Source organism: Pyxicephalus adspersus, chromosome 3 (assembly GCF_032062135.1).
Source record: "Pyxicephalus adspersus chromosome 3, UCB_Pads_2.0, whole genome shotgun sequence".
Classification (NCBI taxonomy): Eukaryota; Metazoa; Chordata; class Amphibia; order Anura; family Pyxicephalidae; genus Pyxicephalus; species Pyxicephalus adspersus.
In genome coordinates this window covers 130135487-130207575 of record NC_092860.1, presented here as the reverse complement: position 1 = coordinate 130207575, position 72089 = coordinate 130135487, and the positions used below count along the sequence as shown (strand labels likewise).

The 72089-nt window shown below is 38.8% G+C and overlaps 1 protein-coding gene across 2 annotated transcripts; it reads left to right on the top strand.

Moving 5' to 3' along the window:
- Positions 1 to 12698: 12698 nt before the first annotated feature.
- STIM2 (stromal interaction molecule 2) lies at positions 12699 to 71043 on the top strand. Of its 2 annotated transcripts, none has more exons than XM_072406354.1 (12): positions 12699 to 13058; positions 30899 to 31029; positions 50407 to 50521; positions 59317 to 59428; positions 60835 to 60950; positions 61037 to 61214; positions 61460 to 61637; positions 62808 to 62975; positions 64844 to 64944; positions 65285 to 65523; positions 67234 to 67471; positions 68810 to 71043. In XM_072406354.1, exons 1-12 carry the CDS (start codon positions 12836 to 12838, stop codon positions 69282 to 69284), a joined length of 2274 nt encoding a protein of 757 aa, XP_072262455.1. In that variant the 5' UTR covers positions 12699 to 12835; the 3' UTR covers positions 69285 to 71043. The 2 variants fall into 2 exon arrangements, with proteins under 2 accessions (XP_072262455.1, XP_072262456.1); XM_072406355.1 differs by having other exon boundaries at positions 12701 to 13058; positions 67234 to 67435.
- Positions 71044 to 72089: the final 1046 nt, after the last annotated feature.

Sequence of the window (72089 nt, the reverse complement as noted above, 5' to 3'; positions counted from 1 at the left end):
TCCAAACAAACCTGCTTTCAAGGTGATTCAGAGTCTCTCTTCCAGGTCACCCAATCTGGTCAGCTGCGGCAGAATAAGGCGAGGTTTGCAAAACGCCATCTTGCAGCAGTTGAGCTGTTAGCTGAAATTATCCTTGAGGAAGGCACAACATGCTATCTGCCATTTATCAGCTGCAGGACAACCTAGGGAAAGCTAACAACATGTGAATGGCTGCTATGAACAACACATTCAATTTTCCTCCACCAGAATCCCGTTACCAATACCTATTAGGAATTGCATTACCAGTACTTACATTGTACTGACTGTGGGACATGTGTTGAAATACATCAGGCATGTATCCAATGCTTGTTTTGACATTTGAGCTCCTCATAGAGATCATTTATGTGTATGTATAAATATATATTATACAGACAATATCTGGAGGCAGCTGAATGCAGCTATTCTCACATGGCAGGGCTGAGAAGCTTTCTTTAACTTTTATAACTTACAAGCTTAAACTACAAAATCAAATATGTCCTGAGCAGCCAACAAAGGGGCTTGTATGCATAAATGAAATGAGTGCTTTCACCTAGTGTTATGTGAATATTCCTTATTTTACTGTTCCCGTACCAACAAAACATGCCATAATTACTTTGCCAAAAGCTAGACTTTTACAGAAACTCATACACCTTTAGACAATTTAAAAAAAATATATAATTTTAATATGCTTTCCTGCATACACAACAATGTCTGAGTCCACCTGTCAAGTAAAAGTGTATGAACATCAAGCTCTTTACTTTTATACTTGCACTGTTTTACTTTGCATAAACCATAAATTTACTGAATTGCAATGGGCCTCTAAATCTGCTAAAAAATGTGACTACTTTAGGAAAGTCAGTTCCCTAGCACAGTCCTCTTCCTTACATAACATTGCTTAAAATCCCTCTGTTTGAGTAAGCAGAGGCAATGTTTGGCTTCAGTCAAAATCAAACTAAAAGTTTACATTAGAAATGGGCTGGTGTGTTATGACCATTTTTATTGTAAAGTACCTCCCCTGAGGACCATCAGCCAATAAAAATGCTTGCTACTGTTTGCATTTAAAACTGAAATAACTAAATATTTATGTATATATCAGTAGAACTAGTTAGCGATTGCACCTAGTGGGCAGGACTAAAGCATTTTTTAAATATGTCTTTATTTTATTAACATTTTAATATTTTCTATTTACATTTTTATATTTTTTAAGCCAGCAAGTAGAGCTATAAGAAGAAAAGGGGCCCAATTACATTGGTTGTTGGTGGGAGTACGGAAGTTTCTCCTTACTTTAGTGGTCAGTGGAAGGAAAAAAGTACCTTCTTACATTGTTGGAGAAGAAAGAAATGACCACTACAATGGTAGTCTGTGTGAAAAAAAATCCCCCCCCCTTATATTGGCAGATAGTGAGAAGAAGATATGATCCATCACATTAGGGGGCTGTTGGAGTGCTGCCTCCTGCCATTACTAATTTGTGGGAAGAAAAAAATGTCATCTTACAATGGTAGTAATGGTAGACGAAAATACCCCTCATATTGATGGTTAGTAATAGGAAAAATTCCTCCTTAAATTATTAGCTTTTATGAGGAAGTATTTATTTTCTTACTCTGTTTAACTGATGATCTGCATGAAGAAGAAACCCCTCTTTCCCATATTGGCAGAGTGAGAAGAAGATATACCCTATTACATTATTAGTCTGTTTAATTAAATGTTGCTCTGTTCCATTGCCTATTTGTGAGAGAAAAAATGCCCTTTGAGAGGATACACTAACCTTTACATTTATGAAACTGTGGAAGGACTGAATGCCTCCTTACATTTGTAGTTACTGTAAGAAATGCCTCTATATTGATGGTTAAGAAGAATTTCTGCCCCTTTAGTGGAAGAAGTTTGCCCTTACAATGGTGGAATGTGGAAAAAGAATGACCCCTTACTGGGTGTCATTGGTTAGAGGTAGAAGAGGAGACTCTGCTGGTCCCATGCTGATCTGGCTCTGCTGAGATTTATTGGCCCTGGTACTATGCATACATCACTGAGTACTTTCTTTTGTGGAACTTTCAACTAATTTTAATTGTAAGTGTTCATTATTATCTTTATCTTTGACACAGAAAAACACCCCTTGATATACCTATAAAAGAAGATGCAATAACCACATATAAAACAAAATAACCAATTTTAGAAAACACATTCGATATAAATATAGCCACACAGGTTTAAGTCAATAGAAACCAATGTAGTTTCCATCAGCTTGTGTCCTACAGAGGGTAACCAGATGAAATTCCATGTCTGTCATCTACTTTGAAATGATCACATTAATACTGGCCAGGTATTGTTTCATGTACACCATAGGTGAGTATCAGCTTTCATTCTTCCTTTAAAATGTCTTGCTTTGCCTATATGAAAAGTATGTTCCCGTCATAATACAGCAATGAGGATACACCTTTTGAATGGCAAATTAGGCTATGCAAACAAAATCAACATTTTAAGTGTTCGTTCTACTGTTGTTGGAAATGATTACAACTAAAACTTGACATTCAAACAAAACTTTAGAACTGCTGACATAAGTCTGCAGGTCATTTGTCTTTCTATCAGCACTCAAAAATCCTAGTTCCCTATATTTCATAGTATATTTGTGCAGGTAAAAGACATGATCTGTAGATGTAAAGATGAATAGAATAAAACAAAGGTGAAGTTATGCATCTGAGGAAGGAAGAAAATGAAAAAAACCAGTCCAAAATCCTCATTTTTTATAACACCCACCCGTAGAGATCCCAAATCTAGCCATAATATTTGAGCCACCATGATGGTAGTCTGTCCCTTTTTCTCTACAATGTAAGCAGTACACCTAAAATATATAAAATACTTTATACTATTTTAAGGGTTATATTTTGAACAATTAGTAACAATACATTAGTATACAAAACAACTGCCCTACACTAAAAAAAAACACTTGTTGTAAAGAGTAAATGATTGCTGAGCTAATTGTTTTCCAGTTATACGATGATTAGGACAGTTTGGCTCGTTTTCTTTTTGTATGCATACTAATTAAGAGATAATTCTTTTGTTCCACTGCATACCTCGTGCCAAGACTTTTATTCATTATTATAATGTGCGTGGAACAGGCTGGAATGAATACATTGTCAAGAGAATGTCATAACTGAGTATCAATGTGGGTGGCTCATTAAACATCACTGACTATTGTCTAGGTGTATGTGTGCTAAGAGGATTTTTATTAACTATGCTAAGCATGTCACGTCAGCTTCATTTTGCTACAGTTCAGCTCGAAGACTGTACTGACTACTTACTAGAAAGCAGCTATTGCCAATCTGGGATCTTTTTCCTCATGCCTAATAATAGTATTAGTATGAGTTGTATCATCAGATTATCTCTGCCATGGAGACCAGGTACAGTATCTTTAGTTCAGCTGTGTTGGCCAAATATTATCTATGGTGACCTTGGTTTATAGACAACTCAGTTTTAATCTGAGGCTCTTAAATGGTATAAAATATTATGAAGAACAGATTGTTTATCTTTAAAGATCTTAAAGGGGATTTCATGCTCTATTCAAGCAATAAGAAGTGTAAAAGAAAAAATATACATAACTGTAAGGGGAAAAAAGTCAAAGGAAGCTCAAGTCAAAACTAAATCTATATCAACAGTTCAGTTCTTTTTTTAGGTGTTGATGTAATCCATCAGTCCTCCTTTGTCTCTTCTGTTTGCATTAACCTGGTGTTTTTGGAATTCTGCCTCATACAGAATAAAAAGCTACTATTAAAGTTGAATTAAATGTTGAAAATAAAGAATTGCAAAAGGATATATGTTGCAGAAGGGACATGCTATGGGCGCTGGGAATAAATGAACTGTCATTATGGTCTGGCCAGTCAAGGTATCCAACGACCACAAATCTAAGGACCACAAATCCAAAGACCGGGCGAAGATGTTAGTGAGGGGAGATGAGTTTAATTCTACTTTAAAAGGTTCATAACAGTACCAAAGAAGGTAAAGGTTTGCTGTGGAAGAATTCATGTAATTGGTGGCCAAGCAAGCACAGGCTCCTAGAAATCACATCATTCTGTTTTTTCCGAGCCTGTTAAATGGCCAGTGTAATTTAGATCCACTGAATTAGGGAGAATTCATATTAAAGTGAATGTAAGGACTACCAATGACCTTGTTCTAGTTGGTTCCTTTTGATCTGTTAAAAATACCATTGTACATGATTTATTATATCTGTTTGATAGGTTAAAGAAAATACTTGTTGTTCTTGCCAGAAATCTTGTATGCTGATAACTTTCTGTGCATGCTGCTTGTGCTGATTTATTTCAGTAACATTGGGCCTGATTTAATAAAGCTCTCCAAGGCTGGGTGACCCAGCAAACCTGGAATGGATCTATTCAAAGTAATTTGCTGTTTGCTAGCAAATGTTTTCAATCCTGGATCAGACCCATTACAGGTTTGCTGGATCACCCAGTTTCACTGATCAAAGTGTATCCTATCCAGCCTTGGAAAGCTTTAATAAATCATTTAAATTGTTTTGAGCTGTGCCTAAACAGTAAAGAACCAAGTTTCCATACGTTATGGAGAACAGAAGAGGACAGGGGTTATATAACCTTTCTTTGTTTCTGTTGTCCTAGAACAGAGGGCTGAATGAGAGCTGTCATCCCAGGACTGGAAATTTGATACTGGCAGAAATGCAAGTGAAAATAAAAGTAACAAGACCTACATTTCTATCTTTCTACACTTTTTATCACAATGCAATATTTATTCAATGGCAACCGTAGCTCATTGATGGCATGGGTTTTATTTAATAGGTTGATGATCACCATCCTAATGAAAATGCAGAATTTTCAGGGTACTGTTAAGCCACAGATAATTTTCAAATTACCTTTTAGCCATTGTTTAGAAAATTTAGCCACTGGGTTAAATTGCTTTCAGTAAGCCAGTTGCATTTCAAAAATTATCATACAAGCATTGTGTAGCAGGCAGCAACACTTGTATATGTAATACCAAATTATGGCTGCTCCCTTTTCAGCTCTACCTTCCATCTTGGACAGTTGTACAGGCTCCTGGCCTTATGAAAACTGTTTTTTTTTTCTCAATTTACACCACAGGCTTCTTACTGAGTGCATTAGAAGCTACAGCAAGTCCAAGAGAACCTGTCTTGATTTCATTTGCATCTTGATGGTGAGGCAGGAGGACCAGGTAAATTGAAGCAGATTAAACATCAACCTATTATTAAACATAAACATAATATTATTAATATTTCAACAGCAATGGCATATATTGTTATTGTTATCTATATGCTTAACCCCAACCCATTTTGATTGTTAAAGATTTACACTCCAAGTAAAAGCATATTATATAATAAAACACTTCAATTTAGAAAATTTGGGTAGATAACATTTTGAAATTCCCTATCAAAGACTCAAGGAGTTGCTTAAACTTTAAGCTTTAAAGAGGAGAAAATTTAAATCCTGCAGTCTTGGAATGCATTTAAAGTTCACAAGGAAATGGTATAATAAAAAAAATGGGCTTGGTGCTTCCTTTTTGTATTTCTTACATTATATAACATATAAGGGTATATCCCTTCTCATTGCATTGAGTTAGTAACATTCCTAGTAAAAGATAAGTAGCTCATTTTATGTAAACGGCATTTATATTGGTGGAAAGGATATTGGCTATATCAGTGTTGCGTGTAAAGTAAAACAAACAGAAAGATGACTATTTCCTACTAAAGATGTTGTTTGCCTTTTATTTTATGTACATTCTTTGTGGTGTTTTTCATGAGTTCACTTTATCTCTGTTGATTGAGAAAAAGTTTACTCTATATGAGGAAGTAAAACTACTCAAATTACTTAACTTGGATAAAAATCAGTAAACTTAAATTATACAAAATGTTGTCCTTTTAGTGATTTTGCTTTTAATGTGAGTTCCATAAAACCATTTATACATTAAGCATTGCAATATAAAACTCAAACCCCTCCAGCAACCAGCTGCTGCACTGACTGATATCACTGATAATGGGTGGGCTGGTTTTTGCTCAGATCACATAGTCGGCAATGGCTAGTAGGTCATGCTCAGTAAAGTAGATTTACAGTTAATAATGATATATTACAATAGCATGGAAATGAGTTCTTGTCCTTTCCAAGAACAGAGTTAACCATGTCTGTTTACACGGAAGGGAAGGCAAAGTTTTTCTCTGCAGCTCTGCAAATAAGAGATGTATGTTTGGTCTCTTCAAAAAAAAAAAAACACACTAGCATGTGTGTAAAACTTCTATTTATTTGCACTCTAAAGACTTAAGGAATACACTAATGGAAATATAAAGATTGCATATCTGAACCCAAAGGATCTCACACAAGGTGCTGTGTCAACAACTATACACAGTAAGCCCGTGCATGCTTTAGCATTGCCAGTAAATACTGTTCCTCTCCTTTCCTGTTTCCGATCACCATTGCATGGATCATGGAAGCAACAAGTCCCTGCGTCACTTTACTGATCCATCCAAAGTTTTTCTGGGTGGGGACACCGATTTCAAGATTTGTGCTGTATGGAATGCATATCAAACCCTTCAACCTCCAGCAATGAGCTTCCTGTTGGGCATCTTGAGTTTCCTGATTTCAGTTTAGTCATTGTAGACAGCTATCGGCCACTTTTTTATGACATATAGCCACATAGCCATAGACATAATACAAAAACTACAGATTGCTCAGTTACTAGTACTGGAATGTTCAATTTAAATAAATCATGTATGAGTGAGCTCAGCTGTCTGTGGGGTGTGCAGAAGGTATGGGCCATGATGCTGTAGACAAAGCACATTGTTCTGTGGGTTAGCAAGTACTAACTTTAAAAAGTAAACTCATGTAATAAGTAAAAGCAATTAGGGAACTTTTAACGCTGACAGCAAACACTGGAAATGGTAATGTCAGTGCATTTACTTTACCTAATTGATAGTTTATGTGACTCATTTGCTGCAAGAATTAGCACAGTATTCACAAGGAATTTATCTTTTTGCTAGTCATTGAATGTAGAAGAAGGCAGTTGTTGAATATCGGTAGAAGCTGTTGCTCAGTGCCAGTGGTGAACGTAGCCAACAGTGGGCCCCTGTGCAAAACTGACTTGGGCCCCCTGCTGAACAGACTGTGGTGGCCCCTGTTGGCTAAGGAGGGTCTGAGGTCTGCGGCACACCCCGCACTGTCCTTCCTTGACCCCTGCTATGATGAACAAAAATGGGTTTGGTTTTATTTTTGCTATGGGTTCATGTTAAATTCCCAGGGTTGGCTAGATCTGGAAGGACGCTCTGTTCTAAACTCTGCAGTTTCGCCACATAAAATAAAGAACGACTCATAATGCTTAGCTGAGTCACTAATTTAAAGCTATAGATAACCCCTCACTTGAAAAAGGTGAGCTTGCCGCAGCTATACTTTGCATGTGAGATGTCAAGGAGAGTTGACAGTTCTGTATAGGGAGAGTTACTGTGTTATACAGTGCTATAATGTACTGTGCATTTGCATTGGTTTGTTAGCTCGTTTTCATTCCTTTAGATTGACAATAGCCTGCTTATAATCTATACAAATAGCCAGAAATACATAACTAGATTATTCGATCACAGGGTTCATTGGGGTTAGCAGCAAAGTTGGCAAGATTTGACAATTATTTGTGAACCAAAGGCTGATTTGTTCATTGCTAAGGGAGGACAGTGAAGGACGCCATTCAGATGTGCCTGAAAATATGGGTTTAACAGTTTACAAATTTTTATACAATCAGATAATCTCCAAATGACCTAACTTCAGGGGAAAAACAAATAAAAATAAATAAAAACAGCCCTTGCAGAACAGATGTAGTCTTACTCCTGTTTGCTTTTTTCCCTGAAGTTAGGCTTTAGGAAAATACTGTAATTACATAATGCTTGTAAGCTGTTATTAACTTAATAAACATTTGTTTAGGCTTAGGGAAAAAGAAAAAGGATGATTCTTTATTTTACCACTACAAGTTTCCTCCTCTGTATGACTGATCTCCCCAAGTCTTTGCATTTAAATGCTCATTTAGCAGCTGACCTATCCTACAACACAAGGCCAACAGTTTTACCCTGTTACCTTACTTATCCATTCAAAAAATACCCCCCCCCCCAGATCCACAAATACTATTCTTGCCAGCACTTCCCTACCGTTTCTTCCTTTTAGATTTTTTTGGATATAAGGGACCATGTGATCTCCTCCCAGTGACAGCACCATCAATGGAGACGTATTACCATCTGGAACAAAAGAAACATCAGCAGGTCTGATGGGCCCTATTAAAAAGATGTAATGGGTAAGGTGACAATTTCAGACTTACTACTCTATAACCCTTCGCTGGCTTTTTCCAGGTTGCAGCATTCAGGACTCACCCGCCACTGGAGCAAAAAAAGAAGGAAGAATACCCATAACATCACTTCAATTGAAAATGAAAGAAAAACTAGTAAGTATTCAAACAGGTGGTTTTTACATTAAAGGGTGCTGGGTAAGAATCCAACCAAATTTCAGATATAACATTTTTAGTTTAGGTATTACCTGATAAACCAGTATCACCATTTTCACAAACTAGATTACATATTTAGAATACTTAACCCGAAGTAAAGGGGGGGTGCAGTTGTTTTTGCTGCTATTTTTAAGACTTATATACACAATGATTGCCAACATCTGGTTTATAATGATAACCAAATCTTTCACTTTTTGTATAAATGAACTCCTATCCCTTTCATTTGATCTGTATATCTAAGCTTTTATTGCCAAGATTGTAACAGATCGATGCAGAAAAACAGACCATGCTGTTTTCCCAACATTGATCTGTCACTGGGAGTTGGCAATGAAAAATAATCTCTATATGTCAACACCAGACACTCAGTCTAAATCTCAACTATAGCAGCTCAATAATAATTATAATAATAATCATGATAATAATATTAATCTATATCAGATGAAAATGCCAACTGCTATCAGACTGCTGTTACTGTGATATAACAGGTTATTGATCTCACCTTCAATGCCTTGATCTCCCCCATCCAACCAACAAAGGACAAGCTATTTGATACTAAATAAAAAAAATATATAAAATACAAAAGATCTCAGTCTTACTTTTCATCCTTTACTATATAAAAAGGGAAGAATTGGTCAGCAAACATTTGTGAGTTTTCAGCAATGACAAATCCAAAAATTTTGTGGAAATGTTGTTGGTTGCAAAGATGGACCAGGATTATTCAGGAGCAGTAAGGATTGTGGAAGGGTTGTTTATATTGGAGTCTAATGCCACTCATTGTCATTTGGACTACAAATGCATGTAATACACAATATTTGTGACACTGCTCACACAATTCAGTGCTGGGATTCTTCATTGATGCATACCCACAAGCTCCTTCTGCCTCTGAGATCTTTTCTGTTCCAGTCTTATCTCCATGACACCCTCTGCTCTAACTCTTCTCCACTGTGCCATTTGATGCTTTGGTGACTCTCCAGTGACCTTTTTTCTGTGCCCTTTTGTGCTTCACACATCATTCTCCTGTGCTTGATTGACCCTTCTGTTCTAAGTCCCTTTCCCTTTGCCTTTGTGCTTTAGTGACCCTTCTCCTCTATGTCATTTGGTGCTCAGTGACTGCTTACTTCTGTGTCCTTTGGTGCTCCAGTGGCCCTTCTCCTCTGTGTCCTTCAGTGCTCCAGAGACCCTTCTCCTCTGTGTCATTTGTTGCTCCAGTGACCCATCTCCTTTGTGTCCTTTGGTGCTCCAGTGACCACTCTCTTCTGTGTCCTTCGGTGCTCCATTGACCCTTCTTTTTGTCATTTGTTGCTGCAGTGACCCTTCTCCTCTGTGTCCTTCAGCGCTCCAGTGATCCTTCTCCTCTTTGTGTCCTTCAGCGCTCCAGTGATCCTTCCCTCTGTGTCCTTCAGCTCTCCAGTGACCATTCTCCTCTGTGTCATTCGGTTCCCATTTGACCCTCTATGCCCCTGTTCCCCATTGACTGTTCTCCTCTGTGTCATCCTGTTTATAATTGACATTTCTTTGCTAAATTTGCTAGCTATTTGCTTGCCAGATTCCCTGGCTTATGAGAATAGTCAGACCCTGTCATGGTCTTTTAGCTCACAGAAAGCATTGAGTAAGTTTTTTTTTAATATAGGTTCAGCTGTTCCAGACATGCCGGCTGCTATCCCCCTAATAGGGGACACTGTGGGTGGGTAGACTCTCAATTATATATAAATATATGAGCATGCCCCTCAGTATTGGGAGTGTGCTTTGCCCCCCAAATCTTCCATTAGGTACACCTACAGTATTCTGGTGACAACTTCCTTATGCTACATACACATGCTAGCTATTACACCTGAGATGGACAATTGTGATTGTCTTGGGTTATTGTAACATTTAGCATGTGTACAGTGGTCACTAACTGAATCACTAACTGACCAACCACAGAACTCTCCATAGAAGTGAACAGTGTTCGGTCATTCTACTGTCACTGGAAACAATCACAAAAGATTGTTTTCAGCAACACATATCTGATGTTTATATGCAGCCTTAAAGGGCACACCCCCTTACTTTAAAGAGATCTTTCCTTACTTCATGCTGTGTTTTTGGGACAAGACTGGGGCCGCAGACACCAGAAATAAACAGCAAATAAAAAAAAAAAAAAGAAAAAAAAAAAAGAAAAGCCACTTGACTATATACTTGATGCATGTACCAATTCTGGTTGACATGTGGATGCCAGATGTTTCACATCTTGGCACTTACTTTCTAGAGCTTTAAAGCAGACCTATCACCAAAAGTTTTACTTTACATAAAATGGTAGACAATCCAATTATGTAAGGTTAAAATTTCCTTTTTTTTAGTTTAAAACAAGTTGAACAAAACAAAAGTTGAAGCCCCTCCTTTTCTGTCCTACCAGCATGTCGATAAAGGCAGACTGGGAGCCCAGAGCCTTCTGGGATACATATGTTGTACTTCTGTGCATGACCAAGAGTGGGCATGTGCAAAAGGGGCAATTTTCCTACATGGGGGAAAAATGCTGATCTCACGCATGTGCAGTGAGATTGGCACCCTTTTTCCCCCAGTTACAGTGGCTATGTCTATGTGAAGAGAAGATGGCAGCGTCTGGAGCGCATCAAAAACAGATGCTGGGACAAGGCGGGACCCGATGGAAGAGACCCCTGGACCGATCGATCACGCTGTGGGATTGAAAGTAAATGGATTTTTTTTGTTTTGGGGGACTTTTGAGTTTAGTTCCTCTATAAACTTTGTACAGCACTGTATTATATATCAGCGCCATATATGTGCAGTGAGATTGGCACCCTTTTTCCCCCAGTTACAGTGGCTATGTCACTCGATCTTGTGCAATGCGAAAATTGGGTGAAGTAGGCAGAAGCTGGAAGAAGCAGAAAGAAAATGATGGTATCTAGCGCTTCCTCTGCAGGGCGGATTACAGAACGGGCCCTGATCCAGGGAACCTGTGGAAGTTAAAGCATACCTAAACTCAAAATTTTTACTTTACATAAAAGTGTGTGTATATATATATATATATTATAAAATAAATTTTTTTTTTTTTTTTAAGTGCAACGCCTTAAAACAAAAAGGGTGCAGCACCGCCCAGTTCTGTCTTGATCACTGCAGCCATCAAGACAGAATTTAGTCTTGGGTAGAGAGGGTTAGACCCTTTGTGTATTTATTTTGACTGTATCCCCATTCAACTCCCAATTTTCACCTTACATAAAAGGGTAGACAAGTAGTAAAAATTTGTTTTTTGCAATACCCTTTTTTTTTTAAATAAAGGATGCAGCACCGCCCCCTAAATCTGGATCGCATAGGCGTTGTAGAATGAATGGGAGGCTCGGGCGCTCCTTCTGCACATGCCTGTGCAACTCGAGCATGGGCAAAAAGAGCCTTTTTGTAAAAAAGGGAAAAGAATTGCGATACCACAAATACGCAGTGAGATTGTCAAGTTTTTTCCCCATCTACGTCACCGGATCTTGCGCCTGGGTCAGGTGACATAGGAAGAAGAACTGGGAAGAGAAGATGGCGGCGTCTGGAGCGCATCAAAGACAGATGCTGGGACAAGGCGGGACCCGATGGAAGAGACCCCCGGACCGATCGATCACGCTGTAGGATTGAAAGTAAATGGATTTTTTTTGTTTTGGGGGACTTTTGAGTTTAGTTCCTCTATAAACTTTGTACAGCACTGTATTATATATCGGCGCCATATAATCACATGATGGTAATAATGATCCCCTCCTCCTCCTGTATCTGTCATTTGCAACCCTTATTTATTTGTACAGCGCTGGGTTATATGTTGGCGCTATATACTGTTGAATAATAATAGACTTGTAGGACAATGTGAGGAAAGCCCATTATCAGCCATTATCATGTGTATGTGGGGATGACAGTCAGTCAGCCATCACCCCGGAGACAGACACAATGGTAATCCTCCGTGTGACATCACCACATCGCGTCTCTGTAGGAATATCCCGCCTTCCAATGACTCTACGCCCTCGCCGATATGACTATATAATACCACACAGACTCCTCCCCTAACTCCTCCCATCTGTAACCTAAGCGAGCCGATAGGACCGCCTTAGTCCCTCCCGGTTTTTTCAGTCAGACGTCTTGTGTGCCCGCCCCCTTGCTGCAGTGTGTCACCTCCTTGCTGACGTGTGCGCGCCCCCGAGAGGGAAGCCGGCTGTGCGCGCGGCTGTGTGTGTAGAGTTGTGTGTGTGTTCCGGAGCGCGCGCTGCTGGTTGGAGGCGCGAGCTGTGTGAGAGAACGAGCAGGAGGAGTTCCCCGCCCCCCCTCTCCTCCGGAACCCCGAGATGTGATGAGCCGAGCCGCGGAGACACGGGCAGACATGGGCGGCTGGGATGCGGCGGCCAGGAGGGAGGGAGAGCGGCAGCCGGTGGCAGGGGGTTGGAGGCAGTGCCCCGGTGTGTTCCTGGCTCTGCTCCTCGCTGCCCTGTTGCTGCTTCCCCCGGCCTCAGCGTGTACGGTGTGTCAGGCGGAGGGTCCCCGGAGGAGGCGGGATGCCCCGGATCTGCTGGCAGGTAAGAGCCGGAGGATGGAGAGGGCCGGGGATCGCTGCTTTCTATCCCTCTATACCCGGGGATCATTACCTTCTATCCCCCCATACCCGGGGATCTCCTCATCATTGCTGGGGGACCAGGAGGAGAACACCTCATACACTCATCATCGTACGATCATATCGCGGCTTCATCACTCCATACAATATCATTGTACGATCTGTGACAAGCCTGAGCCATACATTCCACAGGCCCCTATAGAACATTATTGTATTAGATTGTCATGGTTGTACGGTGTATGGGCTCAGATCTGATTGGTTGTACGGGCTCAGATCTGATTGGTTGTACGGGCTCAGATCGGATTGGTTGTACGGGCTCAGATCGGATTGGTTGTACGGGCTCAGATCGGATTGGTTGTACGGGCACAGATCGGATTGGTTGTACGGGCACAGATCGGATTGGTTGTACGGACACAGATCGGATTGGTTGTACGGACACAGATCGGATTGGTTGTACGGACACAGATCGGATTGGTTGTACGGGGTATGGGCACAGATCGGATTGTTTGCATCCCATCCAGGCCTTCACATTATAGATCATTATTTAATGTACAGCGCTGAGTAATATGTTGGCGCTATATGAATCCTGTTTAATAATAATAATCAGAGATCCCGTGTGTTGGGTTGTGATGAGAAGTCGCCGGGTGTCCCCCTCCTCCTTCTCCTATGAGAGTTCTTCTGTCACTGATGGAGGCCTAGGTGACAGACGTAGATCTGGTTTGCCCCAAACCCTGGGCCATATAACCGAGCTCGGCCACTCTCACAGCTTCCTATTGGCTGAGGTTAATAATGGACAATGATTGGCTCACGCAAGTCATGTGTTATGGCCCCAGGGATGTGGGGTCCCCTCAGATCGGAAGCCCCCTGGGTGGTGGGTTACCATGGCAACTGCGTCCTCCCGGGATATGGGACCCTCTGGCAGCTGGCTCAGGATGGCTTTATATAGTAAATCAGTAAGAGTCGGAGTTTTAAGGTCCCTGTAAGATAGGAATAAATGACCCCGGGTCTGTGTTTTGCTGTATATAATATAAGGGAAGGGGGTTTCGGACGTTTGTAATCTGATGTAGATGTAATATTCCTCAGATCAGAGGTGTCGTGATAACGTCGCCCCCATATGATTCATCCTCGGGTACTTTGTGTACATCACAACGCGGTCACAAGGAGTAATTCAACGGCTCTATTTATAAAGAAGTGAATCTGACATTCCCTGGTGGAGAATCCTTCACGTTTGTGTGTTTTCAGTGGCAGTTCCTGATTCTCCACAAGGGAATGTTGCAGTGAATATCAGATTCACGGCTTTTATATATATATATATATATACCCCAATGAATTATTCTTGGGGCAGAATGTCATCCTATGTGACTGCATTGTAATGTATCATGGAAAACTGTCCAATTGAAAGCCATATCCGGTGTCATGTGGTCAGAGGTTGGTAATTGCCCCTGAGTGTTGGAAGAACTTTTCCTCCTCATCTATGTGCTGAGAGTTGTCCTAGTCAGGGATTACCAGCTCATTCTATAAGTTCAAAGACTTTATAATGTATTTGACATCCTGAAATTTTTTATAGGTTTTTTTTTTTTTTTTTATGTCCTATTTACATCACCCCCCTCCTTCACATAATTGGCCTTCGAATGTAAAAGACACAATGGTGGTGACATTAGATAGTGAGCTCTTCAGACACTCGGTGACATGACCATTGACTTTGTAAGGCGCTACGTTATAGGTTGGTACTATGTAAATACAATCTAATGATACATTACTGATACCCATATTGTATAATAATAATAATAATAATCTAATGATACATTACTGATACCCATACTGTATAATAATAATAATAATAATCTAATGATACATTACTGATACCCATACTGTATAATAATAATAAATACAATCTAATGATACGTTACTGATACCCATACTGTATGAGTGTGGGGTGGCTGGGGATTGTTAGGATGACTACAATGAATCTCTGGTCATCAGACATTGCTGCCAGTACAGGTTCTCTTACATTTTGTATATCCATGATCCTGTCCTTTGCAGATTAAACACTTCCCGCACTTTCCATGGCTTGGACCAGCTGCTAATAATGTAAAATGCTGTAAATGTGAGATTTTGTTTTCCCCACCCTGTGTATATGATCCAACAAACATGGCCAGGCTTCTATATCCCAGTGCTAGACACTTGGTCTCCATGTTTGGGTTGGTGTAATGAAATCTCCTGTAGATATCATATTTTAGGAGCCTCTCCTTTTTATGAAGATGTAACAATATATATTTTATGACATTCTCCTTATGCGTAGGGCCTAGTACATCTGACGGGTCAATATACAGAGCTGTGTGACACCGTCAATGCTGCAAGAAAAAATTGTTATTCTTTGTGGAGTTTTTGTTCCTTTGTGATTGTACGATGCGTAGCGTTTACATCTGTGCGTGTTGGAAGAATCCAGTCTGTAGGGGACTACCTCTCCTGATTTAGAAAGACCGCAAAGAGAAAATCAGCAGCATTGCGGAATCCAGCAAGCCAGGGGATAAGTAGTGCACAAGCTGAATAGGAGATTGTGTACAAGGATTTATCACATTCCTCTGCTTAGGTGGCTACCTGTGATAGGAGGATGGGGAGGCACATAGGCTGCACCAACAACTATTGTGATGGTTGCTATTCTCCTGCTTGCTCTGTGAGCAGGATTCCTTCTTGTAAGGCAATCCCTTTGTCATCTGTGTGATTCTCTCTTGTAATTGTCAGCATCCTCCTGCTGGAATGAGGAAGCACCAGGCGGAGGGACTTAAGCAAATGATTAGGTTTCATTGCTAAAGTGCTGAGTATAGGCATTTAACTCCATGGGTACCGACAGCTCAATTATAAACTCTACTGATCATAGTTTATTATTTTAACTTCACATGCATCTATTATTCTGAATTCTGCTGACACGCTGTGCTCAGCTATATCCAGATATATATTCAGCATTGCTTGGATCATTGAAGATTTATTGGTGAACCCATTACTACATTCACTATGCCCCCTCAAAGTTACTAACCACTATTTAGTGTTTATGGTTCTCTAGATTAGTGTTTCTTGACATTTTTTACATGGGTGAACCCTTAAAATAACATTCAACCCCTTCAATAATTACTAAATTCAAAACACATGCATTCGTATGGTGGGAAGAATATCACCCTTACAAAAAGATTATTTAAACTGACCTGTTTGCAGAGATTGTTCTAGGAACCCCTAGCAACCTCTGGAGTAACCCTGGGCTTCCACAGAACTTTAGTCAAGAAACACTTTTGTAAAATGTATGTTTTTTTAGGAAAACCTGTCAATGGTAGTAGAATGTAAACTGCCATTGCTAATTATTCTCTATTTCTAATTATTCTCTGAAGCTGCAAGCTTTGTGGTTTTTCCTTCAGATCCTGGGTCCCTGAAAACAGAGCTTTGTGGAAGGGATTGTCCCTGTTATATACTTGTCTTTTCCTGTTTCTATTACCAGGCGTATGGTTGTCGCCATCCTACGTCCTGGGATTTTTTCCTATGTGCATGGGCCTTGGGTGCTTTATACAGCTTTGAAATGGCATAGCAGAGGTGTTGATTAAGAACTGGCCCTTCATTCAACTTGTTAGTACAGATATGAAAACCTAGAAAGGTTTTAAAGAGGAAGTAAACCCAAAACAAAAAAAAATCACACTTGCCTTCATTAATGCAGAGCAGTCTATCCGTGGGGAGTTTTCTTCCATCGGGTCCCGCGTTGGTCCAGTATATGTCCTCCCCAGGCGCCCACATCTTCTCCTCTTTTCTTCCTGCATCACCTGATCTTGCACTGCGCAGGTGCAAAATCTGGTGACATAGATTAGGAAACAATTGTCGATCTCACTGCACATGCGTGTGATTGGCAATTTTTTTCTATTGATGAAAGGTCATCTGCAGAAGGAGCAGCCAAGAGCCACCCGGAATGCGAGACGTCGGTAACCCGCCAGGCTCTGCGCTCCCAATTATACTTGATTGTAAAGGAGATTAAGAATTAAGGGGACGAGGGTGCACCCTTTTCTAAAAAAAGAAAAAAAAAGTGTTGCACTTAAATGCGATTTTTACTTTAAACTAAAGCGTTGTCTAACCTTTTATGTAAAGTAAAAATTCTGAGTTTAGGTACGCTTTAACAAAATCATAAATTCACTGTATGTGTATGAATAAATATATTGGTCTTGGTATCTAAGCTTCTCATTGAAATCTAAGGCCATGGACTTGGCGATGTTGACTTTTGTCCCTGATAAAAGGCCCTGCCTGACCCATATTTTATCTAGCAGATTTATTGATATGCATCAGACTGAATACAAGGCCTGCAGACCCAGGAAGGTACGGGCCATGCATGAGTGGATTACCCACATCCCTGTATTATATGTAGGAGGAAAGTGGTTATCTTTTCCTACATGGTAGCGATATCTGTATGCGGGTCAGTAATGACTATCAGTCTTTTCAAATGAATTCTTTGCAGTCACTTTTAACTATTGTAAATGTGCATCTGGGCAAATAACCATTTGCTAACGTGACCTAATTTTAACCATTTGACAAGAGATTAATGTGCAATAGCGTGAGAATAAAATTAGGCTTGGATCACATGGGTAATTTTTTTTTCTTTTCACAGTCAATTTATTAGCAGCAGTTTTGCAAATGGGGTGACTGCCGATAACTTGTATGATCTCTCAGAAGCAAGAGATAAAACCTGCTCTTGTGATCCAAGTTTTAACTTAATGCAGAAGAGCAGCCACCATTCCTGTTGTTGGGGCAGTGATCTGCCAGCTGTTAAATCATTCTCCTGGCTAAGCAATGTAACACACACGGTGTGCGGACAGTGACACTGCACTGCCAATGACTGCTTAGGAGTGAACTTAGTCATTTAGCTCAGTTGTCTGCTTCCAAGTCTTCATTAAGCAGGTGCTGACTGTACTCAGAACTGCCTGTCAGTCAGATCGTTTCACTAGACAGGTGAATCCAGAACTGAAAACTACTCCAATGTGTAGTGTAGAGAGTTTGAGGTTAGCTTGATGGATAAGTACAGGTGAAGTCTTGTAGATTGTAAGCTCTTCTGAGCAGTGTCCTCTCCTACTGTGTCATTGTTTGTATCTGGCTGTCTTTGCAACCCTTTTTAATGTGTACAAAGCTACGTAATATGTTGGCACTATATAAATACACTTAATATTTTAATTTAATAATAAAAGTCCTACAAAAGAATGTGCAACAGTGTGCATTGGATCTTGGGATAAACATGCAATATGTCCCTGCGCATTACCAGTAAGCAGTGCTCAACCCAGAAATGTTTTAAGCTGGGTGGGAAGAAATTTTTGGCGGGTGGCCCAAAAACTTGCCGGGTGGTGTGCCCTGCTAAAAGGGCCTGGGGAGAACACTGAGTGAAAGCTGCAAAAAAAGACAAAGGGCAATGATCCTCCTTCTATTTCTCTATCGCTAAATTATCTTGGGCTGCTTTCAACGCCTACAGGATTTGATCCCATTAAATTGCCCGGCTGATACTTGACGAGTTTTTTTTGTAATCACTTTCATTTACTTATGGTTAATTTTAGTCTTCTGTGTGTGTTGGATACCTCGTTAGCTGCTGGTGCTTCTGCCAGCTTTTTCATGTGCAACCTTCTCCTATTGTTATTATAAAATAAAAAATACAGCTGAGTAGATTGGGAGCAATTTATAAAGGTCACATCCATTGCTAATTCATAAACTTGTGCACACCAATGTGGTATGAAATTCTAATGGGTCATGCTTAATGTGCTTGCAATGATGCTTGGTAGGGAATCTTTTTGCAGAGTGTCCCTGCACCCAGGCAACCCATACCAGAAAAAACAAGTATTTCTCCCAATTTGTCAGGGTGAAGGATGCCCATCTGTGCCAACTTTAGTGTTTTATAGTCATTAACCATGTTTATAGTTCTTTAATATTGTAACAAAGAAAACACAAAAGGAAAACCAGAATATAGCATTTTCCTGTTAATGCTTCTTTATATTTTGGATTGCACTTGTGAAGATGGATAAATGCACCATGCGTCCAGAAGTCTGTATTTCAGCTCAGTTTGAGATTCTTCCGAAATCCTCCTAAGTGTCTTTGATGCAGCCTGGACTACTAATGAACATGAGCACACTGGTGACAACCATCCTGAATGCTCTCCTTACTGTAATAAATGATATGACTTGCAAGAATACGTAATGAACAAAAGGGTGTTCTTTTTAATATTTGCCTGGAGTAGTTTTTGTTCTTTGGCATTCTGAAGTTGTTGTTACTGCTGCAGGAAGAGAAGGGCACGTCCTGCTTTATTCCCTCGCTTGGACTTGTGACAAAAAGTAGATGCTGATGTTCCTTATATCATCACTTGTCTGGAGCCAAATGGGTTTTCTAAAGAAACAAAGATTTAGACAGATGTGAGCAAAGACAAAAAGCCTACAAGAGGAACCATACACTTCTATAAAGAATGACAGAACAATAAATAGATTGGGACCAAGATTAACAAGATAAAGAATTTTTTACATGTCCTTGGATGCCCTTTTCCCTTTTTTTTCTTCAGTTTGGTTTGTGCTGTTCTTCCAGTTATAAATTTTAGTGTTTTGGCGTGCGGTTTATGACATTATAGGAGGGTCTAATGATTTCACCATGAATGTAGGTAACTTGTGTTTTTCTGTCCCATTGCATTCTGCTTCTGAACAGTAAAATGGTCAGATAACTGATCTGGTACCCGCAGGAAGAAATAGCCATAGCCTTGTTGGTCAGAGCCACAATAATACTTGTATAGTCATTGTATTGTGTGCTGTATCAATTTGTGATACCTTTTACTTTTTGCTTCCTTATAGTAAAGGCTACTTACGCACAAGAATTTACAGAGTGTTTAGCGCCTGTCTTTCTGTCATCCACCCTGGTAGATCCACGGACGATGAACGAACGTAATGAAAGTGAAGGGGAGAGAGCTCAGCAGAGTGCCGCTCTAACGTTCTCCCCCCTTCTCTCTCTATAGAGAAGAATAGCGCTCTATGTACAACACTCGTTCATGCACCCCACTGTGCTCTCTCCCCTTCACTTTCATTACGGTCGTTAGTGGATCCACCCGGACGATCGTCAGAACGACTAATGATAAACTCTGTACACACACCAGATTCTCGTCTGATATCAGCCCTGAGGCAATAATCGGACGAGAATCAATCATCTGACGTATACATAGCCTTACTCACATTCCGGCCATATATTTGATCTCTCTATGATGTTCTTTCAATCTTATCAATGCCAAATTTGAAAGTGTGCCAATATGTGGTATGACACGAGTAGAAAGGCTACCTACAAATGTAGATTTTTGTCATTGGAAAAAGACTTCACGATTCATGAACGAGCACTGTACATAATAATTGTACACAATTATTGCACGTGTGTACGCAGCCAAACCTATTTATGCTCCCTGGCTGCTTTAAAATGAAGTGGATAATTTGGATTTTGTGAACAAGATATTACTTCATTCAGGCACCTTCATATGTGAAAAGCATTTGCTGTTTCACAAAAGCTGTGAAAAGTTTCATAACACTTAATTCATTTTTTTTGGTATTCTGGAATTGTTGAATAACTTCTCTGGAACTGTCAGGCAATAAGTGCAAGCAATGAGTGTGTTTGGTTTTATTCTGCAGTGCAATTCATTAAGTATTGACTTGTGATGAGTAAGCTGTACGAGGGAATGCTTCCCATCTGCTTGTTCCATTAAGTCAGACTCTATTGGCACAGCACGTTTCACAATATTTGATATCTTATTCCACTTGCTTGAATGCTAAAGCTAGTCTGCTATTAATATGAGAGATAAGAGGCATTCTATTACTATTCATATAGGAAGAGAGATTTTTCATGCTATGTGAGCTGAAAGGTTTGAAACTGAAACTTCTATGTTTACATTTCTGAAATAAAAACTCAAAAAGGAAAAGCTAAAAATGTCTGCACACTTTCTCATTTCTGTGCACACGGCCATGTGTTGTAGTGACATTTGTTGCTTATTTCAATGGGGTAACAACCGTGCAATGATAGGGAGGGATCTCTTAAAATAAACTGGATTCTCTAAATTTTGCTGCTGTTTGATCAGAATCTGTCTCTTTGTCTACTGCTAGTCTGTTCAATATGATACACCCAGAGTTTAGCTAAATTTGGACTCCAGATACATCAAAACTAGAAAATGTATGAATAGTTTTATGTGTGCTCGGTATTTGTTTGGTTTTATTCTGTCACCTTTACTGGTTTCACTTTCCCACCTTTTGGCCTATCACACAAGGTTGTGTATTCTGTGAAAGGTCAAGGAGCCATGAAATGACACTGCCAGTTATTCTCAGCTCTTCCATCTGCAGAGGGCTGGAAGTACATTCAGAGATGTGATTCTACTAATTGAGACTTAGGCTACGTACACACGTCAGATGATTCTCGTAGGATAATTGCCTGATGCTGAAATCGGACAAGTACCTGGCGCGTGTACAGCGCTTATTGTCCGTCGTTCCGATGACTGTCCCGGCGGATCTACGAATGATTATAATGGAAGTAAAGAGGAGAAAGTACATCAGGGTGCCGCTCTGTCGCTCCCCCTCCTCCCCTCTCCATAGAGCAGAATGGCGCTGTATGTACAGTACAAATATTGCATGTGTGTTGCCTTAAATTACACCTTGGAAAATGTAACATTTATTTACACTGTAATTGTGAAAAATAAATGCCTGGAGTCTTTAGGTAATGGTACCATTCCAGACTTGCCGTGGGTGCTGTCACCTCAAGGGGTTCATCTTCCCAGTGCAAACAATCCACACCACTGCATGTGTCGGCATTCTATAATACTTTATTGTTCTGAATAGCTAATGTAACCAAACTGTGCTCCTCTCCTGACATGTCCTCCCCCATTCCTTGGCTTAACCCTAGAGGCCTTTCTTTGCATTATATGGCTGTCTACATGTACATTGTGATAGGCTAAGTAATTTCAGATTGTTTAGCATCATGCAGGCCCTTCTGTGGCATTATTAGATTAAAGGATGAAGGTAAATGCTAGGAGATTGTACAATCAGAATTTAACATATATCACCTAAATTGCTGTGCTGTCTATTTATATTCCATCAGTGCTTAAGCATGCAAAATAAGCTGTAAAGTTATGTGTTGGTTGTAATCTACAAATTATTAGTGAATAGTAGAATAGTTTAAATGATCTGAATAGGATGTTCCTGTTTGGAATGGTGTCAGTACACATTGTGCTTCCTTCTAAATGTCTCAACTCCCAAACAAAAGTGGCAATTGAGCGAACTCATCTGGCATTTCACTCTGGCAATACACACCTATAAAATCATTAACGTTGCTGCAGTATAACAGCTTCATAATAATAGGACCTCGGTCTATTTCCTGGTGGTTGCTAAGTTTGAGAGAAGTTCCTGTTGGGATACAAGAACTTGGCAGCTGAGTGAATACAAGTGAGGAAATCCTATTGTTTAAGGTGTTCCTAATGGCCAAGTCAAATTGTGTGACAAACTTTTTAAACACAGTACATGTTAATGCTTTAGTAAGACATAAATCAAATAAAACGTACATATGTAATGTATATAGTATTATTCAAAAAAGATCGGGATGGATGCTACTTTATTTTAAATGTTTGCACATCTAACATCCGACATGTTTATGTTTAATTACCACATCTAACATCCGACCATAACATGTTTATGGTAGTGTGTTCTGTGCACAACCTCTTTGCATCTGTGTGTTGTGATGACCGACCCAATTTAATAGAAAGGAGCAGCACTCAAAAACAGAACCACACATTTAAAGGAAGCAGCAAACACCACTTTTATACAAAGATTATTTAATTGATTTTCAAGGACATCAGACCTTTTGTAAGGTGCAGCTTACCGAAGCCTTAAAGCAGAACTTTCGACAGGGAAAAAATCTTTTACAAGTGAAAAGACATGGATCCATTCACAAACCCTTGAGTCCTGCACTGTCACGCGGCTTTCTTTTTTTTTCCGGCCTTCTTTGTTTGGTCCACCATCACCATCTTCTTTCTTCTACATTCTTCTTCACTTTACCCAAACTTGCAATGCGCATGTCTAAGATTAAGCACTTGTTTTTACATTGTAGGAAAGCCTCCTTGATGATGCATTCCCAATCTCAGGCACCCGCAAAAGGAGCATCTCACAGCCTCCTGGATATGTGGTGCAAGTATCCCAGGAAGCTACGTGTTGCCACTTCAGTCTTTACCGCCGCGTCCCTGTCATATCTCTTTTAGTTGGCCCTCAGTGTTCCTATTACGTTTTATAGATTGTTCGCATGGCAGGCTGAGAATGCTGCATATATATAGTGCTGTTAATGGAGATACATTTACACGACCGTATACAGGGAGGCATGGTGCCAAACATACTGAGAAATAGCTTTATGGTTTACATACACTTATTGCAGCACTGCTGAACCTTTGTTTGCTCCTCTCAGATGTATATAGAATAAACCACTTTCCTGTTTATGTATAATCATGCATTTGTGTAATGTATGTAGGAAGGAGGAGGTCTTTTGATTCTAAAATTGTGTTTTTCCATTAAAATGGGGAAGTATTAAAATCTCTCTGGTTATGACTGACTTCCTGCCCCGGTGACAACCACTTCCCTCTCTGCTTTCAGTCTGTCTAGTGGCATTAGATAGCAATTTTAGATGTCTGTGGGGTACCACAAACCCCACAGGACTATAGTAAGGTGCGGGTATAGTTTTTCTTCTTTTTTTTTTTTTTTTAAAGGCTTGACAAAAATTCCTTCTACAGCTGGCCAAACCTAATGAAGAACTAAACCTAAATGATGATTCGCCTTTCTGTGATACAATACAGGGCATTACCATCTTTATTCTCTTCTTCCTCCCACAGTCTTTGACCATCTTGATTGGCTGTGCCAGCGTACATTCATCCTTAGCACACACACAAGGGAACCCAAGATTAATGGGATTCCCTGGCAACCAAAGTTGACACTGCACATGCGCAGCTCAGCTTTGACGCCAGAAATTTAGAGCTATCCAGCAGAAAAGACACATTAGTTTTGAAGGAACATCGCCTACCCCTTTCTGTAATATTAGTCCGCCTGGTCATGGAAACTTTAGTTCGACTTTAAATCGAACTTCTTCCCCGATTTCATGTTATAGTAATAATTTATTTTGAAGAAGCAGTAAAAGCACAAACTAGCTCTCATTCATTTCTGTATCTGCAGGCATTGTGTGAGATTCATATTTAACGATTACAATGGCTCTGCAATCACAACCCCTCTCCTTAATATTTTTCATAGAAAGCAGAGTCCTGACAGTTCATAAATATAAACCAAACACTGCCTGTTTCCAAGACATTAGGAACAGACTAAAGTTTCCTTGATTTTTTTAAACTCTTGAAGATGAATTACCTTACCAAGCATGCAGCTAGAAAGGCCAAGGAAGGCTTGTTAAAAGTATGTAAGTAAAGATCTTTAATCTGTTCAACCCAATGGATAAAAAAATAAAGTCTTAGTATTCATTAAATTTAGCTTGGGGATGTAGACTCCCATGGATCACCGCAAAATGTGAGGCCATTATGATCAAAGGTGGCACAGAGAGGTCATAATAGACTTGGCTCTGCCTGTTTGGTGCGGAGTGACGGCAAACCTCATTTTAGCCCAAAAGCACTTCTAGCCCTGCAAGTATCTATGGGATATGTGGTTGGGTAAACACTGAGACAGGCAGACCATAGAGGCATTTCAAGAAGGTAATTAATTTTACAATTAGTGTATTAGAGGGTTTAATACATACTGCTTCAGATACACTTTAGGGTCTTATCTCGAATCCTACCATGGCCAACCTTTATGATAAAATGTCATTAAAAATAATGTGCTTCTCTTCCACCAAAATCTTATCTCGTGAAACTACAGTATATAATGTAGGTAATTTAGGCTACGTACACATGTCATATGATTCTCGTCTGATAATCACCTCAGGTCTACTATCGGACGGGAGTATATAATTGTTATATTAAAAGATTTTCCACTATTTGGTCTATTTTTTTTTTGAATATATGGTCACAGATAATTATATATTTGGTATATTTGCTTTTTTATATAATCATGTTGAAAAACTTTTTTTCAGTATATTCTTGATACTTGATACTATCATTATTATCACTGCTACCAATTGGTTCCTATAAATCCCCCGAGGAAGCGGACTGGATCTGCGTAACGCGTAGTATTACAAATAGTACTAACCTTGCAGCACATTACTGTCTAGGAAGACATAAACTTTATGCATCGACCCCATGTCTGCTTCATTTCAATCTATAATTGAGTTGTGGAACATATGTTTAGTGGCCATACTGGGCCCTTTGACTTTGTTTTTATGTATATGTGCACTTCGTGTTTATTAGAATAGGACTATGTTAAGGACATAAGATTATGAACTTTTTGAAGAGAAAGTGACATGCCCTAGCCTGCATTGTCTTTGCTATATAAATACCTAATAAAATTGGAGGACGTTACTAATAAAGGCACTGGTGAAATAATTTAAATCACACTTCCTTTAAACTCCTGGTGGTGTTTTTGTTTACTTCTTTGTTATAATTTTGAAATGTGGAGGATTGCAGCAAAAATTCACACACACATTTCACTTTTAGGTCACTTGTGCCTGCTTTTTGTTTCCTGGATTTCACAGCTTGGATAAAATCTCTCTCGCCTTTAGCAGGAAATGTTCACGCTACGATTCTTTGTAGTCACAACTCCATTATAATCACAAGGAACTCTCCCAGCCTGTTTCACCTGGCAGGGAACCCTTCCTGTTCCTGTGCTGCTTCAGTTCCTTAGGAATATTTATTTCCACATAACTTTATATTATCTTTGTGACTTTAATCTTCAGGTTCTCCTTTAGAAATTGTGAATGTCTTTGGAAAACCTATTGATAACTTTTTTACAAATTCATTTACAAATTCATTTACAAATGAAAATCCCAAAGGCAGAGTAATGATACATGTTTTATCTTTTATATTTCTTATTATATAGGAAGGATGTAATGTGTAAGGGTCCAGAGTGTGTACATAGAGATCTTTGACTAATTCCAGTGATGTTTCAGGATTCTCTAATGGTTAATGGTTCCTTTTTATATCTTTATTGTTGTGACTTTCAAGCAGTCTTTGTAGCATGTCAGTGGATTTCCATTTGCTGCGTCACATGTTGGTTACAACTTCTTAACTTTTAGATCCCTGTATGTCTTAGGATGGGATGTTCTATATTGTGATAACTAGTGAGTATTTTATTGCTGATTTTTATTCACGGGTGAGGAATACTTCATCCGAGGTTCTAGGCAGTGAACGTTAATATTTCTGAGTGCACCAGATACAAGGACTGAGGCCTCTTACTTGAGCTGGGTGGTCGGTCCAATTTCTAGTGTTGCAGCATATTAAATTTTTTGTGGGTTTATATTTTGTCCGGTTTGCTTATACTTCACTAAGGTGTTTGTCCTTTTATGGTAGTTTTACAATATTGAAGACCTGGGCATTGGGAGCTGCTTGTTGTTTTAGGATGAAACCTGTCTTGATCCCAGATAATGTCTTCATTAAGTGGAGATGAAGTGGTTTAATGTTACTATTACTGTGGTGACTATATTAAACTGAATTAGTACAGGCATGTTTTTGAGAAGTGAATTTTTTCAGCTGTAATCATTAATCAAATGTTACATTTTATTTTAACAAAAAAGTTTTTTTTTATTTCTGTAGCCAAACTGATTATTATGATCTGAAGTGTTAGTGTCTTCTCTGACAAGATTACCAGATACAATACAATATTCTTTAAATACTATAATTACCAAAAATGGTGAGATTTAGAAAAGCTTATTGTTGGGGTTTTCTATATACTTCATTGCAGTAAGCAGCAGCTCCTTGACACGTGATGTCAGTGTGAATCATTGGATGTAAAACTGGTTCCCATTCATCCTGATAGCTGTTTGTCAGCGTTCTTTTAATTAGTCTTGAAAAATCCAGAAACTGCCCAATAAATGGATTGTTGTATTGGCAATAAGTGTGAATAGTCAGTGATGTTTAAATGATGGAAATAGATGTCTACAGAGCGTTTGACTGATGTATCGCAAAGGATGCAGCACCATGCTTGCAAATAATTCACACTTTATTTAAGTCATATAGACCTACAGTAGGTAGTAAATGCTTTACTTCTGTAATTGGAGAGCTTTAGTAATCCCCATTAAGGTAAACTTTGCACACCATATTACTGCTCTAATGAAAACACTTTTTGTAGTATAATCCAGATGAAATCTATGAATGTCAGATTGCATAACAGCTAAACTGGATTTAACAACTACTATAATGTAATTCCTTAGAATTCTTTATGTTTTTTCTATGTGGAATCTGTCATTTTAACATTGTTTTATTTTATTACAAATGAAGTTTATCAGGAGGCAGTACATTTTTGCTGACCTCAATACTGAGGTATTGCTTCCAATTCCTTAGTCCTGGAATTATTACCTGTTGTTTCTAGCAGTGAATCTTTTCCCACTTCCACTTCTATTCATAGTTAGACTTCCTAAAGCTACATACACACGTCCAATGGTTCTCCCCCATAATTGGCTCAGGGCCGATATCAGATGAGAATCTGGCGTGTGTACAGCGCCCATCCTCCATGGTCCGAACAACCGTCCTGGCCGATCCACCAACGATCCTAATGCAAGGGAAGGGGTAGAGTGCACAGTGGGGTTACGCGCTGTCCACAGCCCCCCCCCCCCTCTGCATATATCAGAATGGTGCTGTATGTACATTGCTTGTTCGGCATTGTGCAGTGCTAGTCGTTGGAAAGGATCCTGAAAGATCCTTTTCCAACGACTATAATTGCACGTGTGTATTCAGCTTAAGTCTTCCTGAAACTTCCAGAGTTTTTGCCACGTGTCCTTTCCTCTGAAGTTCTTTTCCAGCCTTATGTCATCAGATGTCATTGGCGTTTGTGTAATTTGTTACAAATAGAATGAGAATTCAACCACCTGTACACCTAAACTCAGGTGATGAGGTGTGTAAAGTTATGTAAAAACGTCTTGTTATCCAACCTACCTCTAAATATGTTGTAAAGCAACAAAGTGTAGAAATCACCTGTTTCTTTTTTATATCTTAAAAACATAAAGCTCTTTTAGTTGTTTTATTGCTAAAAATTATAAAATTCTTATGGTACATGCGATCCCTAACTGCATGGCATTTAGTTTGTACGGTGCTGATTTAATGAAAGTTGCAGTTTTAAGTTATAGAAAAAGGTTTTTTATAATTGGGTAAAATTGGGAAAAATGAATTTAAGAATTCTCTGCTTGTGTTCACTTTGCTTTTCCTGGATGTTGCTTCATGTTCCTTCAGTGCTGGCTATGTGATTTAAGCCCTTATCTGAAGCGTGTACCTAGCCTGATTCTCGTCCGAAAATCGCCTCAGGGCTGATATCAGACAAGAATCTGGTGTGTGTACAACGCTCATCGTTTGTCGTTTATGAATCCATCCTGATCCACGAACAAGCGTAATGGAAGTGAAGGGGAGAGTGCACAGCGGGGTGCCGCTCTGTCGTTCTCCCCTCCCTTTCTTCCCTCTCACTGGTATTTCAGGTATGAATCCTGGATAACCAAAGCACTGCCATAATCAACGTCTCTGCTTATAGTGGAGCAGAAGATTTTGAATAGATAATTTTTTACTGAAGTGTTCATCTGCTGGAAAGTCATGTGTGTGAGTGCACCTGTCAGCTCGCCCACTCAAAAAAAGTGCACTGAATCCTTGATCAGCTGTTTCAGGATTTTATATATTTTTTTTTGTTTTGTCTAGAGCTGGGCTTTAAGTGTACCTGTTGTTTTTGCTATTAGAGTTTAAGTGGTTTTCAGACACTACAATCTGAGTGTTTAACTGAAAAAAACTACTTACAAAAATTACATAATTCAAATTCTATATATATATTTATTTATTGTTTTAGCAACTTTGTTGCAGCTACAAATCTGGCTGCTTATTTGTTTAGATAGCAACTGGATATACTATTTCTCCATGCAGCCACAAAATCTGCTGCCATAACCATCAGTAGCTGTATTGGAAAACAAACCGCCTCAGTGGCTGGCTTGCTGCAAATGCTGCTAATAGACACCACAATCTGCTGGAATCGCAGTGATATAGATCAAAAGAAAGTCCATACATCTCTGTGCCAATAGTTATGTGTTCGACACATGTGTACAGCTGTGTTGGGGACTGGACTTCAGCATGTAGAAGTGGAGAAATGAACATAAATGTGGTCAGTGGTTGTTAAAACAGAAATAAATCTTTTTTTCTATTCGTGTATCATTGCAGGCAATAAATTTTGCTAATTAGTTTAGATTGTCTGGCCTTGTGCAGTAATATGAGTATAAGGCCTAAATTATTATAATGGTGCAGGCTGACTCAAATATTTAGTTTTACACCCTTGCTTGGTTTACTTTTTCTATGTCTGGCACTTTAATTATAACGTCAGATCAGCAACAGACTTCATCTGAGTTCTGTTAACTTCTGAATGTCACACCGTGCACCATTACAAGCTGGGTGTGAGATCAAGCAGATGCCATGGCATAAACTCATATGTCCGGAGGCTCCCATTCTGTCCTATACTTTGTACAGCCTCCTCCAGTTCATTATACTGCTTAGCCGAATGTGTAAAAATCCAGTAACCTGATTTTAGATGTCCTGCATGGATGGCCCACAGGTTCATTAATTAACAGTCATGGAATGACTGTTCTTTTCTTTTTGTATTTTAAGGAAATGTGTAAGAGATTGGGCTCCCCAATATTGATCACTCTCCTAGTAATGTTCTTTTCTTGGCTCTCCTGTTTGTCTAATGATTGCAGAATGTTTCAGTGACCCCTTAGCAGACTCTCTCTTCCTTGTCATTGAGATGCCTATACAGAAAGTAGAATGATAGGAGAGTGCCACCATTATAAAGCTCACCTTTCCTCACTACAACAAAACATGAGTATTTTTGCCTGTGGCCCACATGAGAGAAAACTATCATCACCTTCTTCCTAGACAACCTGAGAAGAAAGATCTCCACCATAGTGACAGATGGCAATACACACCTGCCAGAGGCTTTACCCTTTCTCACTCTTTCCAAAGCAAATGATAAAGTTTTGCTTTGGACTAAGTGTTGGCATCTTGTCCACAATTGGTAGTTTTGTAATCTAAGTTTCCTGAGCAGGGATAAGTTTTTTTAGGCCTAGCTTGGAAAGTAATGGCGTGCTCATGTACTGGAGACTGCTGTATGTGTAATGATTGGGAACCATACTGTGTGGTTTCCAATCATTAGACCTGGAGCGATCATTGTGTGTTAAGTCACTGTGTTAGAAGTGCTGAGGTATCCAATAATAGTGATTGCAGGATGAGGGTCTGCAGATGGCACTGACTGTGCACAGAGAATGTAGTATAGTAATGGGGGTATTTACACAAGGCAGAGGGTAGCTTAGCAGAGTTTAGCCTCTTATGGCAAGTCTAATCTCAAAATTGAGAAAAAGATAGGCCTTCTGAATTGTTCAGAAATTCAGTAAAGCCAAATCTAGATCCTTTTGGAGTCTTTTAGGTAGGACCTTGTAAAAGCGTAAAAAGGCTGAAAATTGTCCCGCTACCTGAGAGTAGGGAGGAATCGCATAGAAATGCTGCATTCTGATAGCTCTGGCTAAAGTTTAAGCCTAAATATTTATTTATTATTAAAGGACAATAGAATTTGTTGACATTGAAAATGCATGGTACTGTAAAATATTACTTAACATTTTTTCTTTCTGTTTCTCTAGATCCTTTAATTTCCTTGAGTCCGCCATGTCTTACAGAAGAGGACCGTTTTAGTTTTGAAGCAATCCGAACAATTCACAAACAAATGGATGATGACAAAGATGGTGGCATTGAAGTTGAGGAAAGTGTTGATGTGAGTAGAATTATTATCTTCCAAACACGAGGACAGGTGGTGCATCATCGGACCTAACGTCTTATATGTGGCTGTCGTACTGGTGATATTATTGTTCATTGTTAATAGTCATATTCAAGCTGTATGAGATGCATTGCTAAAATATCTGCCATTCTGGCTTGTTACTGCTCCTTATAGTTACATGTATATGTGTGTGTACATGCAGTGTTGAACCCAGTTTTTTTTTAAAGCTGGTTGGGGAGAAATTCTAGGCGGGTGGCAGCCCCTATATTGTGACCCAACTCTTCAGTAACCACCCAAAAACAGCCGGGTGGTGCACCCAGCTAAAAGGGGCTGGGGAGAACAGTGACACGTGTGTGTGTGTGTGTGTGTGTGTGTGTGTTTGTGTGTATGTATGTATGTATGTATGTATGTCTGTGAACATAATAAATAACATATATAAACAGGTGGAGCAATTAATGTAATGATCACCAATGGTCATATACATTTCATTGGAGTTTTTTATCATTTCAAAAACGTAATGCCTTTTTCTGCGCTTGGCCATCCCGTATGATTTGTTCTTGTTCTGGGTCTGAGAATATGCATGTACAGAAATTAATGGAGGATTTTTTTGTGCCGTACATTCTGTTCTGGCATACAGTGATGTGAACAGCAACCATAGAGGTGGATGGTAATTGCTTGTGCGGTTGTAAAAGATGCTTTCTGCTTTGGTTTTTGTAGAGAAATTTACGAATGTAGATAAAGCTCCAGGATATTGTACAATATTGTGATTTAAATGCATGCATTTGAGGGTCTCACTTGAGAAAGCTTCCAGTCCAAAGTATTTTCATCTAAGTAGCTCTCTGAAGGCAGTGGCAGGTAAATTGAAAATTCTTTGCAGATTATTGCTGTATCTGTTGCCAAGTCTGCAATATGTTTGTTCTAAACCTTCCAAATCAGCTTATGGTCTTAATACCCCGGTTATGAATTGTAATATTAAGGGGGTGTAAAACATTTGGTAGCAAAATAGACCCTGAATTAAAGGCACAGTCCATCCAAAAGTTATCATTTTTAAAAAACACATTCATGTTTCAATACATAAAATATAGTAAGAAGCCCCTCAAAGCAAATCATTATCCATAAAGAGCAAAACATGTTTGCTGCCCTATCAGTGGCCTATACTTGTTACCTCATAACATGGAAAGGGGGGCAGAATCCACATCCCTGTGTAATCACAGAATAAAGAAATTAGAGTTTACCCATGACTGCTACTATTTGAAGGAAGGAAAGTTAAATATAGGTTGTGTTGTCAGCTAACAGGAAGTTGGAAGTACACTGAATGTCTGGTAGGTCAAAAAAGGTATCACATGTAAATGTGCCTGCATTGTATCCTTCCCTGACATGCATTTTTTTTTTTTAGTAAATTAGGATGTGATGTGTTGGCTTTTAACTTATTGCACCCATTGTTTGTCATGATCTAGCTGAATACAGAAAGGTTGAATACAGGAGGCACATCTATCACTTGGTGTGATTTTTTTTTGTCCAGATCCGAGCAGCTTTCAAGGTGCTTTAAACTTATCGTTCTGTGCCCATAGAAAACAGATGTTTGTCCATTGTATGCACCCTTTCTGTATTATTTTATGTGATTTTATAGCATTTTATCTTCTTTTACCAATTCTGCAGAGACAGACTTCTGTTCCCCTATTTTGTGCTGCACTTTGGCGGTCTGTGTCAAGGTTCCCGCAGCCGCTATGGTTCTTATGATTCGCTATGATTGCTAGGTCATCAGATATCAGGAAACCTCTACAAGCTTCTTAGAATCATTCTTGTATTGCTGTGAATGTTTTCATAAAGAAAAGAAACACAATCTGTGATTTTTATCTTGTAATATATTTCATTACATTGACTTATATTTTTTTTGGCCGATTCATCACTTTGCAAGCTGTGGGAAATTTGGGGAACATTCTATATTGCTGGATGTAAAGTGATTTTATCTGAGTTTTATAACAGGGCGGTCATGGGTGTTGAGTTTGTTAGTAGTGGATATCTCATATTAGATTATCATATTAACAGTTTACAATTAAATTGTCAATTAAAATGTAGCTAACAAAAAAGAAAAAGGAAAAAAAGGGAAATGGTCCTCTAAGTGCTTTGCAAGTACATTAAAATTCACCTTTGCAGATTTACCATTCAGTTTTCTGATGTAAATCCTATTAAAGAGAACGTTCCATACTCAAAAGAAAGCTGCTAATTAACCAGAAAGGGAGTTTCTCACCAATTTCATTTGCAGGGTAAGCCTAAAATATAACTTGAATGCAAGGGCAGACTTCTTGGAAAATCGTCAAGCCAATCACACAAGCAGAAAATGACATTTCTGGTGGCTTTCTGTTATTACATTGGACCATCACTCATTTAACATAAAGTTTGTGTTTTGCTGCAATAAATATATGGTGAAAGGACTGAATATTAGATCTTAATGGGATTTCTGCCTGTCACTTTACACAAGTTGCTGTCAGTATTCATTAAGCTATCCACATGCTGCAAGTAGTAATAAAGCCTGCTAGAATTGTTTTTTTAAAATATTACTCATCTCTATCATAAAATTTGTGATTTAACCTTCCCAATCTAAAAGCTGGAGGGTACTGTAAACGCTTCAGCAAAGTGTGGCAAAATGTTTCAAATCTTTCTGTGCTTAGTATTCCTCTACCAGCTTGTGTTTTACTGTTCTGGAGAAAATGCTGCTTTAGGCTTTCTTCGGTGCTGGTGACATGTCTGAAGGCTTAGTGACTAAAGACCTTTTAATCTTTTTACAAACAGTAAGATTAAGTAGACTTAAAGAGGAAGTAAATTCAAAAAAAGGCCAAAAAAAAAAATACACCTACCTTCAATCCCACAGTGCAGTCGATCGGTCCGGAGGTGTCTTCCATCGGGTCCTGCGTCGTCCAGGTATCCGTCTTCGGGACCATCTACTCCTTATCTTCTGGGTTCTTCTTCCTACATCACCCGACCCAGGCGCAAGATTGGGTGACCTAGTTGGGGGGGAAAAAAACTTGCAGCTTTTTTTTTTTTTTTTTTAAAGAAAGGGCTTCTTCTGCCCATGGCCGACATGCACAGAAGGAGCACCCAAGAGCCTCCCGGGATGCGTGGCGTAGGTATCCTGTGAGGTTTGAGCTCCCATACATTCCCATACTTTAAGAATTAGTGGGCGGTTCTGAACCCCCCCTTTTTTTTTTGAAACGGTTGTTACACATTTAAAAAAAACCAACACACAGAACTTTTACTTGACTTGAAAAGGTTGTCTACACTTTAACTTTCCTTTAAACAGCGATTCTATGCTTAGACTTTGAGCTTTGTAACTAGTGATTAGAGCCTTGAAGAGCAAAAGTTAGAAAGTATTTTTTATACTTTATTCTTTAACATTCATTTTTAAAATGCATTTCCAATGATTGTAAAACTGCAGTTTATTTAATGTGGTGATCCTTCCACTAAAATCCGTGTTCAGGCTCTTTTTCATACAGCTTCTGGCAGAGAACACAAGTCATTGTTTCAACACACAATATGCAGACATGGTCACCAACAGTAATCCTGGCCTAATTTATGTGTGGTGTTCCCCCCCAACCCCTTATATCTGGGTGCACCACTCTGTACGTTTCAGTAACCACCCGGCTGTCCATGAGTGGTTACTGAAATGTTGGGTGACACTACCGGGGCCACCACCTGCTTGCAGCTTCCTCCCACCCAGTTGAAAAACATTTCTGGAGAGAATACTGTCGTGGAACCATCACTTAGACAAGAAGTGGCTACAGGAAAACTGCATTTAAAGGGTAACCAACAGTAAATACACATATAAGGATCCATTTTAATGGAGTCATAAAAAATGTTTGTTTCTGTGCCACAAAGCTTTAGGGTTTTTTTATTAGGGTGTTAAAAATACTATTGCAGTACCATCATACACTGCAATGAATTATTGCCATGGCAATAGTTTTTTTCATGGCCCCTACTTAAGTGCCACGCAGTCCTGAAGAATTCTAATAGGTCCCAGATTTGCCACAACTTCTACATGAATACTCTGCATGTGTTCTCCAGCAGAATACATAGGACTTTTGGGTATTAGGGGGCATGTGACTTCCTAATCACACGTCCTTAGTACTTTCATATGAAGGGAAGATGCCACTGATCCATCCAGGCTCTGACACTGGCCGACATCAGGTATTTTCACAGACCCTGGCAGAATGTCTGTTCAGAACAGATGGTATCTGCATTACTCTCTTGTATCAGAAATCTAAAGTAATACGACTTGTTGGCAGTCATTGATGTAGTGTTTGTAGACCGACTAGAAGTTTATTGGGCGCAAAGCACAGTAGATCCCCTTTAAATTGAAGGTATCATTCTGTCAAGTGTATGGCCTGTTTTTTTCCTGCTCAGATTTCAGTTTACTAATATACCCTCATGTCATTCCCTATTACATCAAGACAGGTTATAGGATACTCAGGTTGGTTTTGTTCATTATTACGTCTTTCTGAAACATGGGTCATATTTTGCCTATGCAAATACAGTATACAATAAAGAACACCTGTTCAAATATTTACCTATAGGCAAACTTTTACCTTTCTAAAATAAGCCATGTCTTCAAACCCTATGTCTGATAATAGGAGGATGTTTCTATTTTAAAAGCTAATCATTTCTGTGTGTAAAAAAAAAAAAAACCTTGGGAGAAGCTATTATTTGTTGGCTTACCAGATACGCATTATTTTAATTGATGTCACAAATTGTCCAGACTAGTATGGCAGAGCTACCTTAGGCTACGTACACACGTCAGATGATTCTCGTCCGATTATCACTTCAGGACTAGTATCGGACAAGAATCTGACGTGTACAGCACTCGTCCGATGTCGTTCATTAATCCGCCCTGGCAGATCCACAAACTACGAACGATCGTAATACAAATGAAGCGGGGAGAGCGCAGCAGAGTGCTGCTTTGTTGTTCTCCCCTCTCCATAGAGCAGAACAGTGCGGTATGTACTGCACTTGTTTGTGCATCTTTCAGTCTTTTTTTGTTGGAAAGGATTGTGAAAGATCATTTACAATGACAAAAATCAAACGTGTACGCAGCTTTTACCGGTGTATTTCAAGTCTGGACAAATCCTGGTTATTGTTTTTTGTGATTAATAGGCATCATAGTAGAAGTCTTTGGGCAGCTACCTCTAATTCCTAGGTCCCATGGTTTTAGCAATTTTTACCGGCATTCTTAAATATTGAACACCTTTCTACTCGTGCCATACCACATACTGGCACACTGTCATATTTGGCATTAATAGGATTGGAAGAACATCATAGAGAGATCAAATATATGGCCAGGATGTGAGTAAGGCTATGTACAGTTTAGATGATTCTCGTCCGATTATCCCCTCAGGGCTGATTGCGGACGAGAATCTGGCATGTGTATAGCGCTCATCGTCTGCTGTTCCGACAACCATCCGAGTGGATCAACGAATGATCGTAATGAAAGAGAAGAGAAGGGGAGAGAGCGCAGTGGGGTGCTGCTCGCTCGTTCTCTCCCCTCTATAAAGCAGCGCTGTTTGTACAGCACTCATTCATGCATCTTTCAGTCTTATGTCATGAAATATCCTTTCCAACGACAATTATTGCACATGTGTATGCAGTCAATCAAAAAGAGCAAAATATGTCCCAACCTGAAGTGAAAGGAAAGGAGCCAGTACAGAATTATGGAAGTACCTATGAAATGGACAGAGATCTGACAGAATTAGGTTTGGGAAGTTTTGACACCCTCCTTCAGTGGTTTAACTTTCTGCAAACTTCTGTTGACTGTTGTCCATTGTGACACCCTGGCATGTTGGGTTTGTGGGGGTGGAGGTTGTGTAATGAACCTCTGTATATAAAAAGGTAAAGGATAGTTTAACACAACAAGCCTCATGAATCAAAAAAATTGGAGTCACAATACCAGTATATGTGTGTGGCTGTTGTGTTTCTTATACAGACACATCTTACTAGTTTTAAAGCCGATGTTTAGCTTATATTACGTTCAAATTGTTCAATTATGTGCATCCCAGCTAAATGTTTTAATACTTTTATACAAGTTTTTACAGCTATCCCTGGCTCCAATAGAGAGATTTCCTTCTCTTTACCTAGGAAATTGTGTAATAGTATTCAGTATGTTCATTATTGTTTCACATGCCTTTCATGTTTTATCTCCATATGTCTACCGAGACCCAGCTGTCCAGCAGAATTGTATCGATGGGTTTGGCTCCTCTTTTGAAATTGCTAGTAGTTCTTACAATGATCACTTTTTATTCACAGGGTTTAAATCTTAAAATATATGAGCAGCCACATTTTCTGTTTATCATAGTGCAGGGAAATGTTAAAACCCCTATCAGGTAACTTTTTTCCCTGCACTCTGCGAGGGAAATTTTTCTTCTCTTTCTGTAGTAAAGATGCAAAAGGAAGTTAGAGGAAATCTTTCCAAAATGAAGCACATCTTTCATCCAAGGGAGTTATCTGTAGAAAGGGAATTACCATCACCTAAAGCTCTGATAAAAAATAACTGTTGGATTTCACCTCCCTTATAGTTAGAGTGACAGTGTGTACCAAGAAAAATAAAGAGGGTAAAACGCCAAATGTAAGACTACATACACAGCTGCAATTTTCATTGCTGGAAGCTGTTTCATGAAGGTTTCCAGTGGCAAAACAGTGACAGATGAATTAATGAACACTGTACATGTGGAGAGGAGAACAAGCAAGCTGCACCCTGCTGAGCTCTTCTCCATTGACATATATAGCAGCTTGGCCGTCCATTGATCCTGTATCTGTTGGTAAGTTGGGGGACCACTGTACACATACATATCTATTGTACCCAGAAAGTCCCACCTGTTTTTTTCTTTTTTCACAGACTGCTGTACACACATTAGATCCTCACATGACTGGCCAGCTTAGCAAAGCCAATCCAAGACCTGACTGATGGAATTATAAGTCTCCATGTATTTTCTTGTTGTGCATTAATATTAAAGTGGAACTGAACCTGCAATACTCACCTTTTCTGCTGCACGGCAAAGCCACCTTCTTTTGTTGCCTTTACCTGAAAAGGATCTTTGGCTGCCTTAACTGGCTGGGCCAGGATGCTGTAACTCCTGTGCATGTGCGTGGGAGTTCATTCATTCCTGGCATGAAGAGAAGCCGGAATTGTCGGGATAGCCTGAGGAGCAATGACCCTCACCAACCTTTGTCAGCTGGGAAGGCGATCAGGCAGGTAAAAGCAGTTATTGCAGAAAGATATCGCCTGTTCCTTCTGCAAACACCACCAGTATGAATCACTAAGTGGACAAAGTGGGACTTTAGTTTCACTTTAAGGCAGATAAAAGTTTAGGTAAAAACATTATTACACCTTACACATAAATACATACAAACACATGCCATGTTTCTATTGTGGTGTTTTGTCAAACTTCACACTAGGTGTGAATGTAGCCTCAGACCATGGGGTGTTTTTATTTTATAATTTCCTCAGATGTATAAAATGTCGTTATATTTGTGTTACAAGTGACATGTAGTATGATATAGCTATGTTTGTGGGGGGAAAGACTCACTGAATGTCAAGAATGTGGAATTTGTATCATTTTCTTGTTTGATATTCTGAGTAATGTGTGCCAGTAAGCAGGCAGTAGCTAATACTAAATGGTATGATTCATCCAGTTATTTGGGAGCCAGTGATCGGTGCCTTTAATACTTGGCAGAATTTTTGACATTCTAGACTGTAGTGGAGCTGTTGTAGTAGGCCATGCTATATCATTTTCTGCTAATGCTTCATGGTTTGGCCTGGAATGCAATGATCATACAAGTCTACTGTGTCTGCATTGACAGGCACTTCTAGGCTGCTGTGTGTGTTTGCCCACTTTAATTTCACATTCCAAATGGCATTCATTACTCTTAAATCATAGGTGTTACAAAGGATATATTATCCATGCCTAAAGCATTTAGTTAGAATGATTGATTTCTATACACGTACATCCAGGTCATTCAATTACACTGGTCTGTACTGTACCAGTCACATCAGTTATTTGGCTGTATTGGCGTTGGAAATATTACTTCCCATACTGTGTTGAATGCAGAATTTTTTTAAGCCAGGTGTGAAGAAATTGTATTGTAATGTATTGTTATCAAACGCTTTGGTAACCATCAAAAAACACCCGGGTGGTGCGCCCGGCTAAAAGTGGCCGGAGAGAACACTGGCATATATGAGCCCAATCGGAGTAAACTTTTAAAAAATGTCTTTCTTGTTGAAGGTGGCATTCCATTCCTGTTCTGTCAGCCCACTAACATCTGAGAGGTATATTTGTAGCCCTTATCTATACTTAACCATGCTGGACTAGATTTATAAGTAAGTCACTGTCTAACATATGATTTTAGGAATTAAGTATTTTGAGGCCGATAAATAATTGAAGAGCCTGCTTTTAGTGGAAAGATTCATCTCATGCTGCTACTACTATCTAGTGTCCCAAAGCTATGTGCCATAAAATATCTCCTCCTTTATCCCAAAATAAAGTACTGTCTCTAATAGAAGCTGCCTTTTCATTTTAAGGCTGTGAATTTAGGTTGAGCTTTTCTTGTAAACTCAGTCACTAGGCCATGCCTTACTACGGCTCTTGGGAGTTAAGGTATTGCAATGTTCTTTAGGAGATAGGTATTCTAGATTTGTATTTTGTCTTCTATTGGGTGTCATGAAATACTCATCATATCTATATATATCTCTATATATATCAGTTATAATCAGCCTAGGACTTCTGTGATGAGTTTCTGATGACACTTAATTTATTGATATTATATGATAGATATAGATCAGGGGTGTCAAACCCAAATACACAGTTAGCCAAACTTAAAAAAACTGAAAATAGCACCGCTACTACAATTCCCCGCGTCAAGAAAAGAGTCCAATGCGGTTCTTAATGTTATAAGTGGCTGGAAATCCTCCCTCTTCAGTAAAATAGCACTGCTACTACAATTCCCTGCGTCTTTAAAACAGTCCAACGGGGCCACGCATAGGCAGAGAGGCTGTTGGTCTATAGACGCAAGTGATGCCGCTACTACAATTCCCGGCATTACTTGCTTCTATAAAACAGTCCAATGCGGGGCCACGCATAGGCAGAGAGGCCGCTGGTCTATAGAAGCGAGTGATGCCGGTAATAGTAACGGCACTATTTCAATGCAGCGGCGGGCCAGCTGCAGTTCATATTTAGGATTTCTTTGGGAGCAAAAAAAAAAAAAAAGGGCCAGAGTTTGACACTCCTGATAAAGATAGATAGATATATCTCAAACTGCTTGCAATGGTCAAAACCAGAAATAATTTTCTTGCACACACAGAAAATACGTTAGAGCTTATAGGATCCATTTAAGTAGTTTTCAAGTAAAAACTTTTATCATTGCAGAACAATCCAGTTACAAAGATTTTCTGTATTGACTGCCACCGCTAACCTCATGAGTACATGCTATTGATTAGAGCCCTTTCTGCTGCACTTATATGGTTCTTATCTATCCTGCCTCTTTCTACTTGCTGTAATTAAATGACGCTTCAGGGTTCTGTGAAGCCGTTAATGTCATAACCGTGTATTTCTGGAACCCGCTGCATGAGTGGTCACAGCTGGTCACCAGATGAAAGCCATGCACTATGCTGGGGTTACTTGCTTCATGGCTTCATGGTCTTTTCATTGTGGACATTTTTCATGAAATACTTCCCAATACTTGTGTCAACATTGCACAATTTAATTTTGTGTCCAAATATAACGAATATTTATTCTGCTTTATACTACTTTGTAATACTATTTAATACTGGCTAAGGACACTTGTAAGTCATTTCTCCAAGTGACCAATTACCCGTCTCTGTCTCAAAGCTTCATGAATCATTTATACAGTTGCTTGACATATCAGTTTTTTATTTTTAGGCCGCTTCTGCATGATATTTAATGCACTTTATGATATTAAACTTATTTTGGTTTCCCTTTCATGCTTCCCAGCTAGCTACAAAGTAAGTTTTCATTGTGTGTATGTGCTCTTCATGTCCCTCATACATGTCCTTCAGTGTATGTTAATGGTGTGACACATTGCATCATGACAATGTTTTTTTTTTTTTTTTTTTAATGATTAGACTCTTAGGGCCTGTTCCCACTATATGTTAGCAGTGTGCTCACACAAGCTTTACTCTGCATTAGTTTTGGCAGACCATTACACATAATTATAGTTCATCATGTTGTGAAGCCAGCAACGTGACTTCAGTGGTGCACTTAGGATGCCATTAACAATAAATGGCAACACAGCGCATACAACACACTAGTGGGAACAAGCCCTTTATGTAAGTACTTGGGTACACAGACACTTGTCAGATTCTCTGTTTTTCAGCTATAAGTCAATGGGAATGTGAAAACATCTAGTAATCGCTTAGGAGATGCCACCAAAGGTGTTTAGAGGGGTCATAGACACTCAAATACAAACTGTGTACTGCAGAAAGCATGTTCATTTGCTCATCTATACAAGTCTTCAACTTGCAGTTGTGAGTGTGTGAGTGCATATGTTTATAAATATAAATTATTTAGTATAAGTAGTCACCTCATGGTACCATATTCCTCATGAAAGTCGATCCTTATACAATGCGGCCAGAACAACCACTGTTTTTTAGATGGGGTATACATCAGAATTCTTCTCGCTGCCATTCAGAATTGGTGATCAGGTATCTCAGAATGTCTCGATCTATTCTGGACAAACTAAGAAATTAATTCTACTTGCCTAAGTCCCAAAAAATATAAGCTTGCTACAGTTAAAAGGACTTGTGCAGATTAAAACAATTGATTAGCTTAGTAAATGACCGAATGCAGATTTTCAATATATTTGTTGTTTACCAAGAGGAACTCTTGAAATCACTTTTTGGTTTCTGGGATCCCCTGCTAAGCCTAGATCAATGTGTATATGTACACAGAACAATAGAAAATCCAATAAAGAAAACAATAATAACATTGGGGAACAATTTTGAACAAATTTTTTGTTGACCTCAATTTTTAAGCTTATTTACACTAAAATAGGTATGCTGATTCTAAAAGGGCAGTTTTCTTCTATCAGGTCAGGTTTTTTTCTACCGCTTATATTATTGCGATTACCGTAGCGTGGATTTGTATAAGCTATTCATTTACACGCAAGACAGTGTGGCCAGAGGTTGTGCGCTGCTCAATGTATTGAATAAGCAAAATTTATTTTTCTACTTACACATGTATTTCCTTTCTTTCAGATCATGTCTGGCTCTACTGTTTCTCGTCGTAAGTGCCTAAACAACCCTGATTCATTTTGTTACATCTAACATCAGCACATTTGTAGAGCAAGCCTATTTGGTATATTTCAAAGTTAAACTTGGTGATCAAGATAAATCTTGGGCCCCTCATAAGGTGTTCAAACAGTGTGTCAAGGGTTTACGGATGTGGACAAAGGGAACGCGTGATAAGATTGCATTTGGTATACCTATGGTTTGCCGAGAGTCAGGAGATCATTTCGGTGACTGTTACTTTTGTAAAGTGAAAACTTCAGGCTATAACAAGAAAAATAAATGTAACAGAGTATCCTAGTCTACAATTGGCTATACGACCAGTGGCCAATTCAGATGAAATCCCAGTGCCGGTTTTCGTTACGCTACCCTCTCTTGAAGAACATGATTATGGTGATGAACCAGGTGACAAAAACAATGAAGAATTTGAAATTAAAGAGGACTCTGTTCATAAGGGATTTCATCAGCGTTGTGTGTTGAGCTTAAAATGGTATGCTTCCTTCTTGGTCAGCAACGCGGATACGCCAAGTATCCCTGTTATCTGTACATGTGGGACAGCAGAGCTCGTGAGAGGCATTGGGTGGAAAGGAATTGGCCTCCAAGATCTGGCCTAAAACCAGGTGATCCAAACATTCTACATGAGCCACTTGTTTAGAGAAAGAATATTATATTCCCGCCTCTGCACATGAAATTGGGTCTGATGAAGCAGTTTGTTAAAGCTTTGCCAACTGGAGGAGACTGTTTCAAGTACCTCATTTTGAATTTCCTAGCCTGATAAAGGCCGGTGTGTTTGATAGTCCACAGATTCGGCAGCTCATCAAAGATGAACATTTCATCAGGACAATGTCAGAAGTCGAAAAGAATGCTTGGTAATTATTCAAAGCCATTGTCAAGGACTTTCTTGGAAACACACGAGCAAATAATTACACAGAAATTGTCCAGAAACTCTTGGGAAGCTATAAAATGCTTGGTTGCAATATGAGCATCAAGGTGCATTTTCTGCATAGCCATCTTTCTAACTTCCCGGAAAACCTTGGTGCAGTCAGTGATGAGCAAGGTGAACGATTCCACCAAGATTTGAAGGTCATGGAAGGATGGTATCAAGGTAGATGGTAGATGTACATATGATGGCTGACTATTGTTGGAGCATCCGGCGGGATTGTCCTAACACTGAACACTCCAGGAAAAGCTAAAAGCATAAATTTTTACCTTAACCGCTTATACCATTAATTTTCAAATGTTTTACAGTAAAAAAATGTCATAGAGTAACAAATCCTTTGTATGAACAAAAGAAATTTTAAATAAACAGTAAATTAAAGTTATTATTTCATTATTTATTTTTTCATTGTAAATTTTGTAATTTTTTTTACAAAAATAGAGGGTACCCTGTATCGTAATAGCTGGATGTGATAGCAAAAAATTGGGGTCATTTCTGGATTCACCGCCCAAAAATGAGTAAAAAAAAAAAAAAAAGTGTAAGATCTAGCTCAACAAAAAATGTGTTCCCCAGTGTAATGAATGTGGCGCTTTAAAATAATAAAATATATGCAGTTGTATTTAAAAAATAAAATAATAATAAAAATGATTAGAAAAAAATGTGCACATTCTCTCTTAATCTTATGATTAAAGGAGGTTATATTGTGGTCAGTAGAAGATTTGAGCTTTTACATTGATGGCCTAAGGAGAAGCATCCCCTTATTATAGTCATCTTATGCTCCGTGAGAAGAAGGATGTCTTTTACAGTGGGTGTCAGTGGGTTTTCCACGCGGATCAGTGGGAATACCACTATACTTAGCGATGGCTAAAAAGATCCCTGATGTCATGCTATGGCTTTGCCAAGTAGCATTGCCCTGGATCTATACAGGTCCTTTCATTTGGTATGTCGTTCAGTCAGTCATTGTCATTCAAGCAGAACTATACATTTTGGATGTGTCTGTTTTACAGAGAGGGACAGGCAATGTTCATTAAGTATTAAGTATTCTTGCCTAATCCTGTATTGCCTGTCAAAAATCTGCATTAAGCATTGTTTCTGGCATACCCAGCACATTCCAGCTGAATGAACTCCCATGCATCTCTGCAAAAGTTACATCATCCCAGCCCAGACAAACAAGATGGCCAAAGATCAGAACGAGGAAGAGAAGAAGATTGGGCCACCCACTGCACATTGTGGACACACTCTGGGTTTAGTTCTGCTTTAAAGAACATCAGGGAACCCTTGGGTGATGCCTAGGATTTTCCCAGAATCTTGGTTGAGAATGTTTGGCCTAGAGACAGTATATTGGGTGGTTGAACTGCCTTTTCTTTAGAAGTGGTAAGCCCCATTCACACTTTTGTATTTTTGTGTATTGTCCTCCTCTGTACATTTTCATTTCAATACCAAGCAAATGTATGTTCATTAGGGAGGAGCGTAAAATCTTCCACCTGAATAGTGCAGATTTGTGAATTTAGTGCAGCTTTTTGTATTTTTTTTTTTTTTTTGTGTTTTTCCGTTCTTCTTTGTGGTATATACTGTGCGCAAAACTACACCAGAGCAAAATATTTAGGCACTTGCTAGAATTTTTCTGACTATGAACATTGAAAATCTAGGCCATTTCTGGCTACAACCATCTGTATTGTATTGGTTTGCGATTTAATTCTACATATACTTATTATTCTTACATATAATTATTTTTATTTGTAAAGTGAGAAGGAAATCAGATTGCTTTGGTTGCCTAATTTTCTAATTTGTATGATTTTTTTCCTCCCTACCTTGACACAATCCGCACAATTGTGGTGGTTTTATCACTCTGGGTAATCTCATCATTTCAGTGTCTTGTTTTACTCATGGTAAAGATTCATATTTGTGTTAGTGCTATAGAATGTGTATGGGAAAGTAATCGTGCTCAGATTTTTGCTGCTGGAAACACTTCTATACAGTATACAGTAGTAGGAAGTGTGTCGATGTTAATGTTTCCGTTTCCAGCTCAAGCTTACTAGATAATGATATGATACAGAGCCTACCCACAGATGTCAGAGGGCTTCCTGTTTTTACTGCTGAAGCAGCTCTTCATTATTTTCATACATAGTTTCCATAAGCGCTATTGATTTTTATGTGGCTGGCAGGGGTTCGTAAATGTACATCATCATTCATTAACATGCCTTTTATCAGCATTGTGCTATTAGTTTTTGTTTCCGGGGATCTGATTTAGTAAGCCTGAACTTTGTATGCAAGGAAGTGAAGCTTGTGAAGCGGAGACCTAGTCTGACATCTATCACATGTTAACCTAGTTACAGCTAAGTAGCGGCTTGTAACCAGGAAAGGACTGGACCAGGGTCCATGTACGTGATAATGTCTTTAAATAAAAACGCTATTAGTAAGTATTGTTTTACAGATGTTCATATTTTCAGAATTTTTAAAAGTTGTCTTGTTTCTTGTCCTTTTTGATATTAGGGGAACCCTTAAAATAACTTTCAGGTCTTAAGGAACTCCTTTTATAATTTCTATATCCACCGCTCACAGTACATTAGTGTGGTGGTTAGTAGGAAGATTGTCACCTCAGGCTATGTACGCAGGTCAGAGGATTCTCATCTGATTATCATTTCAGAAATTATCATTATGGGTATTGAACAAGAGCGTGATGTGTGTAAAGCGGACGTCCAACAACATTCATGGATCAATGAACGACTGTAATGCAAGTGAAAGGGGATAGAACGCAGCGGGGTGCCGCTCACTCATCCCCCCCCTCCATGGAGCAGAATGTCCTGCATGTACAGCACTTGTTTATGCATCTTTCAGTTGTTGGAAAGGGTTGTGAATGATCCTTTCCAACGACAAAAATCTAACGTGTGTACATAGCCTTACAAGTAGCCAAAAAGATTTGTTACATTGACCTGAGAGGGCCAAATTGCTCATTGTTCAAGGAACCCTCAGCAACCTCTGGAGGAATCGTAGGGCTCCAAAGAACCCAGGTTGAGAAACACTGCTCTAGACAGGTAAATGTATTTCCTAACCCGTAATAATTTTAACAGATGCCATAAACAGTTAGCAGTTTTTTCCCCATAAAATATTGGTTTTACATTTTCCTGATGATCACCTTCTGCATTAGCCACACATAATTGCTCTGCACTGCTGACCTGATGGTGACAACAGTGGGCCGTGTCTGTGTAATCTGTCAGCGGGGTGACTTGGTGCATATAGTGATAGTGCAAGCAGCACAGCCGGGAGATGATTGTCATCTTAGAATAGAAAGTGTCTGAGCAAGGACCTACATGATCAAGATAGCCTAGTGTTCTTTTAATGAAAGCTGCATATTTAGGGGTTAGGCCTACACACAATTAGGTCATCTATGGCCCTGGTGAGGGCTTAAGATACCTAAAGCCTTTGCTAAAAGGAACTACGCCCCAGTTGGTTTTTAGAATGATCAGAATGTAGCCGTATATCCTTGTATATTCAGTGTGCAATGTCATTCAATTTCAAGCTATACCTTTGGCATAATTGTAGAATATATTTGGAATATCAAAGCTGCATAGACAATTTTTTCCCTATACATTGGTTGGTCACAGAGGGCCTGCACTTTCTATTCGAAGAGATGATTTTCCCTCACTAATCTCACATAAAGCAGTCCAAAGGTGACAAAGTTTCCAACCCAGTCCAAAACCAACAAATGTGCTAGAGTTAGCATTGGTTTCTCAGGTGTTTGCACGTTCATACATTTTAAATGTGTATTCTGTATGCAGGTTCTAAGAAAGAGAGAACTGGCTGTATTTTTTGAAGCTTCTTATATTGATTAGTCAGCATGCTCTAGATTTTATACCATAAATGTTTTACAGTCAACTTTAGCTATTGAACAAAGGTAATATATATATATATATATATATATATATGTGTGTGTGTATGATCTCCATCTCTCCCTGACACCTTGCAGCAGCAGAGCGGGACCCTTGTTCTCTCTATGGGAAAGCAGTGATCTTTTTGTAGAGTCTGACACCCCGTTCCCAGTGAGTCTCCGCTCTCCAGTGTGCAGGGAGCATGGAAACCTCTGATTCAGTGTCAGATCGCTGCAACAAGACCACTGCTTCCTCACAGATAATAAGGTATTATTATTATTATTATAGAGCTGCTGGCAGTGGACTGGATTTTCTGCTCGTGCTGTGACTGCTTTTATATTCTAATTGTAAAAGTTTTACTTGGTTAATTTCGGACCTATGGTTGACCCCAGCTCACTGCCCCATGCGCAACCATGCTCCCAAACACTTCCTATTCAAATGTATTCGAGAAGTTGGAAACTATTTTTGTGCATATGACTGCAGTTGCAGTGGATTGCGGCCACATTTTTTTTTTTTTTAATGCAACATGTTGCTTCTGGCCAACCTTGAACAGCCAGCTGCTTCCATTGATTTGAATGCAGCTGTCTTCAGCTGCAGCTCACTTAGGCTGAAATGCGGCTGCAGTTACTTTTATACCTCATCTTCCTGAAAACATTAAACCGCAGCAAATCTCAACCGCATTCAACAGCAAGAGATGGGTTCAGTGTGGTTGGGGTTGAACTGCGGTTCCCACAACAACCAAGCTTGCGATATTGAACAGGGGAGGCGGGGGGTGGCCTAAAGAGGTTCCAATGGCTTTAGGTGACAAAAAACCTTATGTTTTTCTTCCCCAAATAAACAAAGCATTGGGTCTGTAATTCTTGGATTACTTTTATTTTCAGTTTTGCAGCACCAATTTCCTTTTCTCTTGATTATCTCATGTGTTTTCCTAGTATTAGCATAGAAATATAATTTGCTGCTCATATGATTGATTTGCTGCTTTTTCCAGCAATTCTGCCCTTGCGGATTATGATTCTATCTGCAGACCCTTCAGTGGGGTTTGTCAAAATCCATGCGGTGTAACAAACAGGAAAAGGTGGAAAATAGTTTGTTGTTTCTCTATGTGCGATGTGATAAATCAGATGTCGGACATGTCATAATTCAGGTAAATGTTTACAAAAACTGCATACTATTCTGGCCTGTGAAATGCACTTGGTGGAAATATGCCAAACAGAGAAGGGGGGAATCAGATCTCTCAGATTGGAGATATTCCCAGTGTCAAACACAATATGTTGCCATTTACCTGGTGGACTGAAGGTATTTATCTCTGAACCTTGAGGCGCATTAGGAAAAATGAATGTATTTGTAAGTCCTGATGTGTAGAGTTCAGCTAAACATTGTCTGACTGTTATTATACAAAACACCAATTAGATGGTAGACAGATTAAAGCAGAAGTCAGCAGTTGGTGGTAATGAGCCATCAAGATTCTATCATAGCAGTAAAAAAGGCTAAAAGACAAGATATGGGACCCTCATCAGCTGCTAACCTGTTCTCCTATTCACCTGCCAGCATATTTGTTATGCTTTTCATGACTATTATGTTCCTAAAACTCAACTGTGTTTTGTGGTTCACATAAGATATTTGCAGGTAAGCATTATGGCTTGGGTGCTAACAGACCACAGCTTGCTGATTGGACAGTAAAGGAGCAGCAGAACATGGAGGGTTTTTATTCATCCTCTATACTCATATTCAGGAAATGGGACTGATTGCATTGTACAGCGCTCTAGAGACGGAATACCACACTCTCACAATATTATTATACAGGACATCATTTAAAATCATGTAAATACACTTTTATTAATTTACATTCAATTCAATTTGCTTACCATGGCCAGTCCGGTTACTGTCGATTGCTGGCTTTGCTTGGCAGAATTATTGTGTGAGGTATGAATTGTGTTAGTAAATGAAGTTTCTGCAGGTACAAAGATAAGTTTTGAGAAACTCTTAGAAATATATTGACTGATCAAAAACATATTTAATTCTTTAGAAAACCAGTCAGTCAGTCTTGCAAGTTACATACTTCTACCCTGCAGTGCAGGGGGATTGTTATAAACCAGGGGGATTCCTGCTTCTGCATCGTGTGTCTTCTCAATGGATATAAGTCATGATAGAGATTCATTACACTAAGGTTGATTTTACTGGTTCCTGAAAGCAGATTTGAGTGGTAAAATGCTGTTATTTAATTTTTAGTCCTAAGCATGGTGGTAGACCACAGATAACACTGAAATGTGCCATGGCAAACTTTCGAACGTGTGACTTTATCAGTGCCGCAGAATCACAACACTATAACGATTATTATTTTTTTTTTAATTGCTGTCATTTCCGTGCTTTAAATGTGAATATATTTTAAAGTAAAGTAAGTTATTCATGTTGTCAGGCTAACATTAAAGAGGGAAACCTTCAGATTCCAGCTTAGCAGAATGATATTTATGTAGCAGTATGCTGTTTGTTTTGTGCAAACTGTATGTGCCAGACCTAAATCTGACACACACAGCTGTGAGTTTTATATGTGCCAAAAATTCGATCCCCCTTGTGGCATTCCCTCTATTTTATATATATATATATATATACACAGGGTGTACACACATACACAGGGTTCTCCCCAGGCACTTTTAGCTGGGCGCACCACCCGGCACTTTTCAGCACCCACCCGGCTGTTTTTGGGTGGTTACCAAGGAGTTTGTTCACAATACAGGGGCTTCCACCCACCTAAAATTTCTTCTCACCCGGCTTGAAAAAATTTCTGGGTTGAGCACTGATATATATATATACACTTGTATTGACTAATCTAATTACGGAGATTATGCTGAGACAATAAAGTATATGAATGAGTTTGTCCACTAAATATATAATTGAGTTGAATGAGCAGCTTTGTATTCCCAGTGAGAATTGCATTCATATACTGTGTTGTAGAATGACAAATCTTAGCCAAATGGATTTGGTGCAGGGATACATATGTTTCTTGGGTCTACTGGACAGCTGAAATCCCTTTAATGGACAGTCAGTGGGAGACTTAGGAAATATGTTTCATTGTATATGACTGCCTTATGGTGCTGTTATGGCCCTGTCATGCCACCCCTACCTCCAGCTATATCAGGCTGATTCAGTTTAGTTTTAGATTTTGAAGATAAAAAAATCAGTTTGAACTATTAATGATCTCTTAAGTGTCTCATACTTAACTTCAATGCAAACACATTTTTGGTTGCAACTTTCTAAAGAGCACGATTTGTTATGTTTTGCAGTTCCTTCGAGAGGACATGAACTACAAAGATGCTTCTCACAAGCACAATCACTTGCACAGAGAAGATAAACATATTACAGTGGAGGATCTGTGGAAGAGGTGGAAAACATCTGAAGGTGAATAAATGTGGAGAAAATCATGACTTTGCTCTGCCTACATTTGATTTTTATGTTTCATTTGGAAACATGCCCATTTATTTTTTTAATATTCCTTGTTGAAACCAAACTCTGGGCATATATAAAAACTAGATTTAGTTACAGCAGATTACATCATAATTGGCATTCATCCAGTGTACAGAATTGTACCTAAACCCACAGTACAGTAAGTTCCAATGGACTTACACGGCAGCTCACCTTTCAGTGCATTTATATGAAAAGCTTGAAGTTTGCCTTAGCACAGCAATGAATACCACACGTCAACATGCTTATAATACACTGCAGTGGCATGGTATAAAGTGGTCCTAAAACTTCCCCCTTACATCTAACCTTAAAGTAGACCATAACGCTAACATCAGACATTATATTAGATATCTATTCTCACTCACTTTTCATTCCCCCTCAGTGGCGCTGGCTGTGTCAGTTTGCATCCTCGAAAATAAAACATCCATTATATGGAAGCCGCCATCTTGTGTGTGGCACTGGTAAACTTGCCATCCACTCCTGACTTCCTTGTCTGCCCACATTCCTTACTGCCCAGGCCCTCTAACCAATCAGGAAGCCAGTGTGGTGCCTTTTTTGATTGGTTTGTACATTCATTATATTTGTCCTCATTGTAATACATTTTTTTCATGCAGCATCTAGGGCAACTTTTCTGCCTCCATGAACTTGATTTGGCACTACTTCCAAATACTAGCAATTTTGCAAGTGGTTTCAGGGATTTTTTTGCCTGTAAAATATCTGGAATTTGGGGGCGGATGTCACTGTGCAGACGGACTGTGCTGAGATCTGCTCACCTGCAGCCTCAGGCTAAGCTGACCGTGCCAGAGGTGCTGATGAGTGACAAGCAATAAAGTGCCACGGCTAAAACCACGGCTATCAAATGACACAACTTAAACCTGAGCCACTGATCCATCCATGACTTGAGGCCACATTCCTAATGGCTTCCTGGACACTGCGACTGGGGGCAGAACCAGAAGAAAGATGTGGCCAAATTCATTTTTGAAGGCAACAACACAGCTACTTGAATAGATTATGGGCTTTTATTTTATTTTTTTTCTCTCATCAGTAGCGATATTTATGGTTTTCATGTCTTGTAATTTGACACACAAGTGAGTCCCACCTTTTTCTGTCTTGCCATTTATGAGTGATGAGTAATGTCTTCTTGTAGTCTTCTATATTGTTAGACAGGGTAATTGTCAGAGTGAGGATTACACTGTTCTGATTGGGAAAATAAGCAGGAATACATTTCAAAAGCAGTGAAAATTCATGCATACAAAATCTAGTCATATACAGCTAGCTGGTAAATGCTGTCTACAAAATGTTCCAAATAATAATCTGGATAAATACTGTACAATGAATGATTGTGGTAATACTTTAGCGGCTAAATCTGGGCAAGCTGTAGCATGAACTCATAATGTGTAATTATGTTTAAAAAAAATTAAAAAAAAATTGGTATGCTGAGTGAAGGATCTAGAAGTGATCCTGTTTTGTTTTTCATTTTGCAATAAGTTCATTACAGGTTACATTTTGTTTTAAGCTGCTTCCTTTACTTTGTTCATTTAATGTAAAGTACAATATCATAATTTTCACGCGGTATGGTATCATGCCTTATTAATGGGACAAATTAACAGATGTGCACGTTTCAGCCTAACCAATTAAAGTAGTCAGACACCAGCTTGGGAAAAGCCTGAATGAAGATGAAAGTGCCAGTGACAAATCTTACATTACTATAGGTAGTTGCAGGGAATTGGACCATTAAATAAATGTCAGGACCTTTTAGGGGCAAAGATATTTACTGGTGGTAAAATACTGCATTGTCTTGTAACAGGGTATTTTCATGTACTTTTTGCCAAAATTCTTCCTTATTCGAGGTTAGTGGGAAGATCTGTGCTATCCAGGAGACTGTTCAATCGCCAGAAAACACTGGCATGGAATGCTCTTCTGCATCTAGCAGAACAAGTTGGCCTTGTTCTTGTAAGGAGATCTACAAAAACACGCTCTGTTGGTGAAGCCTGAGAACAAGTTTCAGAAACTCTAGACTAAAACATGACACTGCTTATTCAATTTGGATACCACAGCCTAGGAGGCAGTAAGAAAAATCAGATAAGGAGAAAATTGTATAAAGTTCCTCGTTGTGATGTAACTCCTGCCCTTCATCACACCATCGCCTGATATCTGGTTATATCAAGGAATGTATTTCAGGCAAACTGACTTTCTTTCATGATCACATATCCGGTCAGTCACATGACCTTGTCCTGGCTTATCTGCTCAGTGGGGCACTTTTTGGGACTTTGGCTACACACCACAGCCTGGTTTTTGTAAATGGAATGAGCTGTGGTATGGGCAGCTCAGGAGTCCATAAAAGAGCTGATGGTGATACTCTCTCTGTTATGACTCCTTAGTCTTTATTAGTATGGAGAATTTTGGCAGAGCACACAAAGCTCACAGACGGATTTGGGATATTAGCTATGTGTGAGTCTTTGGAGTTTGAAGCAAAATATAAAGCTGTCCAGATGGCCATGTTTGCAAACATACATGTGTCTGAAGTCTGTTTGGTGGCTTAGAATATGCCTTTGTGACTGCCACAGTGTTATACTGTAAACTCCCATATTTCCAAAGCTATATTGCAAAATGAAACCCTAAAAACTTCAACCAGTGTTTGCCAACTGGTGGTCAGCGAGAAAGTTTTGGTGGTCCGTACCACGTCTCCCGTACGGATTGTAGGTTCAGGGGGGTGGGCTCAGACCTGCGATGGGAGAGTGGGCGGGTTCTGGCAACATGACGTCACTCTGGGGAAGGTTCTTCCTCTTTGAGTGACACACGGCTCCCCGCGCATGCACGGTCCGGAGTCCCTGCATTTAGTGGTCTGTAGGTCCGAAAAGGTTGGTGACTTCAGATCTAAACCACACCACGAATGCTACTTTACAATAAATACAGCACACTAATAAAAATGATCTCTTTAAGGACATACCCTTGTAAATTGCATTTGTAATTTAATTATAGTTTTATGGTAAAAATGAACTTTTAGCATATGATTACTATAATTATATGTGTCTTTGTGCTGGTAGCAATGTGCATTATTAGGATGGATGGTCACAGGTGCTATACTAGGGGTTCTAGTAGCGTGCACAAAATCCCGGCTATACATACCAGTAATTAAAATTCTCCGACTTAAGGGTCTCTGAGTCTGTGTCAAGAGTTCTAATTAAAGATGGCTTTACTACTGAGCTGTATAGCTGCAAAGAATTCAAGCTGTAAGCTGAGTGATCTCATTAAAATCTAATAGATCACAATAGACATGGGGTTTAATTACCAACATTTTCTTGGTTTGTATTGTTGGTGGACACAAACAATCTCATGTGGAGGAGTAGTTAATGAGATTTTCTAATGTCATATTTGTCCCTGACTAATGGCCTTCTCTACTCTGTGAAAGTTGCATGGCTGGAAATGTTTTCAGCATCTGTGGTATAATTTATGAAATTGAGCTAATTTGTGAAAGGCTAATTGACTGGCTTTGGATATTTGGGGTGTACAAAAAAAAACTACAGCTTTTCTAGCTGCAAAAAAAGGAAATTTTATAGTGAAGATATTGGACAATATGACTTTCCAATTGCAATTTTTGCATTTTAAATAGAGTGGGTAAAATGGCCATTTTTAAAAAAAGACTTTGTCCCTTCACATCCTGTCGCATAAACTTAAAAGAGAATGAGAGAAAATCTAAAGAATGTATCTATATTAGGGGATTCAATATTTGTGGTAACAACTAAGAATTCAGAATTTACATTTGCGTTACAATTGATGACTCCCCTTACTGGGCCACATTGATTTCCTTCCTACAATTCAAATACATTGGTCTACACTATCAAAGTAATGATAATTGGACTACCACTATCACAGCAATGATAAGGGAATGGGTTTAGCTGGTAGGGTGTAGAAGCGCAGTTGGGTCGGTAGAATTCTCATGTCGAATGACGTTTCCTGTATGCGGGGAAGTTGGAGCGATACACCGGTATTCATGTGAATGAAGTCATATGCCAGTGTGTAAGCAGCCTCGTATTGGGAAGACGACTATATCATTTTAATATTCCAAGCTTTTATTGTTAGAGTTCTTCTAGAAGGTATTTGCTGTATAACTGCTATGTTTGTCTTACGTGAGTTGGTGTATTTGCATTTCAGAATGTCCAGCCCCATAATGACAGATGTTATTATCAGAGATGGCCGTCACCTTTTCAGATGATTGTGTAGAGTAGAAGCCACATCACGTTTGCTCCCAAATGTGCAGCAATTATGCTGCTGTGTTGACATATAAATATTAGCCTTAAGTGCAGTCTGTAGAGATTGCTGCATATTATAATACTGTAATTATATTTGTGCTCTTTTAGATTACACCATTCCTACAATAGTTTCCATGCCTGCTGTGTGGTTTACTTGTCTATTGCTCCTGGCATTAAATAAGGAAATCGGTCATCACTTGGAAAGGAAGGGAGAACAAAATAAAAACACTGTCACATGTTGTAAACTTTCCCCACTCAAAATGTGTTAATCTGTTGCCCCCATGGAAAAACCCCTCACCACTTCAGTAAGGTTACAGCAATAACATTGTGACCAAGGCTCTAACCATTTCCTAGCAGGTGTATATCCAGCAAAGTAAACCAGGGTGTTGCTGAAGCAGCTAGCTGGGTCCGTGATATATTTTTTTATTGTAGTGTTGTGAATATAGGCAGCCTTAAGATCATCTTTTGCCAGTCTTTGTAAGGTAATATACAAGAAATATTCTTACTGCAAAGGGACAAGTGATGTCCATTCAATCTCAGGGTTGCCAGGGTTAAATGAACCCCCGCACGTATACTGAGGACTGGATGAACGTGACGGCGACAGATGGGGGACAGGTGTGTGAATTAAAAAATGGGATCATGCAGGTATGTTTATTTTATTATCTGCCAGTTCTGAAATAAATTACCTGCCTGATCACAGTCTGTATTTTGGAAGGTTTATTTCTTCTTTAAATCATTCAGTGAACTGAACTTTTCCTGAAATGCAGGAAACTCTGCAAGTGTGCTAAAGCTGGTAATTGTGGCTTTCATAGTGCCAGGACCCAAAATGCCGACTTGCACAGATTGCTGCATGTTGAATACAAAAAGAGGGATCTGGACTATATGCAGTAAAAATAGTTTATTACAGAGTAATAAGAGGAGGATAACACGTACAGGCGCTATGCGCAGGCTTGTTCCTGTGTCAGATCTTTAGTGTAATTTCTTCTTTTTTTATATTGGTTGCTGTGGGTAACAGTTCAGACTTTCCCTTGTTGGAGTTCCATAAATCAGACCTGCTTAGCCTTTCATCTAATAAAATAAATAGGCAGCATTAGAAAATTCTATTTCTGGAGCTTTGTTGTTGATGGAAATATGTGAATGTGATTAATCATTTTTCCTTCCCATGGCCCTGAAAGGTGACAGTTTAAACGTTTAGTTTTATCTGACTCCTCTGCGGATGAATGGTACTTGCAGACACTTTACTATTCACTGATTTCACCAAATAGCAGAAGAACTTTTATTCCTTATATGGACCAGGCTCTCTGTAGTCATTCAGGTTTGCATGTTAGTTCTTTACACTTCACATTCCTGATGGTGTTGGTGATTTGTGTTTTAACCCTTTCACTTAATCAGTTTGCCATTGGATGGGCACAGGTTGTTTAAAACATGAAGGGACATTTGTGATGGGGAAACATTCACACATGCATGATCATTTGTGCAATGCCAAGCCGTTAATTTTTTTTGAAACCATAATGCAACTTTTTGGCGCACTTGTGTTGCAGCAAAGTGTAGCATGTGGATCCAAAATTGATCCATGGACAGTCTTTTGAGCACTTAGGTGTGGATCAGCACATGCAAGTTATTAGGCTGCTTAAAGCATGAAAATACATGCATGTTCACACAACACATATAGGGGAATGTGCCCAAAGTGAAATGAGCCTTGCCTAAATAGTTTTCAGGTAACAACTTTTTAAAGTAGAAGTGCCTTCATCATTAAACTAATTCTTGTAAAACCAAAATATGAATATGCCCTCTGTTTCCCTCCAAGACATGATTAAGTCCTGCCTACTCCGTGCTAGAACTTCTGCTATTTCACTGGTAAATGATAGATGGGGCTTAATCTTAATTTTGATAGAAGTCATCTCTACTTTGAAAACACATTTCTGCACACTTTAGTAATGGTCCATTCTACACCAGCTTAGAAGCATTAAATGAGTATTTAGGCTTTCTTAAATGAGTGTATGAAACAAGTGCACATAAAACGTTCCTTGATGGTTTTTAACACATGCTTGTTGGTGCTCAAAATGAACAAACTGTACCACAGCTCACCAGCACACTTTGCTGAACCTAAATAGCATGAATCCAGCTTAAAAGTGAGTTTACACCCTGTCCTAGCTGATTGAACACCTGCACTGGTTCTTCACAAAACAGTTATATGCTCCATTCAACTCCTTTTGACTCCTATAGAGTTGCTGCAGGGAAATTCTACCATGTAGAATCTCCCAAGAGGCCGAGGTTTCTCGTTAGGACGTAGAAAACATTGCAACTTTACCACAAGTCTGAACCTCCCCTAAATGGTGTATACAATTATACTAATATTCTAATATTGCTACAGATCAATTTGTGCCAAGTTTTGTTTAATAGTAAAGATAACATTTTAGCCAGAAAGCTTGTCTAATGATGCATACGCAGTATTGTGGGTGGCATAGTCACACATTTATTATATTATTTTGGAAGTCTGATCCCTGGGACTATTTCCATTGTTGTGGCTGGTTTTCATGCATAATCACATATTAACAACACTTCTAAAAACCACTGAAGAAAGTCTGCATGCTGCAATTTCCAAGCCACTGACAACATACACTAGTTTGTGGCGTGCCCGGAATTCTTGATATTGATCATTAATGTTTTTAGTATGTATTTACTGGATAACCGCAGGCACAAGCGGCATAAACCTATTGAATATGGTGCTTAGTATATTCATTTTAGTTAACAGACTTTGCTAGCGTTTAGTCATAAGAATGTTTTACTGGCGCATTATTCACCAGCTTAATCATGCAAGTCGCAGCCTGTTGTGCGTTTGTGTTCTGTACATGCTGATTTTTTATTTTTATAATAAAGCAGAGATTTTGTTTTAAAAAGAATGAGAAAAATGGGAACGAGTGAGGTGCCACATCTGAATGCTGCTCTTTCCCCCTCCTCCTATGTTGTATACTTTTTTTGTTTGTTTTAGGAACAATAAAACCTCAAATCAGCAAGGAAATATCTTAGAACAGTCATGTTGATTAGTGTAAAGTGTTCCTTTTGAAACTGAGCTTTACAAATTAAAAAAAAAAGCTTGTTGTGTGCACCTATTCACAGCCCTGACCTCTTATGGCTTTTAGTTTCCTGTTAACAGACTGAAATCCTACAAACTTTCCTTTAGATGAAGGATAAGAGAAGGGCATGTGTAGTTTCTCACACACATTCTCTTTAGCAGCGCAGACATTCAAATGTCTTCACTGAGAGAAATTTGTAAGTGAAATTGCAGCTTTAAATAATCCGGTTGTCATGTTTGCATCTTGTGTAATTGTCCTTCAGGTGTATTACAATTTTCATGTTTAAAGTGGAAGTAAACCCATTATTACTCGCCTATCCCCATTCCATCGGGGGTCGCCACCATCTTGTTCTTTACTTCCCAAACATGATCCTCCCCATCTTGATTGGCCGTGTCGGGATGATGTAACTCCAGTGCAGACTTATGGGAGTTCATTCCTGGCACATGGAAGGCAAACCAGTATTGCTTACCCGGGCAACCAGTGCTACACACATGCACAGCTCAGCAAAATCTGACAGCTGGGGGAGAGAACACACAGGTAAAAGCAGTTATTGCAGAAGCATATCACCTGTCCCTTCTGCAATAGCAACCTGCCCGAATCACCCATGGTAAAAGTGGGACCTAGTTTCCACTTTAAGTTGTACTGAGCCTGAAGGATTGGACAACCATCACTCTTTATCCACAGACAGAGTTTGTGGAGTTTTTTGGCTAAAAAAACCTCTGAACACAGTTGTATGGAGTAATGTAAGACTGTTTGCTGATCAAGAGACGTTAACTTGCCCATGTTCAGTTAAGCCAAAAATGATTTGTCCGGTGGTGGGCAAAAAAAGAAAAACCTTTTAGTCTGCCTACCCCATGCAAACCAAGGATGACATTCTCATTTTTCTCTAGGGGAAAGCAAAAGGCTTTTTACATAATTTCCCTTGGCAGTCAGCATGCTCCTCTCTCACATTCTGGGTTCTACATAGGCACTTGGTGTCCTCATTTACATTTCACAGGTATTGATTTTGTATTGGATAAACTTCTTGTATTGGATAAACTTCTTTACTGGTGTGTGTGTGTGTGTGTGTGTATATGTATGTGTGTGTGTATGTATGTGTATATATATATATATATATATATATATATATATATATATATTGCCTTAAAAAAATAAATCGTTGATTTCTTGATTTCTTCTCTAGTAGAGCAGGCTGTTTTCAAACACTGATCAACCAAGAAAAAATACATACCCTTGCTAAATTTTGTGTGTTTTTTTTTTCTTTTGGCTTGTGACAAGGAGTATATTTTCTGTGGTCCATAATGGTTTTACAGGTGTGAGAGATTAGTGGCGAATGACTAAAGAAGTATGACAGTCCTGAAAGAATCCCTTTATTTATAAATCATATTGTTGTGTCTTCTAGTTCATAACTGGACAGAAGAGGAAACGCTGCGGTGGTTGCATGAGTTCGTAGAGCTCCCACAGTATGAGAAGAATTTCCGCGACAACTCGGTCAAAGGAACAACTCTGCCAAGGTTCGCTTCATTGGTCTGTTCATGAAAAAAGATGTTGGCCAAAATCTCTTTGTAGAATATTTGACCTGCACTGGAAGTTGCATGCTCACTTTATTCTTCACAGAATACAGCACAGCCTGAATGAATTTAATGTATATTTTAAAGGAAAACTACACCATTGTTTAAGTCATCACCCCACCCTACCCGCCTGTGTACAGACAAGCAGTATCCATAGAGAAATGCTTTGGTGGAGCCAGGTGGCTCCTCTGTGGATTCCCCGTATTTAGAGTGCACATTTACTAGCCTTTTATACTGCATGTAGATTAACACTGAAAAAGCAGTTCCGGAAAGAGTAGGTTTAGGAGAAAACAATGAACTGTCACAAAGAGTTGTAGCTAGAATTACGTCTTCACACTAATTAACTTTCTCACATTTTGTGGTGTGTATGAAACAAAACAAATGTCAAATTTTAAATTTAAATGGCACAAAATACTTTTGGATACAAAATGTTCTGTGACACAAGTTTGTTGAACCTCAGAATCATTACTCCATGAAACTACTTTGACAGCAATTTCAGCTGCTGGCCTAGGGGTAGGACTCCATCTACTTTTTACATCTGGATGCTGTAACTTGCTGACATGCTGCCACTGTTTTCGTCCAGATTGCTGGCCAAGAACTGTGTATAAGATCTGTTGATGAGCAGTTATTTTCCTCAGCAGGTTTTTCCTCAGATTATATATTAGATTAGGTTTTGCATTTTGGCTACCCCACTCTTCACCATTTAGGTTGATAGTAAAGAAAAACATTTCTGTATAGCTTTCTTTTCAGGTTCATAGTCATAATTTCTTTTAGAACTAGTTCCAGCTATATTGCACCAAACCCTGACTAGTTTCCAGGTACTTCCTTTCTAGGTATCTGCACATTCTGATGCTTTACCAAGGGGATGGGACACTCAGAGTAGAGCTACTGGTTTTGTGCTGTACCAAAAGTTATGCTTTGATCTAATCTGACTGGGGAGCATTTTTCACACATTTCATTGTTCAAACTAAATCCGGAGATTATGGGTTTTTCTTCAGCATTGGCCTTCTTGGAACTTTCCTTGGTCCAGCTGATCTTCTCTCATCCAGGCTATAGATTTACTTTTCATATGGCAGAAAACCAGAGCTTTTTATTGAATCCTTTGGTCTTAGATTCAATATGGTGATAAGGTTCCAGCATTTTCCAAGAGAAATTCAAGACCGGATTAGCTTGGAGAAACAATAACAACTGGCCAACATATCCAACACAACCAAACTCCTATTCCCCTATTCCACTTTCAAAGGGTCAACTTTGTGAACCTTATATTTATCATGTATGTCTGTTTATAATTTATTTTTTCTATGTTTCAATAATAACAGTTAAAGTATTTTATCTTCTCTCAAATACAGAATAGCTGTGAATGAGCCTCTGTTTATGATATCACATCTGAAAATCATTGATCGAAGCCACAGGCAAAAACTCCATCTTAAAGCTTTGGATGTGGTGTTGTTTGGACCTTTGACAAGTTAGTAAATTAACAAACTCTTTAAAGTAACAGAGTTGTGTTTAGTATCCTTTGTCTGATGTATTTGTCAAATTTATTATTTACAGGACCTCCTCATAACTGGGTGAAAGATTTTGTGCTGACCATATCAATTGTTATTGGTGTTGGAGGCTGCTGGTTTGCCTACACTCAGAATAAGACATCTAAGGAGCATATAGCACAGATGATGAAAGATTTAGAGGGTCTGCAGAAAGCTGAAATGAGCCTTCTTGAGCTACAGGAAAGGTAGGATAGCCTAAATATACACCTTTTGGATTTATATTCATTGTGTTATTTCAAGATGATCAATTCTAGAACTTCTGAATTGCATACACTGAGCATGTTACTTCTACTTTTAAATGGACTTAGAAATTTAGGTACACTTTGTCCAATATTTTTGCTCTTCATAATGAACATGGTTTTAGTAGTTAGGAATTTGGTTGTTTACTGGTATGATCTTACTTGTTTCCAAACAAACTTCTTTTTTTAAGGCTTGACAAAGCTCAGGAGGAGAACAGAACTGTTGCTGTAGAAAAACAAAACCTTGAACGCAAACTAATGGATGAGATTAGTGATGCAAAACGAGAAGCCCAAAGATTGAGAGAACTGCGTGAGGGTGCAGAATGTGAACTGAGTAGACTGAAGTATGCAGAAGAGGAGCTAGTTCAGGTAAATTTACATACACAACAATAGAGGTTGCATGCATGAACACATCTATAAACACAAAACAAGAAATTACTTGTTTTAAAATATGCATTTCCTTGCGCTTTTATTGCAAACTAAGCAAGAATTTCCCTAGGTATCCTTGGGACCATGAAATGTATTATCAATAATAATAAACAGTATATGGCTCCAACATATTAGATGGTGCTGTACATTAAATAGGGGTTGCAAATGACGGATACAAACGATAAAACAGGAGGACAGGACCCTACTCAGAAGAGCTTACAATCTAAAAGTACAGTGTTATTTTTTTGATTCTTCATGTAAGGGTATTTTTAGCAGATTAGCAGATTACATTATTTATAATAATAGTTGCACTATAAATACTCTGACCATGCAGAAATCCATTGCCTCTGCTGCATCATTGCCAGCCCTGCTAATTTCTATCTAAAGTACAGAACACCTCACCCCCCATGCTATAGTGACAAAATGAAGGGTAGGGTCAGTTTTTAACTAATTTCTTTAGGGTGACAATTTTTCAGTATATGCTATACAGGAATAAATATTTTATCCTAAGACAAGGTGAACATAATGGAAAGCAATCCGGGAAAAAAAAATGAATGCAGCCACGACATTTAAGTACTAATAAGCTGCAGTATATTCTTATTTTGTTCCTGGGTTTAGATAAGCTTTAGGCTTGTGTTTCTGTAGCTGTCCTTACCTAAGCTTTTACTGAACATATTGCACTTTTAAAGACTTGTATAGGTTTGAAAACTGTAAAAGCATAGAATCTTATCCTAAACTATTTACCCTGGTGCTGCTGCTGTTCCCCAAAACCTGTTTTATTGCATGTTGTCTTGAAATCTGAGAACACATGGTTGTAATCCAGAAATTAATTTTGCTAACACACACATTAAGAAAGCCAGACTAAATAAAATAACATTTCTCATAGCCACACTAGAGGTTCAGTCTTAAGTGTAATTGGTACTACCGGTCACCAAGAAAGTTATAGAGCGGTTACACAGCTCCTACTCTCAGGAACATTTTTAAGCTGCTGTAAATTACTCAGAACTTCTGTAAATTGTGCTCTATTTCCTTGATAAAATTAGTCAACTTTTCTAATTGAAGTCATTGCTTGGAATTTCTCTTTTGAAGCATTTTTGATTCGTTTTGTAGGTTCGGATGGCTCTAAAAAAGGCAGAGAAGGAATTTGAGCTGAGAAGTAACTGGTCTGTCCCTGATGCTCTGCAGAAGTGGCTGCAGTTGACGCACGAGGTGGAAGTCCAATATTACAACATCAAGAAACAGAATGCAGAAATGCAGCTTGCCATTGCTAAGGAGGAGGTAGTGCATGCTACTCTATTCTTGCACTAAAGTTTTTGTAATGTTACTGACTTTGTTATATATATAAAAATCTGAAATTACTTGTGCTGCTCTAATGTAGTAGTATTCTGAAACTGAATGTAATGGTTAAACATGAAATAAAAGTTCTCTTGTGAGGAACGTCCTGTCTAAGTACTCATATTTAATAAAGATTTAAATGAAAAAAATAATGTTAACCATAGTGTAGGGAGCAGACAGACATCTGAACAACATTACAAATATTTTTGATATGTATGTATAAGTTTACATATATTCATCTAAAATTTAGCCTCTTGGCTGGAGCTTTCCCTCCCTAATGTTTGTTTTGTTGAAATTCCTTTAAGACCACATGGAGCTTGCAGCTGGTAGTTTTGTTTGTAGTCCTCTGTGATTCAGAGCATTCCCATCATACAGACTGAGTTTCTTTGGGTGTACAGATGATATGTAGGTAATACAAGTTTAGGGCTTTATTTATTAAGCAGTGACTCTGATATTCACGATAACATTCTCTGGTGAATATTCTTCTAGGTTCATGTGGATCAATAGCAATAATTGATCCTCCACCATGTAAAAAGTCGGGTTCGCCTCTTTATAAATAGGCCCCTTAGTATGCATGGTATGTAATGTTTGAAATTGTGTGTCATTATTAAACAGGTCAGACAAGTCTCTACCCTCACAATTCTACATGTCCCTCAAGTTTGTTCAGCCCTTTAGCTTTGAATATCTCTCAGTATCATCTGAACCTGTTTTAGATAAAACATATAGTTTTTAGAAAATGTTTACAGTCCCCATTCTCCTCTTATGATGGGTCCCCTTTAAACTTTTCATCTAATCCCTCTGTTCTGTTTGCATGGCCAGGACAGGGGGAGGCCAGGAGAATCCTTTATTTTAGCATGATTCTCTAATCACGAGCTATATTTAAGTGTCAGCTTTAAAACCCATCTAACCCCTTTACATTCTCTGTGTATCAAAACATAAGTGTGTAGAGTTTTACAGTTTATCTTTAGAAAGAACCAACAGCCCAGTTTCTCTATCTTGCCACCTTTTTGCAAAGAAATAAGACCTATATAGCTTGTACTGTTGGAGAGCTCTAGCTCGGATTTAGCACGGCATGTGTTGGACCTCTTCAGGGAGACCTCTGCTTTCACACTTAGAGCAAATGTCCTATTCTTTGTAATGCAATGCATCTCATCCAATAATCGTCTCAGGGACAATATCAGACGAGAATCTGACGTGTGTACAGGGTCCATCGTCCAAACAACAGTCCTGGTGGATCCACAAAAGATGGACGGCAGACAATTGTAATGGAAACAAAAGGGGAGAGCACGCAGCAGGGTGCTGCTCCGTCGTTCTCCATCTCCCCTCTTCATAGAGCAGAACAATGCTGTATGTACAACACTCGTTCATGCATCGTGCAGTTCTTAGTCGCTGGAAAGGATCGTGAAAGATTCTTTCCAAGGACAATTATTGCACGTATGTACCCAGCTTTAGTCTGCGGCCTTCAGATTACACACTGTAAGACTTTGTACTCATAATGTCTTAGTGTACTTAGACTTTATTGAGCTGACCTAAACAGGAAATAATTTGGCTCTAAAAACTGCAAAGATATAACTTGAGTCTTCCTGCTTTGTGAAAACAGTATATAAATAGTTTTCTATTTTTTTCCTTTTTTCTTTGATCAATGAATACCTTTTATGTAATCATTATAAAAATACTTTCTTTGCTGTAACAAAATAGCTTTATGAAAAGTTCTATCAGACATTTATTAGCTGCAACTTCATTAGTTCCTCATCACGATCCTGAGGTGAATTAGCATTTTAGTTCCATCGCTTTTCATTTATTTGTTCTAGGCAGAAAAAATTAAGAAGAAGAGAAGCACAGTTTTTGGAACATTGCACGTTGCACACAGCTCATCTCTGGATGAGGTGGACCATAAAATTCTTGAAGCAAAGTAAGTACATGCCACAACCACACACAAATATTTATGTGCTAGGTGTTTGCTCTCAATGCCTTTTGCCTATTATCAGCATTTACTCTTGAACAGAAAAGAAATGTTGGTGGTCGATGTTTGCTACACCATTGCAGTGAAATCCGATTTCCTGTTATTTCTGCTGGTCACTTATGACACTACTCCCCTACCTTGCATCTTGAAGGTGTATGGTTTTTTGAGTATTATGTTAAACCATCAAACATAATACATCCCATAGAGTTGTTCTTTTACTTACCTTGTTTTTAATGAACTGTTGGATATATTAGAGCTCACTTGTGCACTTTTATATTTTATTCCACAGAAAAGCACTGTCCGAATTAACGACATGCCTACGAGAGCGCCTTTATCGATGGCAGCAGATTGAGAAGATCTGTGGCTTTCAAATAGTCCACAATTCCGGTGTTGCAAACCTAACATCCACTCTGTACTCTGACCACAGCTGGGTGGTTATGCCCAGAGTCTCAATACCTCCTTACCCGATTGCCGGTGGGGTGGATGATTTAGATGAAGATACACCTCCAATCATTTCCCAATTCCATGGTATGTAAATCTCTAGACATTTCTGCCAAATTAGAGTTTACTTTTTAAATATTCCTTTTTAATAGGTATAAAAGTTTGGGGTTTAGATCTACCTAACACTACTGAACAAACAACTTATATCTTTAATCGGTTTCCTTAAAGTGTATCTGTGCTTTACCAATATTACCAATACTAAGTTTACTTGCCAGGCTTCATTTACTGTGCTTCCTTTCCCTCCCCTACTGGGTCCATTTAGCTTAAGAAAGGAAGCCCTGTGTAAGACTTGGAGGCTCATTTAAAATGCAGCATTGTAGCTGCAGGAATCTGAAGCCAGTGGAAAGAAACAGAAGGGAAATACAAATGCTGTTTAAAGAAAAAATAAAAAAAGAGACCCTAGTCATTTGACCTGTGAAAGCAACTTGATCTCCTCTCCTCTATACATGGGACTCCATAAAGCTTTGTCTTTTTTTTTATGAATCAGATGATGGACGGCATTCATAGCTAAGTAGTTCCTAATGGAGAACAGATAGCCGTATCCCCTCTGTTATATATGAGCCCCATGGTGCTTTCCCATGTCTTGGGTTCCCCTCCTCTCTAAGGACAGTGTCCGGCGCTTTAACATCCAACCATTAGGAAGCAGTTCTGTTAAAGGAGGATGTGGGAGTCCCGTGCTACTTATACCTTGTTTTATTTACTTCCAAGGCCGAAAAGAATAAAGGAGCAGAGAAAAGAGTATATACCGCTCAGTTTACACTGAATTCACATACAAGAAGACGTCAGAGGTCCCTTCTAACACCTGTTCTACAGGCTCTATTCTTGCAGTTTTTGTGCTATTGTATGCACACAGGGAGTGTCTCTCCTTGTATTTCCTTTTCCATCAGGTAGAATATAAGTGAGAGGGCATAATATATATATATATATATATATATATATATATATATATATATATATATATGTTCAGTTTTATCTTATGCCATTAAATAAGAATGATTATAAAATCACCTCTTTAATTTAGGTCACATAATCATGCTGGTTGCTTCTTATTTTGAAACTTGCAGCCCTGGAAAAAGGATCTCTGCAATCATAATAAAACAATTATGCATGGTGCCTACGTGTAATACAAATTATTAAACTGAACTGCAGCATACAGGATTTCGGGAAAGTACACCAACACACACAAGTGTGATCTATATTTGATCTCGCAGTATGCGTTTAATGCCGGAAGACACCAAAGTGCTAAGGAATGAATTCATTCTGGTGTACATTCCTTATGACACTTCCTCTTTCCTTGTAAACATGGCTACAGATTTCACTTGTAAGCAGCACCACCTAGTGTCAGCTCAATCAAACTGCAAAAGACAGGCCAAATATCCAAACATTGGTAGGCATAACTAAAATATCCCCAGCATGGATTCATATGTCAAACGTTTGATATTTTGTTTGTTAAATATAAAATTTTTGTTAAATTAAATTTGTCACAAAGCAATGAGAAGCCTTTGCCTTATGGGTCACAGACTATTAATAGGGAAGCGATGTCACCCACAGCAATCTTAATAGTTCCAGTTTTACCATCTATCACATACCATACTGCCAATGAATCCAACATTGCTGTCTTCAATCTGTGACAATTCACCCAGATTGTGACAGATTCTCTTTAAGAATCTCTGTTCTTGTTTTTACTGGCATGGAAGTTGTGTGCTTGTGCTTACAATTCTTCTCCTGTTTCTAAAGGTTCTATTATAAAGACTCATGGAACATTGGCACGCAGCAGCAGCATGTGTCGTCCTCGACGTAATGTTATTCCACCTTCCCCCAAGTCTCAGCATGTCATGCAGTCACCTGATCCGGATATTCTGTCTGTGTCAAGCTGTCCTGCTCTATACCGCACTGAGGAGGAAGAGGATGCCATTTATTTCATAGCTGAAAAGCAGTGGTATGAGAAATTAAGTCACCCTAATATGCGTAAAAGGTAGATTGTGTTAATATATAATCATTTACATTTTCCTGAATTAAACCTTGCATTTTTAAAACACTATTAAATCTAGAACTCTGCTGTACAACCAAGTCTGATAGCTTTCATGTAGCTCCTAGCAGCCTTTCTCATAAACCACAAGCCAAACAGTGCCTATGTAATAATAACATTTCATTGTAAAAACCTAAATACATGTTTTACTTTACTGATAACTCTAGGATACATGTGAGATGTTCAGCTGTATAACATTACCAATATTAAGCATTGGATATTACAATTTTTTTTTAGAGCTCTCCAGGTTTAGATTCCTTCTAATCTGTTCAGGTTAGTCAGCCTTTAATATTAGCCGTAATTGTTGTGTGAGGAACAAACATCTCAGGGCAGCTTGAAGTAGCTTAAAAAAGGATGAACCTGTAAAAAGCAGTTTAATAAATATTACATTATGAGTTATTTCCACTAAAAGTAATTGATTTAGTATTCCTTTGTAGTATTGCTATATCCCCTTCCTTCAGCCCTCCTTATATACTCAGGAAAGCTTTCATTTGCAGTGTCATCTGCTTTATTTATAATATAATGGTTCCAACTATATTTCAGTAATCTACTTTAGTGAAATTTTAGGAAGCCTAAGGGTCAAATGAATTATAACCTTAAAGCAGAACTAACCCTTTTGAAACTCTCCTGTCCCCATTCTCTTGTGAGCTTCGCTATATTCACCATTTTCTTCCTTGTTTCAATCTTCGGCCATCTTAATGACATAACTCATGTGCAGGCTACAATTCATTCAGTCCTGGAAGCTGCAGGGGGAAGCCTGGATGTGCTAGGTGTCCTGGCTTCCCACACTGAGCTGCTCATATGCCGCAGTTTTGACAGGTAACAAGTGCAATCAGGCAGGTAAGTATGTTTTATTGCAAAAGATACACCCCCTTTTCCTTTCTGCAATAAATACCTGGCTGGTTGCAATATTTTGACGTGGAACTGCAAGCAAACCTTTAAATACATATATTGAAGCTGCTTCCTGCCAAGCGCTTTTGTATGCAGCACAACTGATTGGCTCTTTGTGCCCCCTTTCCTAATAGTTTGGGTGCTGCTAAGTTAGGTATTACAAATAACTACTAATAAGTCTAATTCATTCTGCTTTGAAATATATTTTAGTTTTTAGATTATGTATTTTTTATGTTTTCAGTCAACCATCAGGATTTTCAGACCGTTAATTCTTTATGGTTTGAATTAAACTTATTAAAAAATGTTGCTTAAGTGTTATTTCATTGCTTTTAAAATTGTGTCTACAGCTTCTTTGAGATAATCTGACTAACAGTGAATGTTTTGTTGTTTCAGGGAAGATACAGGCTCTGAATGCGATTCTTTAAATTCTTCTATTGGAAGAAAGCAGTCTCCTCCTTCCAGCCTGGAAGTGCAGCAGGTCAGCGCACCTCTCCGAAAGATCTCAAGAGAAGAAACCTCTTGTGAGGAGTCTTTATCTGCAGACTCTGCTTTAGCAACCGATACTTCTAAGACCTCCACACCAGATGCCGTGGGTTTAACAGAAAGCCAGAGTATGGTGTTTAGCCCCGCTAGTAAAGTATACAATGGAATTCTGGAGAAATCTTGCAGCTTACATCAGATTTCCAGTATTTTACCAGCATCCAAGCCTCCTCATCCTTCCTTTACCACTTCTCCGAATGAGTGCAAGCCAGTTCAAGAGGTTCATGGGATTCCAGTACTTAAGACCACACCAACAGAGCTCTCTCAGAACGGAGAGAAGAAAAAGCAGTCTAAAATTAAGGTCCTCTTGAAGAAAATCTCAAAGTAGGTCACTTGAAGGGAAGGAGAAAAAGACAATTGAGGTGGCATTTTTTAACAGTTTAAGAATGTAACTCCATGCAGAGTTTTCTAGACTGGACGTGCGGACAGGATGCTCCAAAGTTTGTCTACTATTTTGCCGACTGTGAAGGTCAAGCCAGCGATCACTGAATTTTATTGGAAAGCGGATCTGTTTACAGTCACTTTTTGTCTATTTATTTCAGCTTTTAAAAATTTTAGTTACTATATTTTTGTTCTTATTTTGTTTTTTTTTCAGAAGCCATTTTGGACTTCCAAGCTTTAAATGGACTAATGAAGCCTGATTTGGGACTTATCCCCTTTCTCTTGTTTACTGGAGCATCTTCTTATCTTTCCACAGAGCTATGACATTTTACACCATGGACTAAATAACTAATTGCACTACAGTTTTTCCAGACTGGAAAACAAAAAGGCTATTTGCAAGTGAAAGAGTTTAAGATTTGTAAAATGACAGATAAGAGGGTCTGTTTTCAATTTTAAATCAACTGGGTTTATAAGTAGACTAAGTCTAGTACACACCTGCAAGAAAAATCAGATGAATATGTCCAGCCATCCGACCATTGATACCCAGGACTATTCCAGATCATTGTTCATACAGTCAGCCATTGTTATTCAGTGCCGTCTGATCACTGTACAGACACCAATAATAAGGCGTTGTTCTGGGATTACCGGAAACAGATGTACCCTTGTGGAAATGGTGTTCCTGTAGCTCAGACATAGTGGAGTGACATGTTTGTCATCCCTTTCCTTGCATTACCAACTGCTCATAGCTGTCATCTAAACATTTTCAGCATGTCAGAGCCTCTTTAAGATTTACATGGCTTTCGTGGTAATTTCATTTGCTTTATTTGGTAACGATGATCGGACAATTTAGTCTATGACGGTGAATTTTAAAACCACTTTTGTTGCAGGTGTGTACAGGCCGGTGTAAGAGTTTAATAATGTGATTTCCCCTAAAGGAACCCATCCATTTTAGTATGGGAGGCTTGTGTAAATTCTCTTCTTACTGTTACAGATTTGAGTCCTGCTGTAAGAGATATATATATAGTGTTTTATTCCCAGGGCTTTCACTGTGATTTCACAGAGCTGCAAGCTGTATGATATATGTAGATATTATATAATAACAAGAGGACATGCTCTTGATTCTATATGCAAGCCAGGCCGGTGGAATGTTGAAGCACTCAACTATGTGCTGTAAGTGCGATTAACTTAGCAGGGGTTTGTTTACAGGGAAAGAGTTACTGGACGTGCTGAACTTTCTGCCGTGTTAAAGTCGAAGGCATTTACTGTATCTTGGGCTGCCCCCACTGATTCCATTAGCATGCAGGTGTGAAAAACAAAAAAAAATAAATCAAAAATCGTTTCTGGTTTATGTTGTTAAAAGTGTTACCGCCATGCATTTTCATAGCTCGAGCCACCATGGGTATTGCTAATGTACTGTATGCCATAAACCTGTCACACTGCCCAAATGACTAATAACTGCAGTGGGTGCCCTTACTGCTCTAACTCATGTTTTGTTTCTCTGCTTAAAGAGACTTGTACATGTTGTAACATAACACAATGCCACTTTTAAACTAATGATACTTTTGCTACTAAAGACCTGTACGTCTTACCCCCCTTTTGCCAATACTTCAACATTTTCTCTTGTTTTGCCTGTTTCAAATCTTAATCAGTAGATCTGTTACATTTCAAGATGTTAATTTTTTTCCAATAAACTAATTTATTCGGTTTGTGGGTGGTGATTTTTTTTTTTTTTTTTTTTTTAAAGAAAATGGTCAATGATTTATGTAAACAGGACTGAGCTCCTGGTATCTTTGCAATGATAAAAACCGAAAACTTCTCCCCAGACAAATGCTGGAATTCTACTTTTTTTTAAAATAGTGATTACACTAAAGCAGTGTCTCTCAACATTTTTACATGGTGGAACCCTTGAAATGAATTTCAGGTCTTCAGGGAACCCCCCCTATATTCATTATATCCACAGCTACATTACTGTGGTGGTCAGTGAAAAGATTTCCTCTTACTTTGCTGGCCCCTGGGAAGAATGTCACCCTTACAGATAGCCAAAAAGATAATTGGTGTCACCAACCTAAGAGATTCCAAATTGCTCTTTGTTTAGGGAACCCCTAGCAACTTCTTGTAGAACCCTGGATGAGAGACACTGCCTTAAAGGAAATCTGTATCGATAAGTGGGGTTACCCTTATTGACTTCCCGCCTAAAATTCCTGATGCATAATTGTCTGGCCCCATACAAGCAATGTAATAATTAAATCAGAAGGATGTATTGAAGCCTTTCCATTATTCTAACAGGCAGTTAACATGATTAAAGAAGAGGTATGGTTTTAACACATCCATATTTCTGATATTAATAGAAATACCAGGCATATTTATAAAACACCACAATGTGGTTTGCAAATGTTAGATTGTGCTTCAATTGCTACGGGACTGCAAACTAAGCCAAAGTTCATTCATCAATAAATGCCGAAAAACTTCTGGAAGAGAAAGATTGCAGTCATGTGACCTTTGAAGACCTCTAACCAGTCTGCCCCTCATTCGCTGAATGTTCCTTATAGTGTTAGTATAGTATTATGTTGAGAACACTGTGGGATTACTGCAGGCACCACACCGTAGCCTGCATTTATTAACAGGTGTAGTGTGAAATAAATACTGATGTCCAGTGGTTAGTGATATGTGTTTTGTTTTCAATAGAACCCTTATTACCATTTTCCTTTTCCTATACCCCTGCAAAAGTCAGCTGACCTAAGTAAAGACAAGG

Coding starts and splice junctions, on each gene's coding strand:
- STIM2 (XM_072406354.1), top strand. CDS start 12,836: ATGAGCCGAGCCGCGGAGACACGGGCAGACATGGGCGGCTGGGATGCG. Junction 62,976..64,843: donor TTGCCATTGCTAAGGAGGAG/GTAGTGCATGCT, acceptor TATTTGTTCTAG/GCAGAAAAAATTAAGAAGAA. Junction 65,524..67,233: donor AATCATTTCCCAATTCCATG/GTATGTAAATCT, acceptor CTGTTTCTAAAG/GTTCTATTATAAAGACTCAT.